The sequence below is a fragment of the Oncorhynchus clarkii genome, chromosome 10 (genome assembly GCF_045791955.1).
Source record: "Oncorhynchus clarkii lewisi isolate Uvic-CL-2024 chromosome 10, UVic_Ocla_1.0, whole genome shotgun sequence".
Classification (NCBI taxonomy): Eukaryota; Metazoa; Chordata; class Actinopteri; order Salmoniformes; family Salmonidae; genus Oncorhynchus; species Oncorhynchus clarkii.
Window position 1 is genome coordinate 5,461,452 of NC_092156.1, and position 72,089 is coordinate 5,533,540.

Consider the following 72,089-nt stretch of genomic DNA (forward strand, 5'->3'; position numbering starts at 1 on the left):
AGCGTAACAATATCACATTTTCTTTTTGTAACGTGTTTCTCTCCAGTCTCTCCACAAGGTTTGGAACTGTAGCAGTTCCCAACATCCTCCTGTTTCAAGGTGTGAAACCAATGGCCAGATTCAACCAGACTGACAGAACCCTGGAGACTCTGGTGTCTTTCATAGCTAATCAGACAGGTATGTAAACAAAGGCAGACGAGGCATCAGTCCCCTATCATTTAGTATTGGATGTATAGTATTTCAAAATGAAAGACGGTGTAGGATAAGACCTATATAGTAGGCGGTGTCAGAGGGAAGGCCCAAAATATTGTCAAAGACTCCAGTCACCCAAGTCATAGACTGTTCTCTCTGCTTCCGCATGACAAGCAGTACAGGAGCTCCTAGTCTAGTCATAGACTGTTCTCTCTGCTACCGCACGGCAAGCAGTACCGGAGTGCCAAGTCTCGGTCCAAAAGTCTCATTAACAGCTTCTACCCCCAAGCTATAAGACTGAAACAATTAATCAAATGGCCACCCGGACTATTAATATTTAACCCCCCCTCCCCCCTTTGTTTTTACACTGCTGCTACTCAGTTTATTATCTATGCTTAGTCACTTTACCCCTACATGTACAAATTACCTTAACTAACCTGTACCACGAACATTGACTCGGTACCGGTACCCGCTGTATATAGCCTCGTTGTTGTTTTGTAATCTTAATGTTTTTTTTAATTTTATTTTTTACTTTATTTTATTTAGTAAATATTTTCTTAACTCTATTTCTTGAACTGCGTTGTTGGTTAATGGCTTGTAAGTCAGCATTTCACGGTAAGGTTGTATTCGGCGGATGTGACAAATACAATTTGATTTGGTGTTGTAAGCCTTAAAGCCCCCATGCGGTCTTTATAATTTTATTAAAAAAATCATTGCTAATGAATCATTGTTTTATTTAATGAAAATAACTCCAAAATAAATTGGATCATTTTATTTTAATCAGCCAACTTTGGCCCTTGAAATGCTCAGTCTGATTGTGTGGGCGTTAGGAAACACCTTTTAAGATATTTACAGCCCTGATCGGCTGATAGGATGGTCTAGAGCCCACCCCTTACCCAGATGAACAGTCATTGGTCTATTATAATCAACCACATTGTGACATCATGATGTGGGCCATAAGTTCTATCCCACCCGAACAGGGTAGCCTAGTGGTTAGAGCATTGGACTAGTAACCGTAAGGTTGCAAGTTCAAACCCCCGAGCTGACATCTGCCGCTCTGCCCCTGAACAAGGCAGTTCCTAGGCTGTTCCTAGGCTGTCATTGAAAATAAGAATTTGTTCTTAACTGACTTGCCTAGTTAAATAAAGGTTAAAAAAAAAAACAGTCTGAAATTTCAGGCATTTTCAAACAGCTCTTACACAAAAAGGAAATGATCATAATTTTCATAATTTGAGTGTTCTTTTGACCTCATAAATCAAATCAGTGTGGAAATATCATTTAAAAAAAAACAGGAAAATCTAGTTTAACTGCACTGCCCATCTGATGCATTTCCCCCTGCCTGACAGAATGTAACCTTGGGGACTCATCTGCTTGTTCTCATAAATGTACTTCCAATATTTGAAAGACAGTTCATTGGTATTCATTAAAAGTGTTTTTAAATCTGTCTCTTAAAGGTTTCGAAGTGAGCCCAGATCAGAATGTAACAGAGGAGGATTTATCTGGACCTCTTCCCAATGTCCCAGTGAAGAGTATTGATTGGCTGCTGGTGTTCTCCATCTTGTTCATCTCCGGCTTTACCACCTATGCCATCCTACGGACTGACAGCATCCGCTGGCTCATCCCAGGCCAAGAGCATGAGCACCAGGACTAATATTTACAACCCAGAGACTGTAAGCCCTGTGAATAAAAGTTCCTCTCAAAGTGAGAGTTGTTGGGCATAAAGTGTGGTAAACCTGGACATGTATTCAGAAAGTGTCACAGATAAGGAGCGCTGATCTAGAATCAGGTTCTGCTTCAGCACATAATGAATACGATTGGAACGACCTGATCCTAGATCAACACTCATACACTTGAGACCCTTTACGAATACGGACCCAGATTTTGGAGACAGCCCAAGACACAGCGCCAGCTCAGTCCTGATGGTTGTCGATGTTAACTGCTGGCTTCGCTGTAACATAGCTACTGTGATATAGATATACATAATTGTTTGCTGAATGAATTACCCCTTGGATGTTTGAACACACATGTTCAATGAGTCAGCGTGACATGCTGTTTATTTGCAACTGTTTTGATGGTGTTGTGATTAAAAGTGTCAAATTAAACATATTTTAAATGTAAATGATCTTGACTCTTCATTTACATTACACATAAGAGTCATTGGACTTAGGTGTGTTCTGTTAAGATCCCCAATCTGTCATTCATAGCATCAGTCACCTAATCACCCCCAGTTTACAATTGGCTCATTCATCACTCTCCTCCCTTGTAACTATGTGTTCGTCAATTTACCCGGTAAAATAAGGGTTAAATTAAATAAGAGCCCAGATGCTCGGTCTGAACAACACGCAGCGCTTTGCGTTAAGGTTTTGGAAGCATAAGGACCATATATTTTATGTCAGAGGCAAAAAAAAACAACCTAAAGGTTGAATTGATACAAACTTTTTTTTAATAGGATTAGTGTTCCCATATCTCCATAATACAGGGCGTTTACGGAAGACACCTGTGCTAATTAGCTGTCTAGCATGTCGCTAACACCTGTGTGTAACGGAAGGCCGCCCGAAACGTGTTGTCACTGACAAATGTTGGCTGCAACTATGATAAAGCCGGTTAAAACAGTGTACAGAGTAGCTGTATATTTAGCATTTATGAAATTTTGATTTTGATGTTTCTAGAACCGTATCGCAATTGAGAATCGATTCTGAGTATTTTGCTGTTTTGGCTGCAAAAACCAGTCTTCCTCTGAAAATAACATATAAGACGTCCTTGGACGTTAAGGAGTAACCGTAGGCTCCTTAGTACTTATTGGGCTTGCTTTAACCAGGTTATACATGTGAAGGTAGGGGCACAGTGTAAGCGACAATACATATCAAGATGTGCAGAGGAATCCTGCCTACATTAGGACTTGAAATAACCTGCAATTTGAAGAGGACTTGGACAATAGAGTTTTTATTTTTTATTTAAATCAGGCAACTTCACAGGCAGCCACCGTTTTAAATGGTCGTAGCGACCATAGTTACCATAGCCACAAAGTCATAAACCCCGCCTAATTCTAAAAAAATATCTTCTTGATGTGATTTTAAACCTTACCTTAATCTCAACCACACTGCTAACCGTGTGCCTTACCACAACCTTAAATTAAGAACAAAAAGCTACGTTTTAATTTGATAATTATTGACGATATATAGACTTTGTGGCTGTGCTATCTAGTGTTTTTTTTTTTTAAACGCTAGGTTGACTACTTGTGAGCGGGGACAGGGCACGAGGATAGATCAATTGACCAAATGTTATGCATGGGTTAATGTTTACTCTCAGGGCTAGCAGTGTATGGCCGTGTGCATATCAGAGACTGGGCAACGTACTACTGCCCAGATATATATCCAAAATGGTAAGTGCTGCTGGCTGGGTCGATAACATTAATTCTAATTTAGTAGTCGTTGAGTATATATTGCAGCAAATAGCATCGTTAGATTTGCAACGTGACAGCTGCATCTGTCCCAATACGATTTAAATGAGAACCGCGATAGCGTTTTATGTGTCATTGTGCAACCGTTTCAAAAACATTGACAACAATATATCTTTATCGTGGAAGAGCTTGACTATCACAATGTAACACTTTCACCTTTGTTGCAAAATACTGTACGTCATGAAGAAGGGGGAGTGGCTAAAGGGCACGTCATACTTTATTTTCTCCAGCAGGTGGTGTAGTGACATTGCTGAGCGGTACATTGCTGACTTACATTTATGGGTCTTTCTCGTGCAACCTGTTGCACTGCTAATAGTAGTAGCTGTGTTCCCCATAATGTCATTGAATATACACTGGCTGGTACAAACTACTCAAAGATTAGTGAATGTACAGGGAAAGACGGTTATAACCATATACCTCTCAGCTGGTCGATGGCAGACGTATTACACCAACCATTATCTGATCATTTTCACCAGTGGTGGAAAAAGTACCTTACTATCATACTTGAGTAAAAGTAAAGATGCCGTAATAGAAAATGACTCGAGTAAAAGTCACACAGTAAAATTATAAAAGTATTTGGTTTAAAATATACTTCAGTATCAAAAGTAAAAGTATAAATCATTTCAAATTCCTTATATTAAGCAAACCAGATGGCATAATTTTCTTGTTTATTTTCAATTTTTACAGAAAGCCATGGGTACACTCCAACATTCAGACATAATTTACAAACAAAGCATGTGTGTTTAGTGAGTCCTCCAGATCAGAGGCAGTGGGGATGACCAGGGATGTGCTCTTGATAAGTGTGGGAATTGGACAATTTTCCTGTCCTGCTAAGCATTCAAAATGTAACGAGTACTTTTGGGTGTCAAGGAAAATGTGTGGAGTAAAAAGTACAACATTTTCTTAAAGATTGTAGTAAAGTAAAAGTAAGTCAAAAATATAAATAGTAAAGTACAGATACCCCAAAAAACTACTTAAATAGTACTTTAAAATATTTTTACTCAAGTACTTTACACCATTGATTTTCACCTAATGAAATCGGTCAGACCAGGGTTCAGGGGTGAACTTCGTAACAGAATGCTCATATACATTTTTTGGATTTAATGTAAATGGAACCTTTTATTTAACTAGGCAAGTCAGTTAAGAACACATTCTTGTTTACATTGACAGCCCACTGCAGACCCCCACTGGCCATATAGAATGTGTTGTGTTGTGTTGATCTTGACTGATCTGTCCGTTCGTTACATTTCTATATGCAATATTGTGGAACGTTTTAACTTCACTGAACGCACCCGAGAGGTCACTTAAAGGGATGTCGTTTTACACATGATTCTATATACAGCCACTGTGTTTTCTCTCCGTTGTCCCTTCAGTCTGGAGACCCCAACTGGTTGCCCCCAGCTGACAGAGAACAGCTGCTAATGGAGCTGAAGGCTACTGGCTGGGTAGAGGTGGAGGAGCGGGATGCCATCTACAAAGAGCTCCACTTCAAAACCTTTAATCAGGTGTGAACTCTGACCTCTAACCTCTCATCCACACCCTCATCCTCTTAACAATAAAGTTAACACCATCAACCTAATTCTGAACCCCCCAAGCCCAGTTTTAGGTCAGTATGTTAGAAACCCCACTGCCGTACGGAACAGGGTTAATGTTATTACAACTATGTCAGCTTACGCCCCCCCCTATCCATTGCAGTGAATGTCCCATTGCATGGAGCAGGATGTAAACCTTGTTTTTTTTTTTGTTCTGTTATTATTTCCATGCTCCACTGTTATTGTCACAATGTTAAATATATATATATATATATATATATATATATATATCCGTAGGGAAGGGTAAACTGGCAGCTACCCTTACAGCCAATGGAATAGCACCGTCTCCACGTGTTATTGCAGGTGACACTCGCTGCTATGAGTCTATTCCCCCTGCCAGTAGAAGTTAATAAAAGTCATGGTTACACCTTCCATGGCATTTGTAGTAGAGGAGCTCTGTAGAGACAGTTGGGAGTGCGATATCCCGCTTAGTTTGGTACAGTGTGTGTGTGTGTGTGTGTGTGTGTGTGTGTGTGTGTCTCCCTCCACTAAAGGTAGTGACTTCCTAGTCCTGTTATACTGCTCTTTTGGGGGGCGGTGGACTTCAGACTTGTTACCGGAGGATCAGGAGAACGACAGCTGGAATAGTTACTATCGGAAACAGACAAATTCATGTGTATTTTGTAGCTGATTGGTTGCAGGTGCAGTGAGGGAGGGACAGGTTTTTGGGACCCCCCCCCCCCCTTTTTTTAAATCAGTCCTGTCTGGAGTGTGTAATCCCTTAGAGAATTTTATATATATATATATATATATATATATATATATATATATATATATATATATATATATATATATTGTAACCTTTTATTTAAATAGGCAAGTCAGTTAAGAACAAATTCTTATTTACAAATGAGGTACTTTTTGTGTAATGACGCTCTCCTGTTTCCAACCTCATACTAGATAAGTAGCCTCTGTTCTTTAGTTTGTATGTTTGTTTTTTACACCTTTGCTTGTGAGTCAACATTTTCTCAATGAGTAAGGGGTGAATTTAAAAAACATTTTGAACAGTGCAGATGCATGTATCTCAATCAGCAGAGTGACCTTAAAAATCCATCTGCTCCCTTCAAACCAAGGACCAAGGACCAAGACAAGAAAATGGAAACGTGAAGTTGTGTTTTTCACAAGGTCCATGTTTTATCATTTTTTATTTTTGTTTTTTGTAAATTTGTCTCTTTTTTTGCTCTTCCAGATGTAAAGTGAAGCATCTTAAGGCCACTTAGCGGACGTTGATCCAGTGGTTAGCTGTTTTAGCCCCTAACATATTCTGTTTTTACACTTTGCTGCTTTTGAAGTCACAGGCTGGGCTCTGACCCCCCCCACCCCATCTCCCCCCCCTCCATCTCCCTCTCTGGCTCTAAAGCCTCTCCTCTTACCTCCACATGCCACAACACATTAACATGAGGCAGACCAGAGGGGCATTTGGCAGCAATTGAGATTTTGATCAGAATTATTTCTTTCACAAACAATCAAATTGGTTAAAATGTTTCATCTGCTTCGGAAACCACGAACAATCCCGCTTTGCAACATTCCCTCCCTCCCTCCCTCCCTCCCTGTTCCTTGTTTGTGCCTCATGGTGAATGGGGACGAGCTTCAGTTGTTCCAATTTGACATCTCGTCCATTTTTTTCCCTCCGTTGTTCTCCCTCCTTTCTCTTATATATTTTCACAATTTGTGTTGTTCGTTATTTTCTTCCCATGGCTGTTCTTTAGGGCCTTTTACCAGAGGGGGATGAAGAGTGACTTGCTGGCTGATTTCCATTTGCCACTTATCTCCAAGTGATGGGCTTGACGAAATCAGATCCCCATGAGTTTTTAATGAGTCACACATCCCTTTTCCATAAAGGGATCCCTTCCACACTTGTCCTCTGGGGGGAGCTAGTATTTTACCCATCAATTCATGTGTAAAACAGAGAGGATGGACAGTGGAGAACAGTGAAGGCTGTGTGCCACTCACAGTTGCCAATCAGGAATAAACAAGACAGTGGGGTTTTAGTTAACATGTTTATTAACTTTGATTACAGCAGCAAGTGGAAGTCTTGTCATAAATAATGCTGTAACAAAAACCAGTAGTAATTTATCTACAGAGAGTGGGGTACAGCACATTCTTATTTGTAATAGTCAGAGAAGTAAATGTGAGTTATTTTCCTTGTCAAGCCGGAGAAAAATCTAATCCCTTTGAACGTTGAAATCCCTTTTCTGAAGCAGTGCTTGTTGACTGGCATCCAAACGGTCTCATGTGGAAATGTCTCTTGTTATATTTCGATGCTCATATAATTATTTATACAGTATGTGCATTTTTTTATTTTTTATAGCTGTAGTCATTAATATTTAGAAATCTAAACTCCTTGATTTGATTTAAAAAATAATAATAATAATTTACCAGTCATCTGTTTCTCATTGAGGAGTGGGAAGCAGATGGATACAAATGACAGTATTTTAATGTCTGAATTTAAGAGGCAACATAGGCAGTAGCTATATCGTTTTGTTCCATGACCTGTGACCCGGAGTTAAATCAATGACACATTCCATCAACCTCTTAACATTCTTTCATCCACCAAGGAGAAAAGTCTAAGCTTTTATCTCCGAGCCTTGATAAAAGTCCAAGCCTACATCCCAAATGGCACCCTATTCCCTATTTAGTGCACTACTATAGCACCATATTCCCTATTTAGTGCACTACTATAGCACCCTATTCCCTATATAGTGAGTGCACTACTATAGCACCCTATTCCCTATATAGTGCACTACTATAGCACCCTATTCCCTATTTAGTGCACTACTATAGCACCCTATTCCCTATTTAGTGCACTACTATAGCACCCTATTCCCTATATAGTGCACTACTATAGCACCCTATTCCCTATTTAGTGCACTACTATAGCACCCTATTCCCTATATAGTGCACTACTATAGCACCCTATTCCCTATTTAGTGCACTACTATAGCACCCTATTCCCTATTTAGTGCACTACTATAGCACCATATTCCCTATTTAGTGCACTACTATATATTCCCTAGTGCACTACTATAGCACCATATTCCCTATTTAGTGCACTACTATAGCACCCTATTCCCTATTTAGTGCACTACTATAGCACCATATTCCCTATTTAGTGCACTACTATAGCACCCTATTCCCTATATAGTGCACTACTATAGCACCATATTCCCTATTTAGTGCACTACTATAGCACCATATTCCCTATTTAGTGCACTACTATAGCACCATATTCCCTATTTAGTGCACTACTATAGCACCATATTCCCTATTTAGTGCACTACTATAGCACCATATTCCCTATTTAGTGCACTACTTTTTCCCAGAGCACTGGGGGGAATCAGGTGCCATATGGGACATGACCCCAGAATCTCTCTATAAAAGCTGTAACCACGCATTAAAGCCAAATGGATGTTATTTTCAAACTTACAAGGTGGCTGGTGATGATTCTCTCTTCAGAAGGAGCTGCTGCCAAACCGCTAAGGAATGAGAAATCTTCTCTCTTTATTTTCAGCCAATGAGACAAAGTTCAAAGTTCACAAACTTTTTGTGTGTGTGTGTGTGTGTGTGTGTGTGTGTGTGTGTGTTTGTCAACAAGGCGATGCCATTGGTAAAGGTTTAAATCACTGGCATGTCTAGACGCTTCTATGTAATATCAGGGAGGCCCGGCCGCCTGGTTGTCCCGTAGGGTTGTCTCGATAGAGATACAGCTATCTATCTCTGGCCTGGCTGGTCTAGCGGTAATGCCACAGCCTCCGCCTGCGGCACACGCGTCTACAGTGTTGGCGTAGGTTCAAATCCGGGCCTACTGCCCATTGACACAACCTCGCTGTCTTACCCCACAGCCAGCCTCTTATCTGTTCAATAAAATCAGAAAATACCCTTAAAAATAGTTTGTTTGTATCTGTGGTTGTCCTGGGTCACAGACATGCACTGTGAGTGGAAGACATTTGCATTTCAGCTCCAGAGGATATTATCTGTCTGACTATCTGCACAGCTCCCTCAACATCCACCAGGTCCATTCTGCACAGCTCCCTCAACATCCCCCAGGTCCACTCTGCACAGCTCCCTCAACATCCCCCAGGTCCATTCTGCACAGCTCCCTCAATATCCCCCAGGTCCATTCTGCACAGCTCCCTCAACATCCCCCAGGTCCACTCTGCACAGCTCCCTCAACATCCCCCAGGTCCACTCTGCACAGCTCCCTCAACATTCCCCAGGTCCACTCTGCACAGCTCCCTCAACATCCCCCAGGTCCACTCTGCACAGCTCCCTCAACATTCCCCAGGTCCACTCTGAACAGCTCCCTCAACATCCCCCAGGTCCACTCTGCACAGCTCCCTCAACATTCCCCAGGTCCACTCTGCACAGCTCCCTCAACATCCCCCAGGTCCACTCTGCACAGCTCCCTCAATATCCCCCAGGTCCACTCTGCACAGCTCCCTCAATATCCCCCAGGTCCACTCTGCACAGCTCCCTCAACATCCCCCAGGTCCACTCTGCACAGCTCCCTCAACATCCCCCAGGGCCACTCTGTACGAAGCTGATCCCCTGTTTTTATATTCTGAGAGGTGCTCCCTGCCTCCTCCGCCAAATCTCTCTCAAGCCTCTCCCTCTCATTATTAAGGGCTCTGTTTGTATGGAGTAAGTTTTCATACAACTAAATCTGCTTAATCTGCTCAGTGGAGTACACCCCCCCCCTCCCCCTGTGTCGTCTCGAAAATGAAATGGCACTTTCCCTGGGAACTGCAGGAATCCTTCCATTGATCTGATATGAGCTGCTCGTGTTGTGAAATGGCCGGAGGGGACCTGCGAGGTGTGGCGCCCAAGCGGAGGTGGTTAGATAATCGGCCTATCAGTCTTGGTAAGACAAGATGGCCATGACGTTTGCTGTCTATTGAGGAGGAGCCAATGACTTGTTAGTTATGGAGCGTCTGTTAACCCTGTAGTAGAAGACAATTACACGACACCTTACATAAATAAGAGTTGACGGTTTTTTTTTATGAACATTTGTTCCATATGATATTTGCTTTACCAAATTATTATTATTTTTTTCATAGGGTATGCTGCACCTTTTGTCAGAGCTATAGAATGAAGTTTATTTTCATGAAATATTAAAGTTCGATGTTATGACCGTTAATCCCATGGGATTAGTATGGATCGTGTGTCCTTTGAACGTCTTGACAACAACACAGTGTTGACGCACTACTGTACCGTCGAGAGAGCCAATGTGAAGCCAATTATGAGGCAATGGAATGTATCTTCCGACCTAGAGGAGGGGAAATGTAAAGGGGGTGTGGTCATCAGCACCATCATTCCGTTTGTGACCTCTCTCTCTGTCTGTGTCTGTGTGTGTGTTTCTCTCTCGCTCTGTCTGTCTATGTGTGTGTCTCTATCTCTCTCTCTCTCTCTGTGTCTGTCTGTCTATGTGTGTGTGGAGTTATGAACATTTTGAAGCTAGCGTTAGTGTTGATGGGTCTTGGAGGGTAATGTAATCACCAGAGAGAGAGAGAGAGTAGAGGAGCGGGTGGGGAGGGGGGGGGGGGGTGAGTGGCACAATCTGCATGCACTTACTCCTGGCAGAGAATCCAGGCGTCCCTAAGCCTTGGACCGCGAGGCGGTGGAAAACGATCTGTAAATGTCAGGCACATGTGTTTGAAGCTAGAGCTGTGTTTCAGCCCCGGCCGCAACGAGGGAAAAGCTCTCCGACGTCAAATGGTCTCATCCAGTGTTTTATGACAATCACGGCGGTAATAGCCCAAAAATGCCAGTCAAAAAGCGGTGCGTGGGGAACCAGGGCCTACTGGCCCGTCTGTTGGGTGTTTCTGATTATTTGAGATGGGGGTCTGTGCTGTGTCACGTCAAATTAGCAGAAACTGACAGCTCGTCTGTGGGCTGTAGTAGTGTGGCCAACAGGCCGGTGCGTTGTGTGTTCCGATGGTAGGCTTCGTGATAGTTCAACACACGGGTCCAGAGCGGGAGAGTCCTTGACCTTTTGGTGTCAGTCGGAGCTGAGGGTTGTGCCTTCTCTTGTCCGAGGGGTGTTGGGATGACCTCTGGGTAACCTTGGTTAAACCACACTGGGCTGTGTCTCTATGTTCCCTATGTAGTACAGGAACCCTATCGCTCTGGTGAATTTGGGACGCAAGCCTTCTTCTACTGCCCTAAGAGACCTCCCTCCTTGCCACAGAACTTACAACATACCTGTACACATATAGGCCCAATTCTATAGCCTACAAAAAGGTCACGCATTTTATATATATTTAAATATAAACGCAATATGCAACCATTTTTACTAAGTTACAGTTCACATAAGGAAATCAGTCAATTGAAATAAATAAATTAGACCCTAATCTATGGGTTTCGCTTGAATGGGCAGGGGCGTAGCCATGGGTGGGCCTTTTGAGGGCATAGCCAATCAGAATGAGTTTTTCCCCACAAAAGGGCTTTATTACAGACAGAAATACTCCTCAGCACCCCCCCCCCCCCCGCCCCCCCCCAGACGATCCCGTAGGTGAAGAAGCCGGATGTGGCGGTTCTGGGTTGGCGTGGTTACATGTGGTCTACGGTTGGGAGACTTTTTGGACAGACTGCCAAATTCTCTAAAACAATGTTGGAGGCAGTTTATGGTAGAGAAATGAACATTCAATTCTCTGGCAATGGCTTTGGTGGACATTCCTGTAGTCATCATGCCAATTGAACGCTCCCTCAAAACATGAGACACCTGTGGCATTCTGTTGTGTGACAAAACTGCGTATTTTAGAGCGGCCTTTTATTGTCCCCAGCACAAGGTGGACCCTTGTTAATGATCATGCTTCTTGATATGCTCCACCTGTCAGGTGGATGGATTATCTTGGCAAGGAACAAATGCTCACTAACAGGGATGTAAACAAATTTGTGTACAATTTTAGATAAATGTCCAGAATTTTTTATTTCAGCTCATGAAACATGGGACCAACATTTTACTTGTTGCATTTATATTTTTGTTCAGTGAATGTCATTGAAAGGAACACTAGACTTAGTTAAGAAATAATGAACATAATCACGGTTGACTGTTACCTACTGTATACTTGTCAGTCACTAGTCTGGGAAAACCCGACCCTAGGCAACACAGGGACTAAGATCTGGTTTCAATGATGGACTCGTTTGGCATAGAGAAACTACAGTACGTCACTGTCTACGTCGATGAGGGAGAAAACAATTCTAGAGAGTCTCCCAACAAATCATGAGGCAGACATGCCAAAAACGTTGCGATTCGAAACCAAACTTTGCAGGACAAAACTTTGCAGTGAAGGTAGTGGATGCAAACACGAGCCATCTGTGAAATGCACTCTGTAAATAATATAAACTCCATCTTGATAGCTACTATTTAGTATTTAATTCAAGCGGATAAGGTGGTGAAGTAGGTAGTGACGTAGTTTCTCTATGCCAAAAGAGTCCGTCATTGAAACCCGACCCTAGTCACTGTTGCCTAGTCACTGTTGCCTAGGGTCGGGTTTTGTGACTGACTACTCTGTCAGTCACAGGGTGCAGATTAGTTCTGGTTAGCACAGGGAGGGAAATGTTTAGACAACACCTGACCTGGCAGCCTATTTAATAATCTCCATTATTGCCAATGAGAGTTGACAAAAAGCAGACTGACTGCAAACCTAAATTGGTGCCAAGGGGTCAAGTTGCAGGAATATGCCAATTACTTAAATTGATCAGGAGATGGTTTCCTTGATAACCAATTTGATCAAGTTCGCCGATCGTGTTACATCATGCCGGGGAGAAAAAGGAGGTCTCCAAATTGGTTACAACACACTAAAGACTAAACGTGACTTCCTCTCTCTCTGATTCTGCTTAGTCGGATGCCTCCCAAATGGCACCCTATTCCCTATATAGTGCACTACTTTAGATTAGGGCCCCTATTCCCTATATAGTACACTACTTTAGATTAGGGTCCCTATTCCCTATATAGTACACTACTTTAGACCAGGGCCCTATTCCCTATATAGTACACTACTTTAGATTAGGGCCCCTATTCCCTATATAGTACACTACTTTTGACCAGGGTTCCTAAGAAATAGGGTGTCATTTGAGATACATGTGTCATGTCAGTAGGTGGGTGGAGCTACAGATCTGGCTGCCGAGATGGCCTGTAAACAATGGCGTTTCAGTTTATGTAATTAACTGAGGAGGAAGTATTTAGGGGCTTAATTGAGATTGCAGTGGGAAATTGCTCTGAAATGGCTCTGCCTGATTTATTCACAGTGGGAACACGGTGCGGAGCGAGGGATTGCACCCTTCTTTGTAGATTAGAAAAACCATAATCACTCCCTTCATGCATGACTCTGATTGGAGTGCACACATGCCACCAGAAATATGGAGAAAGATGTAGAGAGAGAGAGAGAGAGAGTGTGTGGGGGGGGGGGGGTTCTTCCTGAATTTCAGAAAGCATGAGGCCAGCAGCTTACTGACTCTGTTTTCTCCTGGTTCCCTCACCTAGGCCTTTGGCTTCATGTCCCGAGTGGCTTTGCAAGCAGAGAAGATGAACCACCATCCAGAGTGGTTCAACGTTTATAACAAGGTATAGTGACACTCTGCTGTTGCCTTATTTTGAAGAGTTGAACTGCTGAATTTTATATTAGCTATGGTTTGATATCCTTCACAAATTGGCATTTTCTAGAGTTGAATTTGCCACGTGAAACAATTGTTAGGCTACAGGGAGGGCTTTCTTATGTTTCAGGGGCCATCGTACACAAGCCAAACTGATGAGCAAGGGGGCGAAAGCAGTAGCTTTCAACAGTAATTCAGACATTTTCTTGAGGAAAATCTCTGCTAATAAGTGTATTTTTTTCCCCCTCGTGTAGAAATAAGTCACAGTTGATATGACAAAAACGGTGCCCCTGAAAATCTCTCGGCATTAAGCTTTAGCCACTGAGTTACTGTGTGGCAGACCAACTGCGCTGAGAAGAATTCAACATTAATCCTGTCTTTTATTAAAGTGTCTACAGGTTTTTGGGCCTTCACAATACTTTCCACTGTGCTCTGGAAAAAGAAAAAGAGAGCACATGATATGACTTGGATGCGTAGTCTGATATGGATGTGTAGGTTATTATTTCAACCTTTTATTTAACTAGGCAAGTCGGCTAAGAACAAATTCTTATTTACAATGAGGGCCTGACACCGGTCAAACCCTAACCAGGACGATGCTAAGCCCTATAAGACCGCCCTATAAGACTCCCGGTCACGGCCCGGGATCGAACCAGGGTCTGTAGTGACGCCTCTAGCACTGTAATGCAGTACCTGTGATATGGATGTGTTGTAATTATGATCTTGTTTAGAGGAACATTTAGTTATTTTGTTTTCATATGTCATATGAAAACAGGGTAGCCTAGTGGTTCGAGTGTTGGACTAGTAACCGGAAGGTTGCAAGTTCAAACCCCTGAGCTGACAAGGTACAAATCTGTCGTTCTGCCCCTGAACAAGGCAGTTAACCCACTGTTCCTAGGCCGTCATTGAAAATAAGAATTTGTTCTTAACTGACTTGCCTGGTAAATACAAAATATTCTTCGTACTTAGTTTTTTTCCACTCTCTCTCGTTTTCAGGTCCAGATAACACTAACTACGCATGACTGTGGAGGATTGTCCAAACGGGATATCAAGATGGCCAAGTTTATTGACAAAGTTACCTTGTCCATGTAAGATGTTCCTCCTGTACATGTCACACGATTGTCGTACAACTTTCTATTTCAAATAAAAATGTATCCATTATAATGTGTAGGCCTAATCATTTTCATGAAATGCACATTCATGATGTAATTCTATCTTACAGTTGGAATGAATCATTAAATAGAACACTGGCCTAGGCCAGGGGTTCTCAAAGTGGGGTCCGCGGACCACTGCAGGTCCCTGGAGGTAGTGCAGGGTGTCTGCTGCCAGCACCAGATTTTTTAATGAATGTTACTACCAGATTAAATTACTTTTGGCCAAGCAAATCCCTGTAATAAGTTGGTGTGTGTAATATTGTTAATGTACTGAACCCTAGGCATCATGGGCCTGGGAAGCTGACAGAGATATTGGCATCCACAGTACTCCCACCAATTATACATTTTTTGACTCGACTATTCCACTCAAAGTATTATTATTTTATTTTTTTGAACATAAATGCACTGCAACAATTACAGCTGTGAGTCTTTCTGGGTAGGTCTCTAAGAGCTTTGCACACTTTGATGGTACAATACTTGCAAATTATTCTCTTTTTGTACCGTTGGTTGTTTATCATTGCTAGACAGCCGTTTTCTTGACAAAGATTTTCAAGCCAATTTAGTTCACAACTGTAACTAGGCCACTCAGGAACATTCAATGTACTCTTGGTAAGCAACTGCAGTTATATATTTGGCCTTTTTGTTTTTGGTTATTTTAGAATAATAGTGAAGACATCTAAAACTATGAAATAACACGTGGAATCATGTAGTAGCCAAAAAAAGTGTTAAACAAATCAAACAAATCAAAATATATTTTATATTTAAGATTCTTCAAAGTAGCCACCCTTTGCCTTGATGACAGCTTTGCACACTCTTGGTATTCTCTCAACCAGTTTCATGAGGTAGTCACCTGGAATGCATTTCAATTAACAAGTGTGACTTGTTAAAAGTTAATTTGTGGAATTTCTTTCCTTCTTAATGCGTTATGAGCCAATCAGTTGTGTTGTGACAAGGTAGGGGTGGTATATAGAAGATAGCCCTAATTGGTAAAAGACCAAGTCCATATTACTGCAAAAACAGCTTAAATAAGCAAAGAGAAACTACAGTCCATCATTACATTAAGACATGAAGGTCAGTCGATCCAGAAAATTTCAAGAACTTTTAAGGTTTCTTCAAGTGCAGTCGCAAAAACCATCAAGCACTATGATGAAACTGGCTCTCATGAGGACCGCCACAGGAAAGGAAGACCCAGAGTTATTTCTGCTGCAGAGGATAAGTTCATTAGAGTTACCAGCCTCAGAAATTACAGCCCAAAAAAACGCTTCACAGAGTTCAAGTAGCAGACACATCACAACATCAACTGTTCAGAGGAGACTGTGTGAATCAGTCCTTCATGGTCGAATTGCTGCAAACAAACCGGTGGAAATCTGTCCTTTGGTCTGATGAGTCCAAATTTGAGATTTTTGGTTCCAACCGCCGTGTCTTTGTGAGAAGCAGAGTAGGTGAACGGATGATCTCTGCATGTGTAGTTCCCACCGTGAAGCATGGAGGAGGAGGTGGGATGGTGTGGGGGTGCTTTGCTGGTGACACTGTCGGGATTTATTTAGAATTCAAGGCACACATAACCAGCATGGATACCACAGCACTCTGCAGCGATACGCCATCCCATCTGGTTTGCGCTTAGTGGGACTATCATTTGTTTTTCCAACAGGACAATGATCCAACACACCTCCAGGCTGTGTAAGTGCTATTTGAAACAATGTACAATTCACAAAACATCCAGTGAATTATTCAAATAATTGTGTCGCTGAGGCCGATATTTTTTTTTATATATTCATCCAATGTTTGACATGTTTTTGGATGACGTGATGACATCGTCGCTGCTTGCGCTGCTCCCTGTGCATACTGAGTGCTAGTGCACATGTGATGTTGGTTCATATAAATCCGGAGGCAACCTGGATATAGAAGGCCCATGAATCAGTGGAAGCAAACAAGGTGCAAATTACGGGGGAACCGGGGGGGGGGGGGGGGGTTCAGCTCCCCTGAATGAGACGTTATCTCCCCTAAATGGAACAAAAGTCTAATTTGGGGGTGGGCGTCTCCAAATAATGCTAATTTAACCATTATCCTATTTGTTTAAAATGTAGTGGTAAATAAGAAAATAAAAGCTTCCAAATTAAACGAACACCCCCCCACCTCTCTGTCATGGTTTAAACCATTTAGTTCTATGTGGGGGGCTGTCCACTCAGTAGTTCTGAATTTCGCTCCCAGCTAGGCTCCTTTAACGCATAGATTTTCCTTTGTACTTCCTCATTTTTGCCAGTTGTTTTCCATGTGTCTTTGATGAAAATAACCTTTGTTCCAATGCATTAGATTTATATATGGATTTATCATTGTTTATTTTTGTCGGTCAGCTGTTTACGGCGCTCATTGCTTTGTTTTTCAGGTGCACCGTAGGGGCACTGTTGTTCTCCGTACCGTCTGTGGCCATCCGTACCGTCTGTGGCCAGAAGTTTCTTTCCTGGATCAGCTGATGATGATCAACAATATCACTAGACAACTAGCCTACAGCTAGACACCAATATCCCTAGACAACTAGTCTACAGCTAGACACCAATATTACTAGACAACTAGTCTACAGCTAGACACCAATATTACTAGACAACTAGCCTACAGCTAGACACCAATATCACTAGACAACTAGTCTACAGCTAGACACCAATATTACTAGACAACTAGTCTACAGCTAGACACCAATATCACTAGACAACTAGCCTACAGCTAGACACCAATATCACTAGACAACTAGTCTACAGCTAGACACCAATATCACTAGACAACTAGTCTACAGCTAGACACCAATATCACTAGACAACTAGTCTACAGCTAGACACCAATATCACTAGACAACTAGTCTACAGCTAGACACCAATATCACTAGACAACTAGCCTACAGCTAGACACCAATATCACTAGACAACTAGTCTACAGCTAGACACCAATATCACTAGACAACTAGTCTACAGCTAGACACCAATATCACTAGACAACTAGCCTACAGCTAGACACCAATATCACTAGACAACTAGTCTACAGCTAGACACCAATATCACTAGACAACTAGTCTACAGCTAGACACCAATATCACTAGACAACTAGTCTACAGCTAGACACCAATATCACTAGACAACTAGTCTACAGCTAGACACCAATGCACATTCGATCCATCCAACAAGAAGGCTATATGTTAATGACAGTAGGCCTATAAGGTGATTATTTCTGTTAGAAGAGGTTAACGTTAGGGTTAGAAGCATTTGATTTTGCAATGGCATAGGCCTACATTATTTTAGGATTTTTGGTCCCATGACAACTGTTTTCACGGCAAAACATATTGAAATGTTACTAGGCATAGCTACACCTTACAGTGCAGATCTCCAGAGATCTCCAAGATCCATGATTTGTACAGGGTTTTAAGTTCAATCTTCTAATTGAATTGTTAAATGCTATTAGTGACAAATAACACTGTCATAAATGTCATTAATGTATGCAAAGAAAGGTGGTGTTTTATGTCACATGATCTGTGAAGACTCTAATCATTAACTCGTGAATTGTGGACAACTCGTGAACTAGGGTATAAAACATGTTTTAATTCAACTCATGTATTAAAATTGAATTTAGGCTGCCTGTTCTGCGCGTGTTCAGCTGTGTAAAATTGCCTCGGTTTGAGAGGCCTCGGTCGGTAGACTAGTGGCAGTGGTGTAGGGGACGTTTTCCCACATTTAAAAAAACACAATAAATAAAAACAAAAGTACTGTAATTTGATAGTTTCCTATAAAGGAGCATTATTTATTTTTACCGCGACCGGCAATCAGAGTTTATCTTGATCTTATCTTTTTTTTTGTTACCACTACATCACGTGCTACCTACCACCGGTCGACCTATTTGATGTTCATGGTAATACGCATTGTAGCCTAGTCTAGTAAATTGACCCGTGCTTTAGGGTGACCATCCCACTTTTCCTCGTACAGTTTCAGCCACATTTCAGGTATCTTGACTTTTCAGGGAACAAAATAAAAAATGTTCAATTTGTCGGCAAGACTCGTCAATTTTTGTAGGCCTAATCAATATAGACATAATCAATGGCAATCGCTGAATGTCATTAGGCACACCTTTGTGTGTTTTGTAACAGAAGTCTATTTCCAATCATCAAATGGTTAGAGTATAGGCCTACATGCAGCCTGGGCGCTGGAATTATTTTGGAGTGGACAAACATACACAGGTAGCCTACTTTTTAAAAAGTGATTTGTTTGACAATCAGATGAAAATATAATGACTGGTTGTGTTCCTGCCACATAATATGGTAATTCATTTTTACTGTTTAACTGATGCGTTTATTATTGGGTCTATAAAAAAGATTAGTGCATGCACCCCCCCCCCCCCAAAACAATTAGGCGGGGCTTAGCGAAGTGTCAATTGTGATGTGTAAACAAGAACGTTTTTTTATTTATTATTATTTTATACGTTCCATTTCATTGTGAGGTCATTGTTGTTGAGTACTACCTGGTTATTTCCCCTTTTCCAAGGAGTTCGACGAGAGTCGATGCTTTTACCCCAGGAGTTTGGTACTGAAGATGGAGCTAAATGCAGACGTCAAAGAAAGTGGAAGCGGATATTTTAGATTCATCATTCAAAAGGGAGCCAGTCAGATAGCGCTCCGAAGATTCTCTGACTGGGACGCTGTTGGGAGAGCAGCAGCAACAGCGGCGGGTTTGAATGTGTAGGCTAAAGAAAAATAACTTTTTTGTTGTTGTTCCATTTAAACGTTAGATGTCATAGCTCTTTATCGGACACACACACTTGTCTGACTCTGAGGCATGTTTACCCGTCAATGCAGCTGGCCCACTTAAAACATGTTGTTTTTCTTTTCAGATGTTTCTGACTAATTCATTTGAAATGTGGTGTTGTTATTAGCTAGGCTACTGTGATTTTTAAAAAATATATATATATTGTTTTATTCAGGAGAAAAGATACCGAATTCTACGATTACATTGCCAACATTACTGAAAAAACACTGTTCGATGGTTTGATTATGGTCACGATTATCCTCAACGCTCTGTTCATGGCTTTGGAGACCGACTATGATTTGAAATACACACTTTTTGGATTCTTTGCGGTGGGTAATTTGCTGATCGCAATTTTGCTAATTGCGAACACTGACATAGAAGCATACACAATTACGTCTAGGGAAAATGTAACAGTTCCATAAGCTTAAGCTTTGTAGCAGTTGTTGTATGCAAATATGTCCTCTACTCAAATCCAGTCGTCCCTTCACTCTTATTTTCATCAAACAGATTGCAGACGAATTCTTCATGGCCATTTACACCATGGAGTTCTTGATGAAGGTGTACGTTAACCCAGGGGTTTACTGGAAAAATGGCTACAATGTTTTCGACGCTATTATTTTGGTCATTTCATTCGTTCCCATGTTCGCTGATGGAGGGGACTCCAGTGCAATGGGGACCATGCGCATCGTCCGCGCTTTTCGCTCTTTGCGCGTGCTGAAGACTGTGTCCTTCATTCGGGGCCTGCAGGTGAGAATGACGCAATTAGTGCTACAATACTTGGCCATACACATGTGTCTGTTACGTTGGTCTTTGGATAACCTTTTTTAGAGTTTGACGGTGGATAAGGTTTGTCAGGTTTGTAGAGATTTTTAGTGTTCTCTCTCTTTTGTTGTGTTTTTGTTTGATTGACAGGCCTTGGTTGTAGCTCTATTCAAGACCATGAAGAGTGTGGTATATGTCCTGGGCCTGATGTTTCTCCTGATGTTCATCTTTGCCATCATTGGATATTACTACTTTGGAGACCCTAACACTGGAGATCCTGAGAACTGGGGAGACCTGGGCTGTGCGCTCTTCACACTTTTCAGTTTAGTGACAGTGAGTATGAATTAGAATAGCCTACCTATCCTAGTGGAAATCTTGCTTATGGTACGCAGGTGTTTCATGAGCTTGGGTCCCAGGAAAACAGTGAATTTCTCATTTGGGTCCCAGGCTGTAAAAGAACCCCTGTTGTAGACTGCCAGTTCAGTCTGGCGTAGGCCGAACCAAATGTCCTCTGTCTGTCCACCGGTAGACCTAAACATTTTACATTTGTTTTTTTGGCAGTCGTATTCTCACGTCAGGGCCCTTTTGTTGTGCTGCCATGTATGAAATATGTCAACGTTATGTTCCTACAACAGTATCTTTCATCGCAAATATCCCAACATGCTGTCTGTTGTGGTCTGTTTAGTGCACATGTTGAGGAAACATACATAATTAACATCTAGGGTTACAAAACTCTGGTAATTTCCCCCAAATTCCCAGGTTTTCCATTTTCCCTTTTGATTCCAAGAATCATCCTTCTGTGATTTCTGGAAAACTTGGGCATTTTGGGAAAACTACTGGACATTTTTCAACTCTTATTCCATTGTCTCTGCCCTCCTCAGGTGGATGGTTGGACTGATCTGCAGCAGAACCTTGACGACCTGGGGATGAACTCCAGCCGCATCTTCACCATCGTCTTCATCCTCATCGGCTACTTTATCTTCTTCAACATGTTCATCGGCGTGGTCATCATGGAGATCCAGGTACGTACTGTACTACCACCGTTGTTGTTACTACTACTGAGGTTGAACCCCTCTGTCCCCTGTCCTCCAGGTTGAACCCCCCCCTGTCCTCCAGGTTGAACCCCCCTGTCCTCCAGGTTGAACCCCCCTGTCCTCCAGGTTGAACCCCCCCCCCCCCCCCTGTCCTCCAGGTTGAACCCCCCTGTCCTCCAGGCTGAACCCCCCCCTGTCCTCCAGGTTGAACCCCTCTGTCCCCTGTCCTCCAGGTTGAACCCCTCTGTCCCCTGTCCTCCAGGTTGAACCACCCTGTTCCCTGTCCTCCAGGTTGAACCCCCCTGTACTCCAGGCTGAACCCCCCCCCCACCTGTCCTTCAGGTTGAACCCCTCTGTCCCCTGTCCTCCAGGTTGAACCCCCCTGTCCTCCAGGTTGAACCCCCCTGTCCTCCAGGTTGAACCCCCCTGTCCTCCAGGTTGAACCCCCCTGTCCTCCAGGTTGAACCCCCCCTGTCCTCCAGGTTGAACCCCCCTGCCCCCTGTCCTCCAGGTTGAACCCCCCTGTCCCCCTGCCCCCTGCCCCCTGTCCTCCAGGTTGAACCCCCCTGCCCCCTGTCCTCCAGGTTGAACCCCCTGTCCTCCAGGTTGAACCCCCCCCCCCCCCCCTGTCCTCCAGGTTGAACCCCCCTGTCCTCCAGGCTGAACCCCCCCCCCCCCCCAGTCCTCCAGGTTGAACCCCCTGTCCCCTGTCCTCCAGGTTGAACCCCTCTGTCCCCTGTCCTCCAGGTTGAACCACCCTGTTCCCTGTCCTCCAGGTTGAACCCCCCTGTACTCCAGGCTGAACCCCCCCCCCACCTGTCCTTCAGGTTGAACCCCTCTGTCCCCTGTCCTCCAGGTTGAACCCCCCTGTCCTCCAGGTTGAACCCCCCTGTCCTCCAGGTTGAACCCCCCTGTCCTCCAGGTTGAACCCCCCCCCTGTCCTCCAGGTTGAACCCCCCCTGTCCTCCAGGTTGAACCCCCCTGCCCCCTGTCCTCCAGGTTGAACCCCCCTGCCCCCTGCCCCCTGCCCCCTGCCCCCTGTCCTCCAGGTTGAACCCCCCTGCCCCCTGTCCTCCAGGTTGAACCCCCCCTGTCCTCCAGGTTGAACCCCCCCCTGTCCTCCAGGTTGAACCCCCCCCTGTCCTCCAGGTTGAACCCCCCCCTGTCCTCCAGGTTGAACCCCCCTGTCCTCCAGGTTGAACCCCCCCTGTCCTCCAGGTTGAACCCCCCCCCCCCCTGTCCTCCAGGTTGAACCCCCCCCCTGTCCTCCAGGTTGAACCCCCCCCCCTGTCCTCCAGGTTGAACCCCCCCTGTCCTCCAGGTTGAACCCCCCTGTCCTCCAGGTTGAACCCCCCTGTCCCCTGTCCTCCAGGTTGAACCCCTCTGCCCCCTGTCCTCCAGGTTGAACCCCTCTACCCCCTGTCCTCCAGGTTGAACCCCCCTGTCCTCCAGGTTGAACCCCCCTGTCCTCCAGGTTGAACCCCCCCTGTCCTCCAGGTTGAACCCCCCTGTCCCCCTTCCTCCAGGTTGAACCCCCCCTGTCCTCCAGGTTGAACCCCCCTGTCCCCTGTCCTCCAGGTTGAACCCCCCCCCTGTCCTCCAGGTTGAACCCCCCTGTCCTCCAGGCTGAACCCCCCCCCCCTGTCCTCCAGGTTGAACCCCCCCTGTCCTCCAGGCTGAACCCCCCCCCCCCTGTCCTTCAGGTTGAACCCCTCTGTCCCCTGTCCTCCAGGTTGAACCCCTCTGTCCCCTGTCCTCCAGGTTGAACCTCCCTGTTCCCTGTCCTCCAGGTTGAACCACCCTGTTCCCTGTCCTCCAGGTTGAACCCCCCTGTCCTCCAGGCTGAACCCCCCCCCCACCTGTCCTTCAGGTTGAACCCCCCCCCAGGTTGAACCCCCCTGTCCTCCAGGTTGAACCCCCCTGTCCTCCAGGTTGAACCCCCCTGTCCTCCAGGTTGAACCCCCCTGTCCTCCAGGTTGAACCCCCCCCCCCTGTCCTCCAGGTTGAACCCCCCCTGTCCTCCAGGTTGAACCCCCCTGCCCCCTGTCCTCCAGGTTGAACCCCCCTGCCCCCTGTCCTGTCCCAGGTTGAACCCCCCTGCCCCCTGTCCTCCAGGTTGAACCCCCCCCTGTCCTCCAGGTTGAACCCCCCCCCTGTCCTCCAGGTTGAACCCCCCCTGTCCTCCAGGTTGAACCCCCCTGCCCCCTGTCCTCCAGGTTGAACCCCCCCCCCCCCTGTCCTCCAGGTTGAACCCCCCCCCCCCCTGTCCTCCAGGTTGAACCCCCCTGTCCTCCAGGTTGAACCCCCCCTGTCCTCCAGGTTGAACCCCCCTGTCCTCCCTGTCCTCCAGGTTGAACCCCCCTGTCCTCCAGGTTGAACCCCCCCCTGTCCTCCAGGTTGAACCCCCCTGTCCTCCAGGTTGAACCCCCCTGTCCTCCAGGTTGAACCCCCCCTGTCTTCCAGGTTGAACCCCCCCTGTCCCCCTTCCTCCAGGTTGAACCCCCCCTGTCCTCCAGGTTGAACCCCCCTGTCCCCTGTCCTCCAGGTTGAACCCCCCTGTCCTCCAGGCTGAACCCCCCCCCCCCCCCCCCCCCTGTCCTCCAGGTTGAACCCCCCTGTCCGATGTCCTCCAGGTTGAACCCCCCCCCCCCCCCTGTCCTCCAGGTTGAACCCCTCTGCCCCCTGTCCTCCAGGTTGAACCCCTCTGCCCCCTGTCCTCCAGGTTGAACCCCCCTGTCCTCCAGGTTGAACCCCCCTGTCCTCCAGGTTGAACCCCCCTGCCCCCTGTCCTCCAGGTTGAACCCCCCCTGTCCTCCAGGTTGAACCCCCCTGTCCCCCTTCCTCCAGGTTGAACCCCCCCTGTCCTCCAGGTTGAACCCCCCTGTCCCCTGTCCTCCAGGTTGAACCCCCCTGTCCTCCAGGTTGAACCCCCCTGTCCTCCAGGCTGAACCCCCCCCCCCTGTCCTCCAGGTTGAACCTCCCTGTCCTCCAGGCTGAACCCCCCCCCCCTGTCCTTCAGGTTGAACCCCTCTGTCCCCTGTCCTTCAGGTTGAACCCCTCTGTCCCCTGTCCTCCAGGTTGAACCCCCCTGTCCCCTGTCCTCCAGGTTGAACCCCCCCCCCTGTCCTCCAGGTTGAACCCCCCTGCCCCCTGTCCTCCAGGTTGAACCCCCCTGCCCCCTGTCCTCCAGGTTGAACCCCCCTGCCCCCTGTCCTCCAGGTTGAACCCCCCCCCCCCCCCAGGTTGAACCCCCCTGTCCTTCAGGTTGAACCCCTCTGTCCCCTGTCCTCCAGGTTGAACCCCCCCTGTCCTCCAGGTTGAACCCCCCTGTCCTCCAGGTTGAACCCCCCTGTCCTCCAGGTTGAACCCCCCCCCCCCCCCCCTGTCCTCCAGGTTGAACCCCCCCCTGTCCTCTAGGTTGAACCCCCCTGCCCCCTGTCCTCCAGGTTGAACCCCCCCCCCCCTGTCCTCCAGGTTGAACCCCCCTGCCCCCTGTCCTCCAGGTTGAACCCCCCCTGCCCTCCAGGTTGAACCCCCCCCCGTCCTCCAGGTTAAACCCCCCCCCCTGTCCTCCAGGTTGAACCCCCCCCTCCCCTGTCCTCCAGGTTGAACCCCCCCCCCCCCCCTGTCCTCCAGGTTGAACCCCCCCCCCCCCCCCCCCCCCCCCCCCCCCTGTCCTCATGGGACTCCCAAATGGCATCGCACCCTATTCCCATACATAGTGTACGCTGCCTGGTCAAAAGTAGTGCCCTGTATTGGGAATAGGGTTCCATTTTCTATGCATCCTGTCTTCCTGGGCCCAAGCCAGCTCAGCTCAGTGCTGTGCTGTCTCTGTGGGGTTTAGTCAGATGTGATGTCCAGACGGCAGCTCTCAGGCAGGGCTACATGTGACCCTTCGTATAATTATTTACAGCTGACGCCCTGGAGAAAGCAAGCGACCAGGCCACCTCTTTAAAATCAAATCAAAAGTTTACACAGTTTAGCAGATGTTATAGCGGGGTCAGCGAAATGCTTATGTTACTAGCTCCTTAACAATGGAGTAAAATGTCAAAGTACACAAATAATCACAAACAAAAAAATATACGAAATCATGAAATGTCGGAACGAATCCAAGTAGCCCTTTCCTGCAGTCAAGTGACCTAGTGGCTTCATGGGTGGGATGTTATTAATATACTTCATAATTATTAAACATATTTATTTTTTTAAACAGCCCCAAAAATGTCAGTGTCTCTATGTCAAACGGTTTTGTTATACTTCAGTCATCTGTGATGTTTATAAAATGTAATATTGGGACACAAACTCAAATGTAATACATTTCCACTCTATATCTGACATGGTACAGGTGTCTATATTTTTGTTAAGCCCATAACCGTGTATGAGGTGCACATACATTTAGTTTCAAAGTAGATTTGTTTAAGACGATCAAGCAACACTCTGTATGACTCTGATGAGCCCAGTACAGTAAAAGGTTAACAACCCAAATAGCACTGTAACAACAGTAATCCAAATGCAACCAATGTACAGTATCTACACTGGGTGAATTTACAGAAGATATACAGTGGGGCAAAAAAAGTATTTAGTCAGCCACCAATTGTGCAAGTTCTCCCACTTAAAAAGATGAGAGAGGCCTGTAATTTTCATCATAGGTACACTTCAACTATGACAGACAAAATGAGAGAAAAAAATCCAGAAAATCACATTGTAGGATTTTTAATGAATTTATTTGCAAATTATGGTGGAAAATAAGTATTTGGTCACCTACAAACAAGCAAGATTTCTGGCTCTCACAGACCTGTAACTTCTTCAAGAGGCTCCTCTATCCTCCACTCGTTACCTGTATTAATGGCACCTGTTTGAACTTGTTATCAGTATAAAAGACACCTGTCCACAACCTCAAACATTTACACTCCAAACTCCAATATGGCCAAGACCAAAGAGCTGTCAAAGGACACCAGAAACAAAATTGTAGACCTGCACCAGGCTGGGAAGACTGAATCTGCAATAGGTAAGCAGCTTGGTTTGAAGAAATCAACTGTGGGAGCAATTATTAGGAAATGGAAGACATACAAGACCACTGATGAATCTCCCTCGATCTGGGGCTCCACGCAAGATCTCACCCCGTGGGGTCAAAATGATCACAAGAACGGTGAGCAAAAATCCCAGAACCACACCTAGTGAATGACCTGCAGAGAGCTGGGACCAAAGTAACAAAGCCTACCATCAGTAACACATTACGCCGCCAGGCACTCAAATCCTTCAGTGCCAGACGTGTCCTCCTGCTTAAGCCAGTACATGTCCAGGCCCGTCTGAAGTTTGCTAGAGAGCATTTGGATGACCCAGAAGAAGATTGGGAGAATGTCAGAATATAACTTTTTGGTAAAAACTCAACTCATCGTGTTTGGAGGACAAAGAATGCTGAGTTGCATCCAAAGAACACCATACATACTGTGAAGCATGGGGGTGGAAACATCATGCTTTGGGGCTGTTTTTCTGCAAAGGGACCAGGACGACTGATTCGTGTAAAGGAAAGAATGAATGGGGCCGTGTATCGTGAGATTTTGAGTGAAAACCTCCTTCCATCAGCAAGGGCATTGAAGATGAAACGTGGCTGGGTCTTTCAGCATGACAATGATCCCAAACACACCTTCCGGGCAACGAAGGAGTGGCTTCGTAAGAAGCATTAAGGTCCTGGAGTGGTCTAGCCAGTCTCCAGATCTCAACCCCATAGAAAATCTTTGGAGGGAGTTGAAAGTCTGTGTTGCCCAGCAACAGCCCCAAAACATCACTGCTCTAGATGATATCTGCATGGAGGAATGGGCCAAAATACCAGCAACAGTGTGTGAAAACCTTGTGAAGACTTAGAGAAAACATTTGACCTCTGTCATTGCCCACAAAGGGTATATAACAAAGTATTGAGAAACTTTTGTTATTGACCAAATACTTATTTTCCACCATAATTTGCAAATAAATTCATTAAAAATCCTACAATGTGATTTTCTGGATTTTTTTTATTCTCATTTTGTCTGTCATAGTTAGTGTACCTATGATAAAAATTACAGGCCTCTCTCATCTCTTTAAGTGGGAGAACTTACACAATTGGTGGTTGACTAAATACTTTCTTTGCCCCACTGTTAAAGGCACTTACATCTTTTGTCTTGCCCATTCACCCTCTGAATGGCACACAGACACAATCTATGTCTCAGTTGTCTTAAGGCTTAAAATCCTTCTTTAACCGAAGAGGGACTGCTTGAAGCATAGATTCTGATTGGTCAGATCAACGTTGAATAGTCCTTACCACTGGTGCTTCCTGCTAAAGTTTCTGCCTATAGGAGGGGAGAGTAACAATTGTCAAGCGTATGCTCTCCGCATGTAGGACAGGAGATGTAGAGAGAGAGAGAGATTTTTATTTGGAAGGTTATTGGTAGCTATCTAGCTTCTTAGTTTGAAACCAGCAACGCAGTTGTCATCAGTTGCTGGGACTGCTTGTCTCTTTCCAGTGATCCTGCCGACCCAAGGACTGGTCTGAGGAGCTATTTGGCGTCGCAGCTAGCCTAGCTGCTAGCTAGCTGCATATCAAGCTAACTGGGTTTTCTTGAACGCAGCCCGCGATGTGGTTAACAATTGTGGCTGGGACTGGGGATTGTTCCGGGTTTGTGGCTGTCTAGATCCCTGCTGTTTGTTGTTGTCAATCTTCCCCATGACCTTCCCTGTCTGGAACTGCAAGGCGTAACAGGGTAACCAACGTTGCTAGCTACCGTGACAAAGACCAAAGCCGGCGGGAGTACCGTTGAGGATAGTGGTGTCTCTATCACACGTAAAGGATCTTTTAAACGAACAAAAATAGACCAACAAGCAGTTGTTACAACAACGAGAAAATAGCTTCAAGTGTTTTGTCCAAATACTTGTGGATTCTACTAATCAAAGAATGGACGACCTGACGAGAGAGGCCCCGAACCTGAAGAACAGTTTGCAGTTTTCCCATGGTCAGCTCAATGAGTTGAAACAGAAGAGCAATATGACAGCAATCTGTAAGTCATTGAGAGAGGACATCAGTTCTGTGTGTGAATCCATGATAACAATGACAGATAAATCAGGCTATCTCGAGGGACAATCAAGGTGGAACAACATGGTTGTGGATGGAATTGCAGAATCTCCACATGAGACCTGGATGGAGTCTGAGGACAAAGTGAGAGAAATGATCTCTGAGAAATTGAATATGGACCACAGGAAGATTGAGGTGGAGCCCACAGGACTGGAAAACCCACCACCGGCCCAGGTGACAGGCCCAGGCCGATAGTGGTCAAGTTCCTGAGGTTCAAGGACAAGGTAGCTGTTCTGGAAAGAGCCAAGAACTTGAGAGGAACGTATATCTTCCTCAATGAGGACTATCCTGAAGCTGTGCGCCAGAAGAGGAAAGAACTGATCCCAGCCATGAAAGCTGCCAGAGCGCGTGGGGACATTGCTTACATCTGCTATGACAGGCTCATTGTTCACCCTCCCTCCCAGAAGCCTGGAAGGGATGAGAAAGCCAAGCCTTTGGGTTCATAGCTTCAACCCCACAGCTCGCACACACACACACACCCACACACACCAACTGATTAATGGACTGCTGAATGTATATATTTTTTTCTCTTGCTTTGCTTGCTCTTTTCAGTAGTATGTCTAGCTCTGATAAGCTACACAGGAAAGGACTGAAAATAGCCCAAATTAATATATGTAGCCTTAGAAATAAGGTTCATGAAATCAATAACTTGCTAACATCAGAGAACATTCATATATTAGCCATTTCTGAGACTCACTTAGATAATTCATTTGATACAGCAGTAGCAATACAAGGACATAACGTATATAGAAGAGACAGAAATGCTTATGGGAGAGGTGTTGCTGTATATATTCAGAGCCATAATCCCTGTAATGCTTAGAGAAGATCTTATGTCAAGTGTTATTGAAGTGTTGTGGTTGCAGGTTCACTTGGCACATCTAAAGCATTTTTCTTTTTTGTTGCTATAGGCCACCAAGTGCTAACAATCCGTTTGTAAATACTATATCTGAAATGGTTGTTAGTGTATGATGTTAACAGAAAGGTATACTTTCTTGGGGACCTGAATATTGACTGGTTTTCATCAAGCTGTCCGCTCAAGATGAAGTGTTTTACTGTAACCAGTGCCTGTAATCTGGTGCCTGTAATCTGGTTATTAATCCACATACCAGGGTGTTTTTACAAACACTACAGGAACAAGATCATCCACATGTGTGGATCACATTTTTAATAATACTGTAGCACTTTGTTCTAAAGCTGTATCTGAACCCATTGGATGCAGTGATCACAATATAGTGACTATAAGCAGGAAAGCCAAAGTTCCAACTGCTGGGCCTAAAATAGTGTATAAGAGATCATACAAAAGATTTTGCTGTGACTCTTATGTGGATGATGTTAAAAATATTTCTTGGTCTGATGTGATTTTAATGAGGAGCATCCAGATGCTGCACTTGATTAATTTATGAAATTGCTTCTTCCAATTATTGATAAACATGCACCTGTTAGAACTGTTAAGGCGCCAAGGATTGAGGAGGAATTGAAAAAACTGTATGGTTGAAAGAGATGGGGCAAAATGAGTGGCTAATAAGTCTGTCTGCACATCTGACTTACTGCAAACTGAGACATTATGTGACTAAGAAGAAGAAACTGTATTATGAATCCAAGATCCATGATATAAAGAACAATGGAATAAAACTTTGGAGTATTTTAAATGAAACTAAGGGCAGAAAGACTTTCAACTCCATTTTTCATTGAATCAGATTCATCACAAAACCATTTGATGTTGCCAATTATTTTAATGATTTATTTCAAAGTGGGCAAACTTAGGCAGGAAATGCCAACAACAAACAGAGAGCAATTATATTAATGCATAAAAAAAACAAATAATGAAAGAAAAGCATTGCAAGTTAGAATTTTGTAAAGTTAGTGTGGGAGAGGTGGAAAAATTGTTATCGATCAATAATGACAAATCTCCTGGCATTGACAACTTAGATGGAAAGCTACTGAGAAAGGAGTGGCTATAGAGTCAGCTACCCATCTGTCAAATCTTTAATCTGAGCCTAGAGGCAAGTCTTTGTCCTCAGGCCTGCAGGGAAGCCAAAGTAATTCTGCAACCCAAGAGTGGTAAAGTGGCCTTTACTGGTTCTAACAGCAGACCTAAACTCAGCAAAAAAAAGAAATGTCCCTTTTTCAGGACCCCGTCTTTCAAAGATAATTTGTAAAAATCCTAATAAGGAAGGAATGAGCATTACACCTAGGCCTGTACTCTGTAGCTGCCATGGCCAGCGACGAGCCCGGATCTCAATCACTTTGAGCACGTCTGGGACCTGTTGGATCAGAGGGTGAGGGCTAGGGACATCCACCCCCCCCCCCCCCCCCCCCCCCCCCCCCCCCCCCCCCCCCCCCAGAAATTTCAGGGAACTTGCAAGTGCCTTGGTGGAAGACTGCGGTAACATCTCACAGTAATAACTGGCAAATCTGATGCAGTCCATGAGGAGGATATGCACTGCAGTACTTAATGCAGCTGGTGGCCACACCAGATACTGACTGTTAATTTAGATTTTGACCCAGGGACACATTATTCAATTTCTGTTAGTCACACGTCTGTGGAACTTGTTCAGTTTATGTCTCAGTTGTTGAATCTTATGTTCATGCAAATATTTACACATGTTAAGTTTGCTGAAAAAATAAACGCAGTTGACAGTGAGAGGATGTTTCTTTTTTTGCTGAGTTTATAAGCTTGCTCGCAGCTCTTAGCAAACTGTTGGGAAAAAAATTGTGTTTGACCAAATACAATGCTATTTCTCTGTAAACAAATTAACAACAGACTTTCAGCATGCTTATAGAGAAGGGCACTCAACATGTACTGCACTGACACAAATGACTGATGATTGGTTGAAAGAACTGGATAATAAGAAGATTGTGGAAGCTGTACTGTTAGATTTCAGTGCAGCCGTTTGAATTGTATTTTCAACCTCAGCTCTGAATCCACGATATGGCAATCTATCTAATAGAACTGAGGGCTTTCTTTTAATGGAAGCTTCTCTAATGTCAAACATGCGAAGTGTGGAGTAACACACAGCAGCTCTCGAGGCCCTCTACTCTTTTCTATTTTTACCAATGACCTGCCACTGGCATTAAACAAAGCACGTGTGTCCATGTACGCTGATGATTCAACCACATATGCATCAGCAACCACAGCTAATGAAGTCACTGAAACCCTTAACAAAGAGTTGCAGTTTTGGAATGGGTGGCCAGTAATAAACTGGTCCTGAGCATCTCTAAAACTAAGAGCATTATGTTTGGTACAAATCATTCCCTATGTTCTAGACCTCAGCTGAATCTGGTATGGTGTGGTGAATGGTGTGGCTGTTGAACAAGCTGAGGAGACTAAATGACTTGGCGTTACCTTAGATTGTAAACAGTCATGGTTAAAACATATAGGGTCAAAGGTTGTAAAGATGGGGAGATGTCTGTCTGGCCATAAAATAAATAGATGCTCTGCTTTTTTTTTGACACCACACTCCACTAAGCAAGTCCTGCAGGCTCTAGTTTTGTCTAATCTTGATTATTGTCCAGTCGTGTGGTCCAGTGCTGCAAATAAATACCTAGTTAAGCTGCAGCTGGCCCAGAACAGAGCGGCACGTTTTGCTCTTCATTGTAATCAGAGGGCTGATATAAATACTATGCATGGCAGTCTCTCTTGGCTAAGAGTTGAGGAGAGACTGACTGCATCACTTCTTATTGTAAGAAACATTGTTGGAAATCCCAAATTGTTTGCATAGTCAACTTACACAGCTCTGACACACACACTTATCCCACCAGACATTCCAACAGGGGTCTTTTCGCAGTCCCCAAATCCAGAACAAATTCAAGAGAGCGTTCCATATTATATAGAGCCCTTATTGCATGGAACTTCCTTCCATCTCATATTGCTCAAATAAACAGCAAACCTGGTTTCAAAGAACAGATAAAGCAACACGTCACGGCACTCCTCTATTTGACCTAGATAGTTTGTGTGTATGCATTGATATGTAGGCTACGTGTGCCTTTAAACAAAATGCATATAGTTCTGTCCTTGAGCTGTTCTTGTCTATTGATGTTCTATATTATGTCATTCTGTATTACGTTTCATGTTCTGTGTTCTTGTCTATTGATGTTCTATATTATGTCATTCTGCATTATGTTTCATGTTCTGTGTTCTGTGTGGAACCCCAGGAAGAGTAGCTGCTGCTTTTGCAACAGCTAATGGGGATCCTAATAAAATACCAAACAATAAATCAAAAATACCAAGCCGATGTATGTGAATGGTGTGTATGCACAGTATGTGAATAGAAAATGTGTTTACTGCAGTAATTCTATAGGATGAATCATGACTAGAAAACAGTATATGCATACAGTATAAAGTGGGTAAAACGGTATGTAAAATTACATAGAAAATGCTGAACACTGTTGTAGCCTAGTAGTTAGAGCGTTGGGCAAGTAACCGAGAGGTTGCGGGATCGAATCCCAGAGCTGACAAGGTAAAAATCTGTCATTAACAAGGCAGATAACCTACTGTTTCCCCGGGCACCGAAGACATTGATGTCGATTATGGCAGCCCCCCTCCCGCACCTCTCTGAATCACAGGGGTTGGGTTAAATGTGGAAGCCACATTTCTTTTGAATGCATTCATGCTCCCAGGTGATTTATTTTTGTATTGTTACAACGTTTCCAACCTTTAGGTCTTCATGCATCCATATCCCAGGTAAGGGTGGATGGTCCTATATACAGTGGGGCAAAAAAGTATTTAGTCAGCCACCAATTGTGCAAGTTCTCCCACTTAAAAAGATGAGAGGCCTGTAATTTTCATCATAGGTACACTTCAACTATGACAGACAAAATGAGGGAAAGAAAATCCAGAAAATCACATTGTAGGATTAACTATTTGGTCAATAACAAAAGTTTATCTCAATACTTTGTTATATACCCTTTGTTGGCAATGACAGAGGTCAAACGTTTTTGTAAGTCTTCACAAGATTTTCACACACTGTTGCTGGTATTTTGGCCCATTCCTCCATGCAGATCTCCTCTAGAGCAGTGATGTTTTGGGGCTGTTGCTGGGCAACACAGACTTTCAACTCCCTCCAAAGATTTTCTATGGGGTTGAGATCTGGAGACTGGCTAGACCACTCCAGGACCTTAATGCTTCTTACGAAGCCACTCCTTCATTGTCATGCTGAAAGACCCAGCCACGTTTCATCTTCAATGCCCTTGCTGATGGAAGGAGGTTTTCACTCAAAATCTCACGATACATGGCCCCATTCATTCTTTCCTTTACACGGATCAGTCGTCCTAGTCCCTTTGCAGAAAAACAGCCCCAAAGCATGATGTTTCCAACCCCATGCTTCACAGTAGGTGTGGTGTTCTTTGGATGCAACTCAGCATTCTTTGTCCTCCAAACACGGCGAGTTGAGTTTTTACCAAAAAGTTATATTTTGGTTTCATCTGACATTCTCCCAATCTTCTTCTGGGTCATCCAAATGCTCTCTAGCAAACTTCCGACGGGCTTGGACATGTACTGGCTTAAGCAGGGGGACACGTCAGGATTTGAGTCCCTGGCGGCGTAGTGTGTTACTGATGGTAGGCTTTGTTACTTTGGTCCTAGCTCTCTGCAAGTCATTCACTAGGTCCCCCCGTGTGGTTCTGGGATTTTTGCTCACCGTTCTTGTGATCATTTTGACCCCACGGCGTGAGATCTTGCGTGGAGCCCCAGATCGAGGGAGATTTATCAGTGGTCTTGTATGTCTTCCACTTCCTAATAATTGCTCCCACAGTTGATTTCTTCAAACCAAGCTGCTTATCTATTGCAGATTCAGTCTTCCCAGCCTGGTGCAGGTCTACAATTTTGTTTCTGGTGTCCTTTGACAGCTCTTTGGTCTTGGCCATAGTGGAGTTTGGAGTGTGACTGTTTGAGGTTGTGTACAGGTGTCTTTTTTATACTGATAACAAGTTCAAACAGGTGCCATTAATACAGATAACGAGTGGAGGACAGAGGAGCCTCTTAAAGAAGAAGTTACAGGTCTGTGAGAGCCAGAAATCTTGCTTGTTTGTAGGTGATCAAATACTTATTTTCCACCATAATTTGCAAATAAATTAATTAAAAATCCTACAATGTGATTTTCTGGATTTTTTTTTCTCATTTTGTCTGTCATAGTTGAAGTGTACCTATGATGAAAATTCTCATCTTTTTAAGTGGGAGAACTTGCACAATTGGTGGCTGACTAAATACTTTTTTGCCCCACTGTATAGGGGCAGTACTCAGTGAACAGTATGTAAACCTTGTTAAAGTGACCAGTGTTTAATGACTGTTATGTACATTGGGCAGCAGTCTCTAAGTTGCAGGGTAGATTATTGGCTGGTATCTGACTAGTGACAATGTCTAAGGTTCAGGAAAGGATACTGGGCGGAGGCCAGCTAGTGATGACTGTTTAACAATCTGATGACCTGGAGATAAACAGATTCTATCAGTCTGGTCCCAGCTTGGATGCACCTGTACTGTCTCCACCTTCTAGATGGTAGCGGTGTGAACAGGCCATGGCTTGGGTGGCTGAGGTCCTTGATGATCTTCTTGACCTTCCTGTGACACTGGGTGCTGTAGATGTCCTGAATGGCAGGCAGTGTGCACTGGATGATGTGTTGGGCTGACCGCACCACCCTCTGGAGAGCCCTGTGGTGCAGTTGTTGTACCAGGCGGTGGTACAGCCCGACAGGATGGTGCATCTGTAGAAGTTTGTGAGGGTCTTAGGGGCCAAGCCAAATTTCTTCAGCCTCCTGAGGTTGAAGAGGTGCTGTTGCGCCTTGTCGTCTGAGGGAGAGGCTATTTTCCTGGAATCTCATCGTTGTTGGTAATCCAGCCAGCTGGTCTGTACATGCTCTGAGGATGCGACTTGGGATGCCATCTGGGTTGGCAGACTTGCGAGGGGTTAACAAGCTTGAATGTCTTACGTCAACCACGGAGATCGGGAGCACACATTCCTCGTGAGCGATAGGGGCACACGTCGGTGGCTTTGTGTTGTTTTCCTCGAAAGTGGGAGAAGGTGTTAAGCTTGTCCAGGAGACCGGCGTCAGTGTCTGCGACTTGGCTTGCTATCTCTTTATAATCTATGATTGTCTGGAGGCACATGGGTCTCGTGTCTGAGCTGTTGAATTGCGATTCAAATCATCTCTGTACTGTTGTTGTTTTGCCTCTTTGATTGCCTTACGGAGGTCAGAGCTGGTCTGTTTGTCCATGTTCCCAGTCACCTTGCGTGTTTTAAATGTGGTTTGAGTTTTGTGCGAATGCTGCCATCTATCCACAGGTTTTTGGTTTGGATAAGTTCTAACCATCAGTGAACAACATCCTCTATGCACTTCCTGATGAACCCGAGTCCTACTATACTATTCTCAGAGGCGACCCAGAACATTTCCCAGTCCGCGTGATCAAAACCGTCTTGCAGCATAGATTCTGATTGGTCAGATCAACGTTGAACAGTCCTTACCAGTGGTGCTTCCTGCTTAAGTTTCTGCCTATAGGAGGGGAGAGGAACAAGATGGAGCCGTGATCTGATTTGCCAGAGGGAGTGCGGGGGAGGGCCTTGTAGCCATCCCGGAGGGGAGAGTAACAATTGTCAAGCGTACGCTCTCCGCGTGTAGGACAGGAGGTGTGTTGATAGAATTTCAGGAGGAAATTTGGAAAGTCCCCAGCTACAATGAATGCGGCCTCGGGATATAACTTGTTCACTCCCTACAAGTTCACATAGCACTGCGTCAGTCAGTCAGTCAGAGAGAGTGAGAGAGAGAGTGAGAGAGAGAGTGAGTGAGAGAGAACCTTCTTTTATTGCTGCTGGTTGCATCTCAAACAGCCCCCTATTCCCTTTATACTGCACTACTTTTCAACCAGGGCCTATATATATATATGTATATATATCACACACACATCCAGGCTGTATCACAACCGGCTGTGATTGGGAGACCTATAGGGCGGCGCACAATTGGCCCAGCGTCGTCTGGGTTCGGCCGGTGTAAGGTCGTCATTGTAAATAAGAATTAGTTCTGAACTGACTTTCCTTGTTAAATAAAAAACACGGTGCTTTAGGAAAGTATTCAGACCCCTTGATATTTCCACATCTTGTTATGTTACAGCCTTGTTCTAAAATGGATTAAATAGCCTTTTTTCCACCTTCATCAAATACCCCAAAATGACAAATACATTTTGCAAATGTATTGAAAATATTTACGTAAGTATTCACACCTTTTCCTCAGTACTTTGTTGAAGCACCTTTGGCAGCGATTACAGCCTCGGGTCTTCTTGGGTTTGACGCTACAAGCTTGGCGCCCCTGTATTTGGGGAGTTTCTCCCATTCTTCTCTGAAGATCATCTCAAGCTTTGTCAGGTTGGATGAGGAGTGTCGCTGCACAGCTGTTTTCAGGTCTCCAGAGATGTTCCATCGGGTTCAAGTCAGGGCTCTGGCTGGGCCACTCAAGGAAATTCATAGTCTTGTCCTGAAGCCACTCCTGTGTAGTCTCTGCTGCGTGCTTATAGTCATTGTCCTGTTGGAAGGTGAACCTTCGCCCCAGTCTGAGGTCTGGAGCAGGCTTTCATCAAGGATCTCTCTGTACTTTGCTCATCTTTCCCTTAATCCTGACTAGTCTCCCAGTCCTTCCTGCTGAAAAACATCACCACAGCATGATGCTGCCACCACCATGCTTCACCATAGGGATGGTGCCAGGTTTCCTCCAGATGTGAAGCTTGGCATCAGACAAGAGAATCTAGGTGCCTTTTGGCAAACTCCAAGCAGGCTGTCATGTGCCTTTTACTGAGGAGTGGCTTTTGTCTTGCCACTCTACCATAAAGGCCTGATTGGTGGAGTGCTGTGGAGATGGTTGTTTTTCTGGAAGTTTCTCACATCTCCACAGAGGAGCTCTTTCAGTGACCATCGGGTTCTTGGTCACCTCCCTGAACAAGGTTCTTCTCCCCCGATTGCTCAGTTTGGCCGGGCGGCAAGCTCTAGGAAGAGTCTTGGTGCTTCCAAACTTCTTCCTTTTCACAATGATGGAGGCTACTGTGTTCTTGGGGACCTTCAATGCTGTAGAATATTTTTGGTACCCTTCCCCAGATCTGTGCCTTGACCCAATCCTGTCTCGGAGCTCTACGGACATTTCCATCGACCTCACAGCTTGGTTTTTGCTCTGACATGCACTGTCAACTGTGGGACCTTTTTATACAGACAGATGTGTGCCTTTCCAAATCATGTCCAGTCAAGTGAATTTACCACAGGTGGACTCCAATCAAGTTGTAAAAACATCTCAAGGATGATCAACGGAAACAGGATCCACCTGAGCTCAATTTTTGAGTCTCATAGCAAATGGTCTGAATACTTAAGTAAATAAGGTATTGCTGTTTATTTTAATACATTTGCAAAAATATGTCTGTAGATTGATGAGGAAAAATGTATTTAGTCCATTTTAGAACAAGGCTGTAACAAAATGCGAAGGGGTCTGAATACTTACTTTGTGTACCTACAGTACCAGTCAAGTTCGGACACATCTACTCATTCTAGGGGTTTTTCTTTATTTTCTACTATTTTCTACATTGTAGGATAATAGTGAAGACATCAAAACTATGAAATAACACGCATGGAATCATGTAGTAGCCATGTTAAACAAATCAAAATATATATTTTATATTTGAGATTCTTCAAATAATAGTATTGTGTGTAACAGTGATAACGCCAAGTAAAACTGAAATGATAACTTAAAAACACAAAATATAAATATTCATTAACAAACTTATAGCTTATTAGACACATTATTCTACGATGTAGAAAATAGTACAAATAAAGAAACCTGTGTGTGTGTGTGTGTAATAGGGTTCCATTTGGGACACATCCAGAGTGAGGGGATGGATGGATCGGGAGGCTCTCTGGGTTTCCTTTGGGGAGCTGCTATAGCGTGATAATGTAACCTATTTCTTAGCTAGTGTGTGAAGTGTTATTTCCGTCCTCCACCATGTGGCGGCGGGGGGGGGGGACACACGCTGGTAGTAATGGATCTCTGAATAAACATAACAAGGTATTCAAAAAAATATATATAGATCTTAGCCTCTGCTCCTAAGATCCGAGGACGACTTTTAGCAACTGGTTTAAGGAAAAAGCTACCTGTTTTTATATGCAAAAAAAAAACAAAAGACAATTTGTATTTCAAATAATGTTGTAATTCACGTACGTATTGGTCTTAATATGAACTATTCACTTTAGATACACAGGTGTTTCAATCGACTTTTAGGGTTTAATATACAGTGCACTGGAAATTATGCATTTACAGATTTGAAAACCAGTTGTACAAATCGTAGCTAGGAATCCAATACTTTTTCATGTGTTTTCCCCAGCATGCAACGAAGCGTTTTGAGAATGAGGTACAAAGTGAACGGGAGGCTTCGCTGACCCAGAAGAAACACGCCATCATCCAGAGACAGAAGAACGAGATCAGGAATCTGATCCAGAGCCAGGTGACACTCACACCAGAGCCAGGTGTCCCCTCCCTATACTGTGTACTATAGGAATTTGGTCAAAAGGAATGCACTATAAAGGGTGGTATTTGGGACATGCGGGTTAGGTTTACGTTAGACTATAAAAAAAAATATTTAACTAGGCAAGAACACATTTTTATTTACAATGACGGCCTACCTCGGCCAAACCTTAACCCGGACAACGATGGGCCAATTGTGCACCGCCCTATGGGACTCCCAATCACAGCCGGTTGTGATACAGCCTGGAATCGAACCAGGGTCTGTAGTGACGATACCCTAGCACTGAGATGCAGTGCATTAGACTGCTGCGCCACTCAGGAGCCCCTAATGTTAGTTAGGACTAAGGTTGGTTTACGTTGTGGGATACCGATGCACAAACAGGTGTTGACTTGATTCTTGACTTTTTGACCCCGATGATAGACTCCGCTAGCCGTTTTGTGGTGATTGACACCGCTAGCCGTTTTGTGGTGATTGACACCGCTAGCCGTTTTGTGGTGATTGACACCGCTAGCCGTTTTGTGGTGATTGACACCGCTAGCCGTTTTGTGGGGATTGACACCGCTAGCCATTTTGTGAATGATACTTGTGACAGACATCCAAACATGACCTACTTAACACGCTCTTCTTCAGACCTGGGTTCAAAAACGATTTGAAATAATTTCAAATACTTAATCTGGGCTTCATTGAGCATGCCAAGTGCAATGGCACCAATATAATTAATCACAGGCTAAAGGAAATGCTAAAGCTATTTTTAAGATTTCGAATAGCGTTTGAACCCCGATCTGCTCTCCTCCCTCCATACAGACAGGCAACTTCACCAAGCTAGTGCAACAGTTCAACAAGTCTCTGCGTCACACTGATTACACTGTGATGGAGGACCTGTGTACCAGCATGTCCTTCATAGACATCTACCTGACCACCCTGGATCACCAGGACACAACTGTCAACAAGTAGGAACCCTACAGCACCTTACAGTCTGAACAAGTAGGAACCCTACAGCACCTTACAGTCTGAACAAGTAGGAACCCTACAGCACCTTACAGTCTGAACAAGTAGGAACCCTACAGCACCTTACAGTCTGAACAAGTAGGAACCCCACAGCACCTTACAGTCTGAACAAGTAGGAACCCTACAGCACCTTACAGTCTGAACAAGTAGGAACCCTACAGCACCTTACAGTCTGAACAAGTAGGAACCCTACAGCACCTTACAGTCTGAACAAGTAGGAACCCTACAGCACCTTACAGTCTGAACAAGTAGGAACCCTACAGCACCTTACAGTCTGAACAAGTAGGAACCCTACAGCACCTTACAGTCTGAACAAGTAGGAACCCTACAGCACCTTACAGTCTGAACAAGTAGGAACCCTACAGCGCCTTACAGTCTGAACAAGTAGGAACCCTACAGCACCTTACAGTCTGAACAAGTAGGAACCCTACAGCACCTTAGTCTGAACAAGTAGGAACCCTACAGCACCTTATGGTCTGAACAAGTAGGAACCCTACAGCACCTTACAGTCTGAACAAGTAGGAACCCTACAGCACCTTACGGTCTGAACAAGTAGGAACCCTACAGCACCCTACAGTCTGATCATGTAGGCACCCTACAGCACCCTACAATCTGAACAAGTAGGCACCCTACAGCACCCTACAACACCCTACAGTCTTAACAAGTAGGCACCCTACAGTCTTAACAAGTAGGCACCCTACAGCACCCTCCAGTCTGAACAAGTAGGCATCCCACAGCACCCTACAGTCTGAACAAGTAGCCACCCTACAGCACCCCACAGCACCCTGCAGTCTGAACAAGTAGGCACCCTACAGAACCATACAGCACCCTACAGTCTGAACAAGTAGGCACCCTATTCCCTATATAGTGCACTACTTTAGACCAGAGCCCTATGGAACCATATTCCCTATATAGTGTACTACTGTAGACCAGAGCCCTATGGCACCCTATTCCCTATATAGTGCATGAAGGAATTTGGGACACAGTACACCAAGCACTAAATGTATTGTTAACTGAGCTAGCTTACCACCAAACGTCTGTCTCAGAGACCACACACACACACACACACACTCACACTCTCAATCAGAGTCCTATCTGGGTCACAGCCAAACAGACTCTCCTATAAAGGGTTAATGATTGTTCTGTGAGGGGCAAACAGACTGTAAACGAGAGTTATAAAGAGAGATAGGTGTTTTTATTTTATTTTTTAACTCAATTGAGTGTTTGTGCAAAGTAGGAAGAGAATAGGGTTTGAGAGAGAGAGGTTTATGACAGCCATGAAGTGGAGATAGAGGGATCGGAAATAACATTCTACACGTGCATTAAAAGCTCTCTGTTTGAATTGCTGTTGTTCACTTTCTTTTTCAATACATGGACCGGAGGCACTTTTCAAATCAGAACTATGTTTTTTTTTGTCTTATCCTAGAAACCTGAATGTTACGGAAACATTTCTAAGCTGTGTTTTTCTAGAATATCCCGTTTAGAAATGGATACATCCAATGATGTCAATTTTGCATAATGAAGTCTCGTATTTTTTTAAATTATTTTTAGCTTTAACCTAACGATGTAGACTTAGTACCATAATCCTTAAATGAATGTCACGTGTCAAACTCACCCCCCCCCCCCCCCCCTCCCCAAAAAATATTTTTGACGCAAAGATGATGATTTGGGTAATTACTACATTTTTTTTCTGTGGACGTGCATGATTATAGTACTTTTGTCGGTGCAGGGCTTGTAACAGCATGCACTATCGTCACCCAGTCTTCTACACGTTTTTACCATCCAAACAACCAACAGTTTTGGTTGTCATTTTGGTTTCAGGTTTAAATCATCAAACCACATCCTAAGAAATCTGCAACTAAATGACTATAGACTATAAATCTTTACACACACGGTGTATGTCTTTTATAGCAAAAACACATTCAGTTGATTTTAAGGTATTGAATAATAAGGCTGCCTTATGTACGCTCAAATGAAAGGGTGATATCTCATTTTGTAAAGAAAACGTGTGTGTGTGGTGTGGTTGTGTGTGTGTGGTGTGTGTGTGTGTGTGTGTATGTGTGTGTGCTGGTGTGGTGTGTGCTGGTGTGGTGTGGTGTGTGTGTGTGTGTGCTGGTTATCTAGCTACTGTAATTACGGGTAATTATAGAGGCTATAGTTATGAAAAGTAAGGTAACTAAAGTGTGATGAAGAGATGTATAACAAAAAAAAGATTGTCCCCTTGCAGGCTGCAGCAGCTGTACTCTGAGGCCGTTCTGATTCTGAGTGACTTACTGGAAGAAGACTTGATTGAAATGGAACAGAAAGCACTGAGAGAGAGGAAAATCAAAATGAGGGCGTAACAGCTACAGGAACAGGGATCCGACTGAGAGCTACTGAGAGCTGAAATCCTTGTTCATTTGCATACTGGTATTCAAATTAAAAAAAGAGGACATATGTTGGCACGTTACAGCTGTCTGTCAGGTCTTTGTTGTGGGTTGGCTATGGTGATGTCCAGTCCATTCCATTGGCCTAGAGTTGGCAGACAATGGTCTTCAAAATGTCTCCAGTATCCATCCCAAATGGCACTCTATTCCCTAGATAGTGCGCTACTTTTTTTTGACCAGAGCCCCAAGGACCCTGTTTTAAATAAGTGCACTAAGTAGGGAATGGGTTCCAATTTGGGATGCAGACCCAGGCTGTCAGCCAGGCAGGGAGAGTCCAGTCCAGATGGCCCACATAGTCATGTCTGTACTCAGGTTTGGGGCCACTGTGAGGTAGGCTACTATCTGTAGAATCCGGAGGCCCACGTAACCCCTCTGTCTACTGGTGAACAGCCACAGACAGGCACAACACGTCATCTGTTCTGGATGATTTATTCTCCAAGTCAATACGTGGGTCACGAACTATCTTCTCACTAGTTGCAAACCTGTTTGGTACAAGTACAGACTGTCATTTGCATTTCGCGCTGTTTGGAGTAGTTAAGACACTCTTGCTGTAAGATATGTTCGGAGGGAAGTAGACTCACCAGTAATGGCTTTCGTGTAGGTATAGAAATATCTGTTTTGAATATTTACAGGCTATAAAATGAAACCTTATAGCATCTGCTCTTCAATGATATACACAGACTGGGGTGTGGGCTAATTGGAAAATATATGATTGTTGTTGTTTTTTACAGTCTTTTGTTTTTATTATGATGTCATGAACAACGTAACCATATGACGATAGAGCCAGCCAAATCCCCACGGGTGTATGAAACTCCCATTGACATCAATTGCTTGGTTTACACGCTTTGAGTTAGGAAAACGTTTGTCAAGGGTTAGGCCCATGGGTGTTATCTGATCGTCAAACACTTGATCAGCCCTTAGCAAACTCTGCCAATATGTCATTTAAGGTATCTTGATTTATTTGTATAATATTTTACATAAGTTATTTGATTCTTTATATATATATATATATATATATGCCTATTGCATTCAAAATAATGCATTGATATAAGTAGAATAATATACTTTTTTAAATGAAGAAAGACTAAAACGCAATGACCCCTGTAAAAGGCATATTATCAATCATTGAAAGTACATACACATTGTAGTTGCATAGTACGGCGTGAATATAATCCTAATGGGTCAGTACTATAGATATGGGATTGGCTGAAGGTGTGAACCTGGAGATATGGTATTGATCCCCTCTCTTAATAACTGTCAAGAGGAAAAACCATCACGCTTTGACAACTTCAAACACTCATAGTCGTTGTAAAATCTCGCTGATTATTCGCGTTATCACAGTTATTCAGTGATGCGGTTTAAATTGGCTATATTGGTCGGGGCCTGTATTAAAGGTGTGTTAGGCTTAAGAGCTGGAATTGGATATTGTGAGAATTTCGCCTCACAATATCCAATTCCAGCTCGTAGGCCTACCAGTATGAGTGTATATCCCCGCTGAAGCATTTTCTTGGCAGTAAAAAAAAAACGAGTTCTAAAAACGAATAGCCTAAGCTCAAAAATAAGTGATGAAGAAACCAAGCTGGAATGGAGGGAAAATGCCAAGTCGCTCGCCAGTAGCAAGTCTCAGCTTTTCATCATAGCGAGTTTGATTACTTAAAGGAGTTGCCTGGTCTAAATGCTCTTGCAGTAGCCTGCTTCTCATCTGTGGTTCAGCCCACATCATTCAAACCACAACGCGTTGTCAACATAATAAGATCTGTAATGTGAAATATCCAGTCGAACGAAAAGCACAGACGGCAATCGTCGGAATGCTCATTGACTGGCAGAATATGGATGTTAACTGGTCAAGATTGGTCTGAGTTGTCATCAATTAAATAATGTATTCTAAGCCGGTATTGGCTATTTACTAGCATGAGTCATGACTCCCTGACAAAATAAAGATTAAATAAAAATAATACTTAACTCCCATTTTATTCCATAAACTTGGAAAATGTTTGTGTTCGTTTATACCTTTTCCCTTTTATTAAATAGATACCTGAAATAAACTACTATCTGCTTTTATTGTATTCAAACAGATCATAAACACATGAAGTTACTTTTCAATCACCTTTTGTATACAGTATAATGGACTTTGCTTTATCTCACATAATTATCAACAAGTACAAAACACGTTGCACTGAAGTTAAAGCATGCGGGATTTCTATTTTCAGCACGTAAAAATTAGAAAATACTCCAGACAAAGCAGGCTATAAAATGACACTCACGCTAAAAAAGAAATTACAAGTTTAACCGGGCCCGTGGCACCCCCTGCAAAGACGGTAAAGCACACATGAGCAATATAAGCTATGTACAATATAATTGTTTTTCTACCGAGTCTGGATACGCCTTTTTGTTGCACTTTTTGTTCCCAATCCAAGACCAGGAGTATACAAGCCACGTTTTAAATTCTTTTGAGTCCTCAAAGCAAGCAAGCGAAAATACACAGATGTTCCTTTGTCTGTTTCTTATGTTCAATGTTGCAATGTAACACGTCTTCATCACTTTATAAATCAAAAAAAAAAAAAAAACATTTAAATTGTTGTGCAAGTTCAATGGTAAACACATACAACCCGCATAATCCATTTGAAAAATGATTGCAACTAATCCAGTTTAGTTGTCTTTCGCCCCATTCGCAGGTAGGCCTTCTAGACCCACAGCTGTCGGCAAATTATTTTCATCGCGGCTGATCGGTCAACTGTTGTATTGGCATGCGTTAAGGCTAGACCCGGGACTTTGCAACCCGCTGTATCCAAAGGTTGGATGCTGTTTTGATTTCAGTCTCAGAGTCGCCAGGCTAGAGTTACATGTGTCTCTGTATACGCTGTAAGGGGAACCGGGAGGTCCATACGGACAGGCGGAGGAGGACATGGCTGAGTTCATTGTAGAGGTGCCGATGCCGTTAAGATTACTGATGTTGTTCAGGCCCGCAGTCGGCATCCCCGGTACAGCGGAGTGGCCCATACCTCCGGCCATAGTCATAGAAGAGATGGAGTTAGGAGCCGAGAACATTGACTGGGATGTGAGTGGGCTCATTGAGTTGAAAAAGGTGAAGTTCTTTGTGGACAGAGGGGCCGGTGTCAGTCCTTTGTTCGTCCAGTTATTGTAGGTATAGGCGGGATACATGTCGTCGTAGGGCTGCATGAGGCCACTGAACTGGGGCAGGTAGCTGTTCTTGCACAGGTCCATTTGCTGGTTGCGTTCACGCTTCCTCCACTTGGCCCTGCGATTTTTGAACCACACCTAAATATAAAAGAAAAAAAAAGATGTATTCAACATATCTATAACAATAATTTAATTTAATATGATAATAATAGTTGTATTATTATTTGCCACATGCACAATGCAATCCATAACAGTCCGATTTAAAATGTATAGCTAGGCCTAACGAGCCTATGAATGATGGAAAACCTAGAATATCAATATTGACAAAATTGGCTCTGTTTGTCTAATAAGAAACACCTCGTAAATACTTTACCATGGAAACATCCGGTGTATTATATATTTAAAAACATATTTTATAGATTTTTTTCCCGGTTTTTTTTTTTGGGGGGGGGGGGGGGGGGGGTGCCGCGGCTATGTTCCGGGGCACACGGTTGTAGGCTACTGATAAATTGTCTATAAAGACGTTAACGTTTTGGATGGCATAGGTTTAGAACCCATCGGTGGGTATATAATTAGAAACGTCTTCTCGTCATTGTCTTTTAGCTGTAGGCCTATGTCTCAAAATAAACCAGATTTTAGGCATATTAACTAATGCTACTAGTCGAATTATCACATTCATTATTATCAACGGTTGTATTATCAACACGTTTTTATTTTTTGCTCGGCCCTTCCGCGAGACCATTGAATTAAAACATCTGATGTTATGCGTCTATTGAGTGTGTGGGTAATTCCGTACTGTTGGCTAATAAAGTCAACGATACAGTATGATAATCGACTGCAATTGGGGGTCAATAAGAGTTTGTGACCCTCTTAAAATAAAATAAACTATTATACTGTGGATAGGCTGTGGATAATAGTAATATGATCTTCTAGCCATCGAACAACTGAAATAAACATCGCTTATTGGGTTTTGAAATACTGTCTACTTGTTACTAACTGGGGGTGCATTTTGTCGTTTGGATATGTAGTCTTGAAAATATTGACACATGTACACATGAACATTAGCCTAATTGTAAGCCTAGGACACAAACTCAAGCCGATCTTGTTTCTTGCCTATATTGCAATTAAAAACACCCGATTTGTTTATGGGGGTTTGGGTTGAATTAGGCTAAAAGGGGCTTCCAATAGACCCACTGTGCAATTATACTCGAAGGAACGGTGTATATGTAGAGTAAGTATGGACATTACTCATTGCACTTCACTAAACATGTTTCTGCTGTAAAAGGTTTCTAGAGTAACACGTCTACAGTGGAGTGTCGTCGAACAATACACATTACAGCACTAATAATATATGTAAGTAAACTGTTACCGAAATAAATATGTATAAATGAATTGGCGCAGTATAGGGGTGCAGGCTACAGACTATACTTATTAAAACATAGTAGATGCAAAGTCACCAAAAGTGGATACATTTGTGTTCATTTGTCACCCCCGAAAGATGTTATCGAAAATGTAATTGGTGGGAGAACCAGTTAGTTTGAGTGGGGATTACAATGAGCAACTTTAAAACGCTTGGGGGAGGAGAATTATGGTGTCAGTTCCACGTCATACCGTTAGTAATCATTGGTAATTATTGCGACGAAATCATCCAAGTGATATTCGAGTGTAGGCTTGAAGTAAAGTAATAAACCCCGAACAAGTTTCAACTGAAAAGTTTTCACTGTAGAATCCGTTCATTCACATCTTTATGGTTTCCCTCTGAATAGACTTTACACGCGTTTTACGCACCGCGTCTCGAGACTTACCCTGACTCTGGCCTCGGTGAGGTTGGTCCACACGGCTATCTCCTCTCTTGTGCTCATGTCCGGGTAGCGATTCCTCTGAAAGGTGGCTTCGAGCTCTTGCAGCTGCTGGCTGGTGAAATGAGTCCTCTGCCGCCTCGCTTTCTTCTTTTTCGGGTCGTCTGCGTTGCCATCGTCACTTCTGTGTTCTATGATCCTCTCTTTTTCTGCAAACCCCCCCCCAAAAAAATATAAAATGATGGTTATTGTAATGTAGCGTATACTGAGGCAGACTTTATTACATTTTTACATAGAGGGGTGCCCCTCCCCCATGTGGTTCTGTACAATCTCATTCCAACTCAACTCATTAGTTTAGAGGCCCCCAAAAAAACGCATGTACAATTTTGTACAAACTACAAAACAGTTTAGTTCTGCAGCACAAACGCATAACAGGCCATACCTGGCAGGATAATCCTAGCAGTGTTTGAAGTGTCTATAAATCACTAAAGTAAATGACCAGTTTCAAAAGCCTATTAAAAAAGACCACAAGAAGTATCACGTGCTCGTGGTCGTCAAACATTTACGGATTTGCTCCTGGTTCAATATTGATTATTTTAGAAGCGCTATTAAACATTTATCGGCCTCTACCTGCATAAACCAACATTCCCTTTTGTTGCAACGTTTGTCCAGTCTTATCCAACGTCCATTATCTTGCCAATGCTTGTCTTTACACGTTAGCGCCTTTGTTTTTATACCTTAAAAATAGCTAGATGTAAGAAGGGCAATACTTTAAGACGAGAGGTCAGTTCAAAACAAAACGCCATGTTTTAATGGCTGACTGTATTGGCTAGAGCTATTCTCCTTAGGCCTACGTCTCGTGATCTCTTTAGTATGACACATATATATATATATATTGATATAGTTTACAGCTGATGAAGAGGTGGGATGAAGACACACACCATCCTGCAGCAGGAAGAATGCGATTTGAAAACTCATCAACCCGTAGGCTATTTCTTGTTATCCTATGGAAAGTGTTAAAAGATAAAGTATTTATTTGATAATATGCTCGATAATGTTTTAATAGCGGTGATATAGGCAAACACTTCAGCAAAGCGTTTTAGACACGACATTTAAGTCTACGGAAATGAATACTGAAATTAATAATATGACGCTGAAGAATTCCCATTCATACATATTGGGTAAAATTCACATTCTAATCTGAACTTTTTCCTGCACGTTTTTACAAATAAAAACGTAGTTTGTTTTAACAGTGGGACACTGCTGTTTCACATAGCCTATGGTCTGTGTATTTTAGTCCAAACCTCAACGCATTGGGCACGTTGCATGGTACATATCTACGTGTCTTTTATCAAAAACCTTACGCACATAAGTAGAATGTTTAACAAGAACAGCCGTGTTTTAATTATACCTAGCGATAATGATAGTAGGTAGGCCTAATGCAATGTTATTGCAACGTAAATGTACCTGCTATTTCAGTATCGGATGACTCGCTGCTTGAGTTCTCTAACGTTTCTCGAGTGTTGTTCGAAGTTCTCGGCAAGTGAAGCGTAGAAGCCTGCATGTCGCGCGTCGGTGGGGGTCTCACGGTCTCTGCAATTCTGTCCAAATTCATTCCACCTTGAAAAGAGTGATGCCGTATTAAAAATAAATATTCAATCCGGTATATTCGAGCTTTCTCAATCTTCAAGACGAATGCTTAGATTTCCATCCGTAGCAAAACACTTGCCATTGCAAAAAAAAAACAATTTTTTAAAACAGATTTCCACGAATTTATTCTCCGGATAAACAAACCCACTTTTCCTCGCAGCAGTGACAGTGCGTTATGCTTTCAGTTTCCGCTGGTGCGGATATGCCCGGTGTGACCGAATGGAAGCGCTCGCAGCAGAACCAAGGGATGTGACCCACCCATCTTCTGCGTTAAAACCTCCCCGAAATAAGGAGTCCCTCCCACCCACAAAGAGCATTCAATCTGACTGCAGGAGAGGATTTTTGGTGGGGATTTATCTCAGGGGAGCGCATGAGGCAACAGCGAGTTGCGTTGCATTGGAAAGTTTGGAAGAAAATGGGCTCTTTATTCAGACATGTTTGAAATATGCTCCAGCGCAATGGAACGGCCCGACAGCTGGGTGCGCTTATATACACACGCACACAATGTATGTCTCGGATATGAACGGAGCTGAATAAACATTGCATATAGACCTGCCCATGTTATTTTCAAGGCCAAATATATATTGGAAAGTACCTAATTTATACTTAAGTATGTATATGGTAGAAGCTTAATGCAGCAGCAGTGTACTATGTACCGTAATAGTCTATAAATTCATGGATGAGGCCCTTTTAATGACCTCTTTTTTTTCAGGTCTTCTAAACAATCACGGATTAAAAGCAAGTGAGGTGGACCTTGTGTCGAAAGAATGAAGTGGTGTGTTTGTGTGTGCGCGCGCGCGTGTGTCACTGCACTGATTCAGGCATCTTCACGTGTAGCCTTTACAATCATATCTCTCGCTACTTGTAAACTGTCAAAGATAAGATAAATAATCTGAACTATGAAAATTACAACCTCATGAGAAATGACTGCATAAAGTAGGCCACAAATTATGATGATGCGTGTAGGACCTTTATATTTATTTGAGGCTTTAATTTTGTAAACTTTGATTTAACTATTATTTATAGTTTTATAACAACTTGCATATACTAACTACACAGCTATGTCTTAAGCAATTATTTGTTTTAAGATGTTAATGGGAAAAATGGCAGCACTATGAATCTTTTAGTTGGTCCTTCTAAATACTACACTGAATGACCATTTCTCAGCGGATTAAAGCCCCCCAAAAATGAAATTATAATATAAAAAAAATAATGTAAATAAACGAAAATATTTGCATAAACTTTTTTACTGGAAATATTCTCGTTTACTCGACCGATTTTTAAAACTTACAACAGTAACGGTGGCCTATGGCGTACAGATACACTAGGCCATATAGGCCTCTACACATAAATTCGTCTCGTGACAGTTTCTAACTTTATTACATTTGTTGGAACTAACGATTGATATTTTGCATTCAGATAGGCTAGCCTTATGTCACTTGATATTAAAAAAAACACATTGCCTAAATGATGTCATCGAGTTGAGTTGCTTGAGTTTAGACTATTTTGGACAATCATACAGGCCTAACTGTAAATCAGCGGCGCCTGCTGGTAAGACATGACTGAGATGAAACGTCACATCACACAGTCACGAGCCCGGCCACTTGAATTGATTTTCTGTGAATCAGTTCAATATATTTTAAATAAAAAATAACTTCTTTTTTTTTTTAAAGAAAGCCTTTATATAGACTAGGCCAGGGTTCCCCAACTGGCGGCCCTTATTTGACCCCCAATGTATTTGTATTTATGTTTGGCCATAAAAGACTCTTAAAAACACCAGCAAATCAGCTCCAAGTTATTTAAATTCTGCAAGTCTGTTCCAAAGTATTACAACTCATAATTGAGAGATATACAGTTTGTGATCATATAAAAATGTAAGCAATGTTTGACATGATTCTGTTTTAGTTAAATACTACATCCGTTTTGGCTTCTTTTGGTCAATTTGCAGTTTACAAATTATTTGTAATTATGTTCCGGTCCCCTGACCATCCGCTCAAGAAAGAAATCGTACCGCGGCTGAATCTAGTTGATGATCCCTGGCCTTGGCCTATAAACAGCACGTATTCGTCTGTCCTTTGAGCGAAATGTCTGTCACTGCTGCAGCGTTACAATACATAGGAAATAGTAAACAATACTGGGAAATCAACACCATTTATCAATCACCTGTCATTGTAAAACGAGCAAACTCGTTTTTAAGTTGATAGTCGAGTAAATGTAAAGGAATGAAGACGAGGCAAGGCGCGCCTCCCTGTGTCAACCTGGATTGGCGTAAAACCTAGGCCTATATCTGCATTCATTATTTATTTTGTGAATGATTTTATGGATTCAACGTTTTGTCATCCATCGTCAATAAAAAAAATAAAAAAAATGAGTAACTCTGATCTGATGGTAGTCCTGTTTTATTCGCCACGCTTCCAAACGGTCCCAATAACAATGCAGTATTATAATGACTTTGGCCAGGTAGCGTATGTAGCTTCCGCTGTGCACGGTCTCCTAGCCATGTCGCCGGCGCCAATGCTAAGCGCTTTAGGTCATTGTATGACATTAACTTTTGACATGAGAACCCCGTCGAACTGTAAAGCTTTCCTTCGGGGACTTTCAGAAGGCAATTGTGCAACCTCTCAACAATCACTTTCTTTTTTTTCATTCATTTCTTCTGTTTCCTCGTCAGAGTAATGTAATATTGTTTTTATGTTATTGAACCGCTTTGTAAAATGAGTTTTCTGGAGCACTTGAATGCACGCCATGCTGTTACACGAAATAACCCCTGCAGGCCTACCCATTCCTTATATAAAAGCTAGAATAATATAAACCAACTAAGTGGTTTTGCATTTGATCTTTCCTTATTGGTTCATGCACTCTTGGCTGTGTGTCTTGGTCAACTGCATTTAAACTAATCCAGATACAAACCAAACATGTTTAATTAATGTTGCTAGTGCGTTTTAACTCCCCGGAGTTGACTGGAACGTTGATGGAAAGGATTCGATCCTGGTAATAGAGAAGAACTGAGATAGGAACATAAAATCAAGAGCAAACACCATTGCCACACCAAACGTCTCAGCGAATGAAGACATGTAAGCTAATGACAAACTAATCTCTACTACTTAAAGTAGTAGGTTCCTACTATGTAATAGTTTTGAGGGCACCTAAAAAGCCCAATTAGAGTGCTCTAGGGGTGACATAATTGGCCTACGTGCAATTACGCACAACCAAATGAAGATGCTCGTCATAGTGAATGACCAACAGAGATGTAGTCAGCATCCCTTTGGGCTTTGGCTCGTATGTTAGAGGCGAGACTGGACTGGTGCTGTTACCTCCTTGACACTCTATGTCATAGGGCTAATCTGCTGATCTCGTGCATATACGGTGAAAGAGGGACAATCATGTCAATTTTGTCCTTCAAAGTTCATATTGGACTGCGGCATTGTTGGCTCGGCGTGGTCGGATAATGCGCTTTCAAATATAAGGCACTTGCGTAACGGATGGTTTACAGAAGTTTTTAATTCCTTCACCAAGACGGGTTACAGGGTAGAGGCAAGATAAACAGTCATATTTTCTCGGAGGACTGAAAATAAACTCAACGACCGTCGTTAATCATCACAAACCAAACAAAACAAGAAAAAACTGGAATTCAAGCAGGGCCTAGTGTTTTTGTTGTTGTTTTTATCGTCTTCTATTCGTCGTACCCAAAACAAACTACCGAAGGGGAAACGAAAACAGACAATTAAACGTTCGATTCAAAGGGAAGAAATAAATAGGGTTTGAATGTAATTGGACAGGCTGCGTCATTGGAAAAGGTACGGATATAATAACATTATTACTTTAGTGATCGTCATATCTTGGCCATCTACAGTGGAAACTTGGCCTGCGTGACCAGTTCCCGATAACCACCCTGACATCTGAACAAGTGTTTCAGTCGAAATGTCTCCATCATTTCACTCAATGAATGAATGAATATTAGGCTACTTTGTACCATATTGGTTCATAATAGCTTTTTATTTGTATTTTTTTACCTCTTATTTTCAATGACGGCCTAGGAACAGTGGGTTAACTGCCTGTTCAGTAGCAGAACCTTGTCCACTCGGGGATTTGAACTTGCAACCTTCCGGTTACTAGTCCTAACCACTAGGCTACCCCACTATTGCCTCATGTTCTCTGCAACAGTCCATAGGCCAATTAAAAAGTTAAGTCCTCATCCGTATAGGCTACAAGATCAATATCTTTATAAAATATAGCCTAACCCGTTGATTGCGTAAATGCAAATGACATCGTTAATTCAATTCCAGGATCAGCGTTACCTTATAGATTGGACAGACTAAGTATGGGATATAATGATCATAAATGAGCAAAAATGCCTGTTTGAATGTATTCGTGTGGTTTGCATAGCCTACAGGTTAAAGGTCTGTGTCAAATAGCCTTTTATATGGAATATCAGTAAAGGATATTCGTTTTTCACGTTCACCGCCTTATTACACATACACGACAGAAACCAATTAAGGATCCTAGATCTCTAAACGTTATTTTTTTTAATGTTGTTATCCCAACATAGTTTCAACAAGTTTATTTAAGCCACGGTTAGACAAACAATAAAAGTAGTCTATATTTTTGCGTAATAAGGTATAACAAAGCAAATAACAAATCCTTCATGACGAAGCATGAACTATTCAGATGTAAGAAGCGTACACAAATATAATATGTAGCTTACGGGCATAATAAAGGCTTGATTATGCATTTATAAGCTGTCAATGGTGCATGAAAATAAATAAAAACTAGGCATAGGTTCTCAACTCCGTGTTCGTTTATAATCTGCTTGTCCACTGACAATGCATTCATTTAGTCTTTAGCAAGTCTTTATGAGTGCATAATAAACCACGTTTGACCAGTAAATTGTTACCAAAGTCTGAAAGAAGAAGTGAAACGTGCGTACCTGAATCTCCGCAGGAGATTACATTCTTTGACAAATTAAGTTCCATTCCAGATGCCTGAAAAAATAAAAAAATAAAAAAAATAACAACGGTGCATTCAACATCATACACATTTATACAGGTTCGTCATTGTGACATTCTTACCTCTATTGATACATCATTATAAAACAGGCCTATATTGGTCCAAGTGAATAGCGTGCACGCACGTGCCCCTTTGCTTAGGCTACTTGAAAATATAACGAAAGAAATGCGTGCACAACTTAACGTTCAATTAAAATAGTCATTTTTTTGGCGGCACTTATTAACCAATGGGAATAATGTTGACCTTTCGTTCAGAGATACCGTTGCCTAAAAGTCTTTATCGTGATGTATACACACAACCTCTCTTATCTTCAAGAATCCCTTGGCTCGTTTTATGTCCATAATAAACCGTGACGTAATACATGGTTCCCATTCTTCACACCGATGTCACTCACTCACACACACACACACACACACACATGAGCTGTGATATGTCAGATTAGTAACATATTCAAGAGCGCGTACACAAAATATATTCACTAAGAGGCTTTTGAGAATTAAAAAATGTGTATTACATCTAATGATGTGAGGGCGCATTTTCTTCTATCGTTGTGCCTCTCACGCGATATCGTTATTTTTCAGACGGTCATAGCCTAAACACAGACATAGCCTAAAGTCTTCTCATCCATGCACTTATGAAAATATCATCAAATGTAACATTTTTATTTCAATATCCAACAACACCCTATATACACAAGGTTGTTCTTCTGCAACAGTCAGGTAACCACCCTGAAAGCGATGTCATGACAATGCGTAATACTCGAAGCCTCGATGTATCCACTTGACAAGGACAGGAGATGCTACACATGTCCACCAATGTGTTAAGACTGCGTTATTGCTAGACCGTTTGGATGGTTATGTTCAGTGATCTCGCACACTATCTAATGCCTCTTGTAAAAACACAACTGTCTGCTCTACAGAACTGCCGCGCAAACACAAACGCTCTCATGCATATCGCTCCAGACGCTCACAGCCTGATCGTTCGTTCTTATAGTAAACACATCGAAAGGCATATATTTTCCACACAACTCGAAAAGCCTACTCACCAGTTAATTCCCAGCAAAGACAGAAAAAATGAGTCGTTAATATGTCCACATGCAGGTGTGAAACATATCCACTTAATTGCTGGCATATGCTGTGTCCAAACATGCGCTTTGATAGCTTCCCTGCGTTGCTCGGGGGTTTTCTTCTGGAGACCTTTCGCGTGTCTCGGTGACGTCACGCCAGCGAATCCTTCGACAGCAACTCGATGCAGGATGCGCATTTGCCACGAGGGGGGTGTTCAAGCAAACCCGTCTTTTGGAAGGTTGAGAACAGCGTAAACAAATGGTTCTGAATATTAATATGTTTAGTGGAATGTATGGCTAACATTTTATTTTTTAAATGTATGGTTAATAAGAACATATAGGCTAGACATTTCGTCGTGGGGGAAAATATTTAAGAGGTTTTACTCTATTTTATATAGTAGTCTACTCTACATGTTGGGCAAAATATTATGAGACACTAACAATATAACCTATGCAAGCAGTTACAATTAATTTTGGAAAGATAATACAATAACAATAATATAAAACATGTGTTTTAGGTTTTTTGGTTTGGGTGGGCATATAGCTGTCATTAGAATTCCTCAATAAAGCACACATCTCACTTAAAAGCAATTATGCTTGGAGCAGATACGCATATTGCTTTTAATAGCTTAATTTGTCAGCTGCACATATTCAAACGCTATTAGACAATATTTACCCTCCGTTTCAAACCACACACTATATACCGCTGATAAATACGTTATTTAATTTGATTTAAACTTGTTCAAAACGCAAAATTTCATCATTTATGCTAGCAGCTCAGTTTTTATAGGCCTTAATCTAAAATTAGCCAATGGTATTTGTGTTTATGTGACTTTACGCTCAACATTGCTTTAGTTGCAGCCCGTTCTTGTTTTTAGCTCGATAAACAAAGTAATAGGTCTAGCCTAGAAAATAAACGTTTGCTGAGCATTAATACTTTAAATATCCCATAGCCTTAATGAAGTGATTGCACGAAGCTCGGCTTGGCTATTGCCAGCGGCCTACTGTCTAGCTACTTAAACATATTCACTTTCTGCATGACATGTTTTTTACCAGAAACATTTTAATACATGATTCTGTTTGTTACTATACATTTTCAAAAGTATATATATATATATATTTTTTTTTAAACAACAAAACAGATTAACTGTAGCCCAATGAAATGTAGCCTAACTAGTTTATTTATTAGGCATAAACAGCAGGAACATTTCTTTTACATTTTATATTTTGAATTGTATTTCCTATGCTTTCCCAATTTAGCTATTCGTATTCAAATTATTGTAGCCTGTTGGAAATAAACATTCGATATACAGACGCGCGCGAGAAAAAATATACAGTAACGTATGCATACAGACACTGGCCCACTTCATGATTCCTACTGATTGCATGTATAGGCTAATTGGACACATCAACCAGTGTCTCCTGTTGAGACTAGAAAGAATATCGAACAAACAGCTTCTAAGGAATATCGACCAAACCGTTTCTACGGAATGTTGATCATTGAATTAGGTATAACAGACTTCAGTCATTTTACTGTCACGTTCAGTTGTTACTCCAAATAGGATTTCCCTGTAATGTGGTTCTTTTGTTGTATTTTGTCCTATTTATTATTAGGCCTAATCTATTATCCTGTCAATTAGTAGGCCTAAATAAACAAGAGCACATATATAGTAGCCTATTTTTATTTGTACCTTTATTTAACAAGGCAATAACAAATTCTTATTTTCAATGACGGCCTAGGAACAGTGGATTAACTGCCTTGTTCAGGGGCTAAACGACGGATGTTTACCTTGTCAGCTCGAGGATTCGATCTTAAAACCTTTCGGTTACTAGTCCAACGCTCTAACCACTAGGCTACCTGCCGCCCCTTCTAAGCCTAATAAGAATGCCTAAGTGGAGAAGGCCTACAAATAAGAGAACAACTATGAGAAAAAAACTAGGTCTATGTCACTTATCAAGATTGTATTTTACGCTACCTCATTCGGAAATCGTAAATATATTGGAGCAATCCAAACTCAAATCTATACATTTATACAAACGAGAACCGGGGCTGACGGGTTTGAATATTGAAGCCATGCAGGTATTAATTGAAATCATTCTCTATAGCTCAAGACCATCGGCCTATACGGACGGATCTGTAAACAAATACAATTAATAAGGCCAACATTTATTTAGCCTTGCTAAATTACTTTTTTTTTTGTGAAAACGTAGTCGGCTTTGCCATGCAATTGTTGTCGAATCCGTCGTAAACCGCATACCTGTCCGTGTTAAAACAAACGACATGGATAACCATGCCTTCTTGCACTAGGGCCTATATATTTAGTTACTGGTACTTTGTGGTGTATTCTGTATGTCCAGTATGACACACTGCATGGCCTAACCATGCCGCATCGAGCTCTGTTGTCGTATTCTGTACGTCCAGTATGACACACTGCATGGCCTAACCATGCCGCTTCGAGCTCTGTTGTTGTATTCTGTATGTCCAGTATGACACACTGCATGGCCTAACCATGCCGCATCGAGCTCTGTTGTTGTATTCTGTACGTCCAGTATGACACACGTCATGGCCTAACCATGCCGCTTCGAGCTCTGTTGTTGTATTCTGTATGTCCAGTATGACACACTGCATGGCCTAACCATGCCGCATCGAGCTCTGTTGTTGTATTCTGTACGTCCAGTATGACACACGTCATGGCCTAACCATGCCGCTTCGAGCTCTGTTGTTGTATTCTGTACGTCCAGTATGACACACTGCATGGCCTAACCATGCCGCATCGAGCTCTGTTGTTGTATTCTGTACGTCCAGTATGACACACGTCATGGCCTAACCATGCCGCATCGAGCTCTGTAGGCCTTCGGCCTGTGATGCTCAACGCATTTCCAATCCCACTGCAGCTAACTTTGTGCTTCTATCCTGCTGTTGTTTAATACACGGCATGAAGTTTGACATTTGTCTCTATATTCCCGTTTAACTCGGCCAACAGCTATGCATGAACCAAAGCGCGGGTCTGTGAGAGGGTTTCCAGAGAGATTAGGACAGAGCTCTAGGGCCGAGGGAGTCCCTCCGGGATAGGAGAGGACTAGAGCAGCAAAGCCATTTCCCATGGTTCCTCTGGAGAGGTTAATTCCGTTTCAATAGTAGACCTCGTTTTTTCACTCGCCTATATTATTACGTCTGCATGAGCGACGGAGTTTTTCAGGAGCATTGCAAAATGGATGTTTCAACTCTGTGCCCCTTACAATGTTTTATTTACAATGACGGCCTAAACCGACCAAACCCGAACGACGCTGAGTCAATTTTGCGTCTATGGGACTCTCGATCACGGCCAATTCTGGATTCGAAGCAGGGTCCAGCACTCGAGATGCAGTGCCTTAGACCGCAGTGCCTTAGACCGCTGCGCTCGGAATCCCCTGATGACGTGGTCTAATCCATAGATAATTTAATCGGTCCTTGAGTTGTCGACTGTAGAAGCACTTGACTTTATCATCACACAACTCAAGTGCTTACCTTTACACTGCACATTGCCACCATGCAGATAAACCTTCAACTTCCTATTCCTATGCTTGGCATTGATTTTCACAATGATAATGTGTCAACAACATATCAGAGCATATCAGATAAGGTTTGCTTTGATTTGATATTTAGTTTTGCCTATATTGATACTAATACTATACTACTACTAATATACTACTACCACTACTATACGACTGCTACTAGTACTACCATTACTGTTACTACTACTACTACTACTGATGCAATTACTACTGCTATACTACTACTACTACTACTACTACTACTACTACTATTATACTACTACTACTACTACTACTACTAATACTACTGCTGCTATTACTACTGCTATACTATTACTATTACTACTACTACTACTACTATTATACTACTACTACTACTACTACTAATACTACTGCTGCTATTACTACTGCTATACTACTACTATTACTACTACTATTATACTGCTATACTATATATACTGCTACTACCACTACTACTACTACTACTACTACTACTACTACTACTACTATTACTACTACTATTATACTGCTATACTATATATACTACTACTACTACTACTACTATTACTATTACTACTACTACTGCTATACTACTACTACTATTACTATTACTACTGCTGCTACTACTGCTACTACTGCTACTGATATATTACTTCTATACTACTACTACTATTACTACTACTATTATACTGCTATACTATATATACTACTACTACTACTACTACTATTACTATTACTACTACTGCTATATTACTTCTATACTACTACTACTACTACTACTACTACTACTATTACTATTACTACTACTACTACTACTACTACTACTACTACTGCTACTATTACTATTACTACTACTGCTACTATTACTACTACTGCTACTACTGCTACTACTGCTACTACTATTACTACTACTACTACTGCTATATTACTTCTATACTACTACTACTACTACTACTACTACTACTACTACTACTACTACTATTACTACTACTACTACTACTACTCTTACTACTATTACTACTCCTACTACTACTACTGCTATACTACTACTACTACTATTACTACTACTACTAATACTACTACTACTACTGCTATACTACTACTACTAATACTACTACTACTAATACTACTACTACTACTGCTATACTACTACTACTAATACTACTACTACTACTACTGCTATACTACTACTACTAATACTACTACTAATACAAACTAGTAATAACAATAATAATTCTAAGCCTGTTACTATATTTTCCTAGCACCTGACAATCAATTGTAAAATGAACCCAGAATACGTTTGGATATACTGTCCCCGTGGAAACATGAACTAATAACCACGACCCAACAGTCTGGGACCCTGTGCAGTTTGTATGCAACTGTTGTCTGCCAGCCAATGGTGTGAGTATAATTGCCACCTGTCAGACATGCAAAAATGATGAGTCCTGCGACACATAGCTATAATTAGATACTAAATGCTGTAATTACCCAGCGACTGGGAGGTAAGTGCTACTCTGGAGGTGAGTAACATTATTTGCATCCCAAATGGCACCCTATTCCCTACATAGTGCACTACTTTTGACCAGAGCCCTATGGCACCCTATTCCCTACATAGTGCACTACTTTTGACCAGAGCCCTATGGCACCCTATTCCCTATATAATGCACTACTTTTGACCAGAGGCCTACGGGGGGTCCTCCTTGGGACAGAGCTAGTGTCTTTTCCTGTGTAAATAGATGGAGGATTTAGCCCATTGGGTGTGGTGGCTGGAAGCGACACTGCTGTTGCCTGCCTTCAGGTGCTGGTGAACCCGTGGAAGGTAGGCTAGATAATAGGTGTGTGAGTGCGTGCTTGCCCGGTGGTCATGCATTAGTTCTACATTCTCTTTCTGCTCAGTGAGGAACAGAGGACGTACATGGTCCAGATTCTGTAAAAATCAATCATGTCCCTGCTCTTGACACTGGGAAGCTCCGGCAGGGAAGCTCACCACTGTGACATCACTGGCGTTAGCTGGCCTAAAGCTTAACTCAAAACAAACTAGAGTCATTCAAAGGAAGACAAGACAAGTATATTTACTTCATAGGGTTCCTTTATGGATATCCACTTCAAAATGATGCTAGGGCAGAATTACGTCATTCACCAGTTTGCTATGGCTGCCTCTCTGTTACTAGTCCCTTGAAGTGTGTCGAGAACGGGCCATGTCACAATTCCCAATCGGCTCTGAAATTAGTGTTGTTTTGATTACGCAGGGCTTGGAGATTAGCGACGGAAACTGGTCTGGTAAGTAGATCATCTCAAGAAAAGACAAGTATACTTTTTTTTCACTTTTTTCCAAACTTCCTTTGCCCTCCCTGGATTAACTACCATCCAAATTGGATTGGTAGCATTTTTCTATCAGAACATAACCCCAATGTAGCCCAGAGGCAAACTAGCAGAAATACACACGATAATTCCATCTCTGTGAAGTTACCACCCCATATTCCATACCCCCCCCCCAGCTCTGGGTATCAGCAGCTCTACAAGCCAGCTGCAACTATGGGAATATCAACTGCAACTATGGGAATATTAACTGCAACGATGGGAATATCAGCTGCAACGATGGGAATATCAGCTGCAACAATGGGAATATCAACTGCAACGATGGGAATATCCGCTGCAACGATGGGAATATCAACTGCAAAGATGGGAATATCAGCTGCAACGATAGGAATATCAGCTGCAACGATGGGAATATCAACTGCAACGATGGGAATATCATCTGCAACTATGGGAATATCAAGCAAATGGGAGACAGGTCAGTTTTGTAGGCCTATTCAGGCACACATAGAGTAACAATACAATTTACTGTTATATTTCCACAGAGGATTTAAAACAATGATTTCACCAACAGAGTGGCATGAAGTGTCCGCTAGGCATGATTTGTGTTTGGTATATGGGGAGGGTGATACAGAACGGGGACATCTCATCTGTGGTCAGCTATTGGCTACAGGACATTTCTGCTGATATTGGTTGCACAAAAAAAACAAGGTATATATTTTTTTCATCTGGACAGACTGATGGCTATAGCACACTGTTGATAGATTGTTTTATTTACCCTCGCGCCAACATCTGGTTTGTAACTTCTCGCGCGGCACACAGTGCACCGGGCTTGGCCGTGGCTCCGTGTGCTCTGAGATTTATGGTGGAGGCTTATAGCACTCGGCTTTGTTTGGGATAACATTGCCCAACTCCATCCTACTAAGATCACTACTACTCCCCCTTTCTCTCCCCCCCCTCTCTCTTTCCATCTCTGGCTTTGTCACTGAAGTGGATGTCTACTTTCTTAATTCGTCAATTGGCCTCTGGTTGAAAACGACGAAAAATTCTACTGTTCCTCTGTGTCTAGGGACTACCATCTCTTACCCCCCCCTTTCCCTCTCTCACTAACCGCACCCCCCCCCCACACACACACACATTTCTTAGTCTACCCACCACCTTCCTCCTCCCCTCCCTCTCTGCTACTCTGTTGTTGTACTGGGAGTCTGCTACTCTGGTGTTGTACTGGGAGTCTGATACTCTGGTGTTGTACTGGGAGTCTGCTACTCTGGTGTTGTACTGGGAGTCTGCTACTCTGGTGTTGTACTGGGAGTCTGCTACGTGTCTCAGGACCATTGACAGGAGCTTTGAGAATGAGATGGAGACATCCAGCTAGTTAGAGAAAAACAAACCCGTAGGGAGGTCCATCTCTAGGCCTCGCCCTTGGCTCTGTGTTCCCTGACACCAAGATTTATTATGTCAACATTACCGTTCTGAAAAATACATATTGAAACAATTTTTGGACAAACACAGAGACAAAGTGAAGGGGCCTGTGCTGTCACGGGACCATGCAGCTCTAGGCAGGAAGGCGTGGCCGCGAGGGAGCCGCCAGTGCATTAGTAGTTTCGCTTCAGGAGCCCTGAAAAGGTGAGCTGGCTGGGGCCGCATTGTGTGCCTTTACACAAGACTGAGGGACTGTCAAAAGTGAAACAAAAAGAGAGGGGAGAAATGATTAAAAAAATCTGCCAGAGCCTGCTCAGTGAAATTAAGGCACGCCATCACAGAGAGCAAACAATCCGGGAGGGGGGGAGGGGGGGAGGGGGGAGCAAATAAAAAAGAGACACAGGTGGATACATTCAAAAAGCCGTGTGGACAGGAGAAATCAGTGCGTTGGAAAGTGTCCTCTCACAGTGAAAACAAACATTTCTGTTTTTAGTCAATGAAGGCAGCTGGTCAACATTTACTTTGTTAGTCACTCTTTCGTAGGGTCACACGTTTGGACGTTACCCAATATTTCATGTTTGGACGTTACCCAGTATTCCTTCATTAAAATGCTTCTTTTTTTGGGGGGGGGGCAGAAGAAAAACACCTCAAATGTATTTTGCTCTGTGGATTTAATGCTCAGGGCAGTTTACGTCATTCAAGACATCACATTGTTTTACGAACAGTATAGCTGTAAATCCTATCCCATGTGTAGAAGTGAAATATAACCCATTTTTATGTTCATGATTTACACAAGAACACACGTTCTATGTTATAACAGCCTATTGTAATAACCTGCTGGTTGTATTGGTGCCAGCTAGGTATCAAGCTAAAGCTAGCTAGCTACCCACAGAAGTTGTGGTTGTAATAACCTGCTGGTTGTATTGGTGCCAGCTAGGTATCAAGCTAAAGCTAGCTAGCTACCCACAGAAGTTGTGGTTGTAATAACCTGCTGGTTGTATTGTTGCCAGCTAGGTACCAAGCTAAAGCTAGCTAGCTACCCACAGAAGTTGCTGTTGTAATAACCTGCTGGTTGTATTGGTGCCAGCTAGGTATCAAGCTAAAGCTAGCTAGCTACCCACAGAAGTTGCTGTTGTAATAACCTGCTGGTTGTATTGGTGCCAGCTAGGTACCAAGCTAAAGCTAGCTAGCTACCCACAGAAGTTGCTGTTGTAATAACCTGCTGGTTGTATTGGTGCCAGCTAGGTATCAAGCTAAAGCTAGCTAGCTACCCACAGAAGTTGCTGTTGTAATAACCTGCTGGTTGTATTGGTGCCAGCTAGGTACCAAGCTAAAGCTAGCTAGCTACCCACAGAAGTTGCTGTTGTAATAACCTGCTGGTTGTATTGGTGCCAGCTAGGTATCAAGCTAAAGCTAGCTAGCTACCCACAGAAGTTGCGGTTGTAATAACCTGCTGGTTGTATTGGTGCCAGCTAGGTACCAAGCTAAAGCTAGCTAGCTACCCACAGAAGTTGTGGTTGTAATAACCTGCTGGTTGTATTGGTGCCAGCTAGGTACCAAGCTAAAGCTAGCTAGCTACCCACAGAAGTTGCTGTTGTAATAACCTGCTGGTTGTATTGGTGCCAGCTAGGTATCAAGCTAAAGCTAGCTAGCTACCCACAGAAGTTGCTGTTGTAATAACCTGCTGGTTGTATTGGTGCCAGCTAGGTATCAAGCTAAAGCTAGCTAGCTACCCACAGAAGTTGCTGTTGTAATAACCTGCTGGTTGTATTGGTGCCAGCTAGGTACCAAGCTAAAGCTAGCTAGCTACCCACAGAAGTTGTTGTTGTAATAACCTGCTGGTTGTATTGGTGCCAGCTAGGTATCAAGCTAAAGCTAGCTAGCTACCCACAGAAGTTGTGGTTGTAATAACCTGCTGGTTGTATTGGTGCCAGCTAGGTACCAAGCTAAAGCTAGCTAGCTACCCACAGAAGTTGCTGTTGTAATAACCTGCTGGTTGTATTGGTGCCAGCTAGGTATCAAGCTAAAGCTAGCTAGCTACCCACAGAAGTTGCTGTTGTAATAACCTGCTGGTTGTATTGGTGCCAGCTAGGTATCAAGCTAAAGCTAGCTAGCTACCCACAGAAGTTGCTGTTGTAATAACCTGCTGGTTGTATTGGTGCCAGCTAGGTATCAAGCTAAAGCTAGCTAGCTACCCACAGAAGTTGAGGTTGTAATAACCTGCTGGTTGTATTGGTGCCAGCTAGGTACCAAGCTAAAGCTAGCTAGCTACCCACAGAAGTTGTTGTTGTAATAACCTGCTGGTTGTATTGGTGCCAGCTAGGTATCAAGCTAAAGCTAGCTAGCTACCCACAGAAGTTGTGGTTGTAATAACCTGCTGGTTGTATTGGTGCCAGCTAGGTACCAAGCTAAAGCTAGCTAGCTACCCACAGAAGTTGCTGTTGTAATAACCTGCTGGTTGTATTGGTGCCAGCTAGGTATCAAGCTAAAGCTAGCTAGCTACCCACAGAAGTTGCTGTTGTAATAACCTGCTGGTTGTATTGGTGCCAGCTAGGTATCAAGCTAAAGCTAGCTAGCTACCCACAGAAGTTGCTGTTGTAATAACCTGCTGGTTGTATTGGTGCCAGCTAGGTACCAAGCTAAAGCTAGCTAGCTACCCACAGAAGTTGCTGTTGTAATAACCTGCTGGTTGTATTGGTGCCAGCTAGGTATCAAGCTAAAGCTAGCTAGCTACCCACAGAAGTTGCTGTTGTAATAACCTGCTGGTTGTATTGGTGCCAGCTAGGTACCAAGCTAAAGCTAGCTAGCTACCCACAGAAGTTGTGGTTGTAATAACCTGCTGGTTGTATTGGTGCCAGCTAGGTATCAAGCTAAAGCTAGCTAGCTACCCACAGAAGTTGTGGTTGTAATAACCTGCTGGTTGTATTGGTGCCAGCTAGGTATCAAGCTAAAGCTAGCTAGCTACCCACATAAGTTGCTGTTGTAATAACCTGCTGGTTGTATTCGTGCCAGCTAGGTACCAAGCTAAAGCTAGCTAGCTACCCACAGAAGTTGCAATAACCTGCTGGTTGTATTGGTGCCAGCTATTTTATTTAAAAAAAGTGTTAACCTTTATTTAACTAGGCAAGTCAGTTAAGAACGCATTCTTATTTTCAATGACGGGTGAAGTGTCTGTTCAGGGGTAGAACAACAGATCTGTACCTTGTCAGCTCGGGGGTTTGAACTTGCAACCTCCCGGTTACTAGTCCAACAGCTCTAACCACTAGGCTACCCTGCTGCCCTAGCTAAAGCTAGCTAGCTACCCACAGAAGTTGCAGTTGTAATAACCTGGATCTCCAGGTCATGGGGTTGAAACCACCCAAGCTTAGTTTATCCATTAATTCCATTCATCAACACAAGTGAAATGTCCGTAGGTTACCCAACGGAAGTGGCATATTGTTGGCTCATTCAACACTTCCTCATAACATAAATCATTAGTAAGAGAATCGTGTTAATTTAACAGTAAACGTTCAGGCCTGAATGAAACCTCAATGTATTTGATTAATGACACCAGCTAATGTTTGTCCACTTACAATAAGTCAACGGAATATTTAATGTTCTCACAACACTGCTTCTCATTGTGTCCGGAATCATGTTAGTTAATAAAGCCAGAAGATAAGCATTGTGTCCAAGGACTGAAAACAAGGGCTGTACCCTATATGGCAACCTATTCACATTCTATAGCCCTATGGGCCCTTGGTAAAAGTAGTGCACTAAATAGGGAATAGGGTGCCATTTGGGATGCAATTCCTATGTGTTTTTCAAAAGGACATAGGTAAAAACTCACATTCCTGCTCTTTTCCCCCAAGTGAAAAAGGTCTTCGGGAAAAAATGTCGGGCCCAGAAGACAATTTACAGCCCGGCCTGGGAATTCCACATGTTCCAGAACTGGGAATGGGAGTGGAAAAGCCGGAGCTATGAACAACCGTGACATTTTCATCTTGATTTTAAGATAAACACTATCTGGACCCATAAAGCTGTTCATAAGAGTCTTTAGCTCATTTTGCTTTCTGGCCTCTGATAAAAAAAAAATCCCTCCAGACACAACGTCATTAAGGAGGCCAATAAAAGCACACAGAAGACACGGCGCCTGGGAATGAGCCGTTCTCTTCTTCCCTGGTTTTATTATTATTATTATTATCTTCCGTACCTCTTGTTGCTTTCTCTCCCCTCTCTTTCTCAGGGCTCCCCGAAGCAGCCAGACCAGGCAGGTCAGGCACACACCTAGCAAGCCAGGCCAAAGGGAGAGGGCCTGGGAGGGAGGGGGAGGAGGACCTCTGGAACTCTGGTTAGACTCACTGGGGAAAGGTCGGAGATATTTCCCACCACAACACACGCACAGGGAGACAGGCAACTCCACAGCAGAGCTCCACATATGACCCACGGCAGGTTCAGATCCTTCCCCCATGTGGTCAGAGAGTTCCACATATGACCCACGGCAGGTTCAGATCCTTCCCCCATGTGGTCAGAGAGTTCCACATATGACCCACGGCAGGTTCAGATCCTTCCCCCATGTGGTCAGAGAGTTCCACATATGACCCACGGCAGGTTCAGATCCTTCCCCCCATGTGGTCAGAGAGTTCCACATATGACCCACGGCAGGTTCAGATCCTTCCCCCATGTGGTCAGAGAGTTCCACATTGACATCTGCTTCATGTTGCCCCCTTTTTTGATATTTTTTTAAATGATGATGATGATGATGAACGAAAAAGATTTCAAAATATTTAGTTAAAGTGAAAACACTGTACCGTAGTGATGAAGCAGGTGCGGATGGCTATTGTTAGATGGGGTCTTATGTTGTGAAGCTGATCTAGTGTTTCTGAGATGTTCTGAAAGACCGTAGTTGGCTTTGCTCTGATGGGTGTGTGTGTGTGTGTGTGCAGTAGTGAGCTGGGGGAGGCGGGGGGGGGGGCTTTCTCAGGTACGGTGCCCAAACACGACGTCTTGTTTACTTGCAGAAATGTCTCTTTTGTCTCGTCCGCCTGCAAGAGACTTAAGAGGGAGAACATTAGCCCCCCCCCCCCCCCCCCCCCGTGCAGGACCACCAATGTAGACTACGTTTGTGTGTCTTTGTGTGTGTGTGTGTGTGTGTGTGTGTGTCAGTGTATTTATAGCTGGGCGTGTTTGTGTACACATGTAAACATGTGTGTGACTAATTCATTTTCTGGAGTTGCAGACAATGCACACAGCAGATGAATGGACCAGGGTGGAGGCTGGTGTGTGTGTGTGTGTGTGTGTAGTGTTGTAATTTGAGTGGTGTCATTTAAACAACACATTGTGATGAGCGATCCCTTTGAGTTGCTTAACAGTATGCAGCGTCATGCAAAGTTAATGTGGACACAGGGGTTTGATGGTATGTGAGCAACCGTCGTTCCAGCCGAGAAAATAGCCACAAACTGCCTTTCAAAGAGTCATGTGTAGAAAGGAATTTGTGTTCCAAGTTATTACACAATCCACAATTAGAACTTTGTTTATAGTCAGTATAACTTCACAATTATTTTTGTAAATTGTATTCAATAGTTTTCAATAGTTTTCAATATTGAAGAAAAAACAGTCTGTCTGTCTGTCTGTCTGTCTGTCTGTCTGTCTGTCTGTCTGTCTGTCTATCTGTGTCTGTGTGGTATAGAGGTACTAATCTCCCACTGTCACATGTCTCGTTGCCTCGTACCCATAACTGATGTCTCGTACCTATAACGGATGTCTCATTGCCTCGTACCCATAACGGATGTCTCGTTGCCTACCCATAACGGACCTATAACGGATGTCTCGTTGCCTACCCATAACGGATGTCTCGTTGCCTCGTACCCATAACTGATGTCTCGTTGCCTCGTACCTATAACGGATGTCTCGTTGTCTCGTACCCATAACGGATGTCTCGTTGTCTCGTACCTATAACGGATGTCTCGTTGCCTCGTACCCATAACTGATGTCTCGTTGTCTCGTACCTATAACGGATGTCTCGTTGCCTCGTACCCATAACTGATATCTCGTTGCCTCGTACCTATAACGGATGTCTCGTTGCCTCGTACCCATAACTGATATCTCGTTGCCTCGTACCCATAACTGATATCTCGTTGCCTCGTACCCATAACTGATATCTTGTTGTCTCGTACCTATAACGGATGTCTTGTTGCCTCGTACCTATAACGGATGTCTCGTTGTCTCGTACCCATAACGGATGTCTCGTTGCCTCGTACCCATAACGGATGTCTCGTTTCCTCGTACCCATAACGGATGTCTCGTTGTCTCGTACCCATAACTGATGTCTCGTTTCCTCGTACCTATAATGGATGTGTTGTTTTCTATCATGCTAAAATCACCAGATACTTTTAAAACTTTATTATGCCCATTCCTGCAAAATGTAATCCTTTCATTTAACCAATTAATATTTATAACATTTGTATGTTTTCTGTATATACATTTGAATGCTATATTTGTTTTTGTGTATTATAATATATATCAGTGTGGCTACTGTATGATCCCACTGAATGTCAGTCAATCTGGGTTTTAATTTGATCAGTAAGGAGACATTGTAAGCCTGCCACACACACACTATACGATACATGTATTAAATATAAGAATGAGTGTGAGTTTTTGTCACAACCCGGCTCGTGGGAAGTGACAAAGATCTCTTATAGGACCAGGGCACAAATAATAATATAATAATAATAATCAATAATTTTGCTCTTTATTTAGCCATCTTACATATAAAACCTTATTTGTTCATCAATAATTGTGAATAACTCACAACAGGTTAATGAGAAGGGTGTGCTTGAAAGGGTGCACATAACTCTGCAATGTTGGGTTGTATTGGAGAGAATCTCAGTCTTAAATCATTTTCCACACACAGTCAGTGCCTGTATTTAGTTTTCATGCTAGTGAGGGCCGAGAATCCACTCTCACATAGGAAGGACGTGGTTACAAAGGGCATCAGTGTCTTAACAGCGGGATTTGCCAAGGCAAGAAACACTGAGCGCAGCCCTATCCAGAAATCCGGCAGTGGCTTCTGATTAAATTCAATTTTCACAGATTCGCTTGTTGCAATTTCTATGGGGCTCTCTTGTTCAGATATCGGTAAGTGGACTGGAGGCAGGGCATGAAAGGAATAATGATTCCAGTTGTTTGTGTTGTCCGTTTCGGGAAAGTACCCGCGTAATTGCGCACCCAGCTCACTCAGGTGCTTTGGTTAACAGAAGACGATGTCTTCCTTAATTGACCCCTCATAAATGTAACGGACATATACCAAGAGCTGTGCCAGGCCTGCCACACCTGTTGACTCATCCAGCTGTAAATCATATAATTCACTGGCTTGTATGCAAAGCAATAATTAACATTTGCCATGTCACTGATGCGTCGTGAAAGTGTTATTTGATGAAGGAATTGTCTGTATAGTTTATTTTGTCCTTTTCCCCCAGCATTGTCCCAGCAATATCCTCGGCAGCAGGAAGAATGAAGTCCTCCACAATAGTATGGGGCTTGCCTGTCCCATCCACTCGGTAGCTCACCATATAAGACGCTTCTAGCCCCGTCTTATTAATGGTATCTGTTGCTTTTATACATGTCTTACTACTCGAAAGTCGTCAGCTCTTTTGAGTAGTAAGCTCTATATCTACGAGAGAATACACAGCTCTATATCTACTAGAGAACACACAGCTCTATATCTACTAGAGAACACACAGCTCCATATCTACTAGAGAACACACAGCTCTATATCTACTAGAGAACACACAGCTCCATATCTACTAGAGAATACACAGCTCCATATCTACTAGAGAACACACAGCTCTATGTCTACTAGATAATACACAGATCTATATCTACTAGAGAACACACAGCTCTATATCTACTAGAGAACACACAGCTCTATATCTACTAGAGAACACACAGCTCTATATCTACGAGAGAACACACAGCTCTATATCTACTAGAGAACACACAGCTCTATATCTACGAGAGAATACACAGCTCTATATCTACTAGAGAACACACAGCTCTATATCTACTAGAGAACACACAGCTCCATATCTACTAGAGAACACACAGCTCTATATCTACTAGAGAACACACAGCTCTATATCTACGAGAGAATACACAGCTCTATATCTACTAGAGAACACACAGCTCTATATCTACTAGAGAACACACAGCTCTATATCTACTAGAGAACACACAGCTCTATATCTACTAGAGAACACACAGCTCTATATCTACTAGAGAAAACACAGCTCTATATCTACTAGAGAACACACAGCTCTCTATCACACAGCTACTAGAGAACACACAGCTCTATATCTACTAGAGAATACACAGCTCTATATCTACTAGAGAACACACAGCTCTATATCTACTAGAGAACACACAGCTCTATATCTACTAGAGAACACACAGCTCTATATCTACTAGAGAACACACAGCTCTATATCTACTAGAGAACACACAGCTCTATATCTACTAGAGAACACACAGCTCTATATCTACTAGAGAATACACAGCTCTATATCTACTAGAGAACACACAGCTCTATATCTACTAGAGAACACACAGCTCTATATCTACGAGAGAATACACAGCTCTATATCTACTAGAGAACACACAGCTCTATATCTACTAGAGAATGCACAGCTCTATATCTACTAGAGAATACACATCTCTATATCTACTAGAGAACACACAGCTCTATATCTACTAGAGAATACACAGCTCTATATCTACTAGAGAACACACAGCTCTATATCTACTAGAGAACACACAGCTCTATATCTACTAGAGAACACACAGCTCTATATCTACGAGAGAATACACAGCTCTATATCTACTAGAGAACACACAGCTCTATATCTACTAGAGAACACACAGCTCTATATCTACTAGAGAACACACAGCTCTATATCTACTAGAGAACACACAGCTCTATATCTACTAGAGAACACACAGCTCTATATCTACTAGAGAACACACAGCTCTATATCTACTAGAGAACACATAGCTCTATATCTACTAGAGAACACACAGCTCTATATCTACGAGAGAATACACAGCTCTATATCTACTAGAGAACACACAGCTCTATATCTACTAGAGAACACACAGCTCTATATCTACTAGAGAACACACAGCTCTTTATCTACTAGAGAACACACATCTACTAGGGAATACACAGCTCTATATCTACTAGAGAATACACAGCTCCATATCTACTAGAGAACACACAGCTCTATATCTACTAGAGAATACACAGCTCTATATCTACTAGAGAACACACAGCTCTATATCTACTAGAGAACACACAGCTCTATATCTACTAGAGAACACACAGCTCTATATCTACTAGAGAACACACAGCTCTATATCTACTAGAGAACACACAGCTCTATATCTACTAGAGAACACACAGCTCTATATCTACTAGAGAACACACAGCTCTATATCTACTAGAGAATACACAGCTCTATATCTACTAGAGAACACACAGCTCTATATCTACTAGAGAACACACAGCTCTATATCTACTAGAGAACACACA

The 72,089-nt window shown here is 43.0% G+C and overlaps 4 protein-coding genes across 5 annotated transcripts in view; 3 read left to right on the plus strand and 1 right to left on the minus strand.

Annotated features, from left to right (window-relative positions):
- Positions 1-2,298, plus strand: part of LOC139419398 (thioredoxin domain containing 15) — a 4,962-nt gene extending 2,664 nt beyond the window's left edge. Inside the window, exons 4-5 of the mRNA XM_071169343.1 lie at positions 47-177; positions 1,647-2,298. Of these exons, the coding sequence (XP_071025444.1) occupies positions 47-177; positions 1,647-1,843 (328 nt within the window). The 3' untranslated portion in view covers positions 1,844-2,298. The remainder of the gene's footprint in view (positions 1-46; positions 178-1,646) is intronic.
- A 992-nt stretch (positions 2,299-3,290) lies between these two features.
- Positions 3,291-15,000, plus strand: LOC139419399 (pterin-4-alpha-carbinolamine dehydratase 2-like). Its single transcript, XM_071169345.1, has 4 exons — positions 3,291-3,574; positions 5,026-5,157; positions 13,730-13,810; positions 14,833-15,000. The coding sequence occupies exons 1-4, from the start codon at positions 3,476-3,478 to the stop codon at positions 14,926-14,928; spliced, it is 408 nt and encodes a 135-aa protein (XP_071025446.1). The 5' UTR covers positions 3,291-3,475; the 3' UTR covers positions 14,929-15,000.
- A 4,532-nt stretch (positions 15,001-19,532) lies between these two features.
- On the plus strand, positions 19,533-42,414 carry LOC139419400 (cation channel sperm-associated protein 3-like). Its single transcript, XM_071169346.1, has 7 exons — positions 19,533-19,707; positions 19,950-20,103; positions 20,282-20,521; positions 20,687-20,869; positions 21,418-21,558; positions 39,018-39,137; positions 42,394-42,414. The coding sequence occupies exons 1-7, from the start codon at positions 19,562-19,564 to the stop codon at positions 42,412-42,414; spliced, it is 1,005 nt and encodes a 334-aa protein (XP_071025447.1). The 5' UTR covers positions 19,533-19,561.
- Positions 42,415-44,595: 2,181 nt separating this feature from the next.
- LOC139417932 (paired-like homeodomain 1) lies at positions 44,596-55,326 on the minus strand. Of its 2 annotated transcripts, XM_071166924.1 has the most exons (5): positions 55,235-55,326; positions 54,110-54,164; positions 49,000-49,152; positions 47,539-47,741; positions 44,596-45,871 (listed from the first exon to the last, which is right to left on the minus strand). In XM_071166924.1, the coding sequence occupies exons 2-5, from the start codon at positions 54,153-54,155 to the stop codon at positions 45,323-45,325; spliced, it is 951 nt and encodes a 316-aa protein (XP_071023025.1). In that variant the 5' UTR covers positions 54,156-54,164; positions 55,235-55,326; the 3' UTR covers positions 44,596-45,322. The 2 variants fall into 2 exon arrangements, with proteins under 2 accessions (XP_071023025.1, XP_071023026.1); XM_071166925.1 differs by lacking the exon at positions 49,000-49,152 and having other exon boundaries at positions 44,629-45,871.
- Between the last annotated feature and the right edge of the window lie 16,763 nt (positions 55,327-72,089).

Excerpts from the sequence above, each read along its gene's own strand:
- LOC139419399 (XM_071169345.1), top strand. The coding sequence starts at position 3,476 with ATGCATGGGTTAATGTTTACTCTCAGGGCTAGCAGTGTATGGCCGTGT. Across the intron at positions 3,575-5,025 it reads CCAGATATATATCCAAAATG|TCTGGAGACCCCAACTGGTT; the intron begins GTAAGTGCTGCT and ends TTGTCCCTTCAG. Across the intron at positions 5,158-13,729 it reads ACTTCAAAACCTTTAATCAG|GCCTTTGGCTTCATGTCCCG; the intron begins GTGTGAACTCTG and ends TCCCTCACCTAG.
- LOC139419400 (XM_071169346.1), top strand. The coding sequence starts at position 19,562 with ATGGAGCTAAATGCAGACGTCAAAGAAAGTGGAAGCGGATATTTTAGA. Across the intron at positions 20,104-20,281 it reads CACTTTTTGGATTCTTTGCG|ATTGCAGACGAATTCTTCAT; the intron begins GTGGGTAATTTG and ends TTCATCAAACAG. Across the intron at positions 21,559-39,017 it reads TGGTCATCATGGAGATCCAG|CATGCAACGAAGCGTTTTGA; the intron begins GTACGTACTGTA and ends TGTTTTCCCCAG.
- LOC139417932 (XM_071166924.1), bottom strand. The coding sequence starts at position 54,155 with ATGGAACTTAATTTGTCAAAGAATGTAATCTCCTGCGGAGATTCAG. Across the intron at positions 49,153-54,109 it reads AATCTCCTGCGGAGATTCAG|GTGGAATGAATTTGGACAGA; the intron begins GTACGCACGTTT and ends ACTCTTTTCAAG. Across the intron at positions 45,872-47,538 it reads TCACCGAGGCCAGAGTCAGG|GTGTGGTTCAAAAATCGCAG; the intron begins GTAAGTCTCGAG and ends TTTTATATTTAG.